This window comes from Jaculus jaculus, chromosome 8 (assembly GCF_020740685.1).
Source record: "Jaculus jaculus isolate mJacJac1 chromosome 8, mJacJac1.mat.Y.cur, whole genome shotgun sequence".
NCBI lineage: Eukaryota > Metazoa > Chordata > Mammalia > Rodentia > Dipodidae > Jaculus > Jaculus jaculus.
In genome coordinates this window covers 69,410,686-69,482,774 of record NC_059109.1, presented here as the reverse complement: position 1 = coordinate 69,482,774, position 72,089 = coordinate 69,410,686, and the positions used below count along the sequence as shown (strand labels likewise).

The window sequence follows — 72,089 nt, the reverse complement described above, 5'->3', positions numbered from 1 at the left end:
CAGACAGAAATTGGCCTCTATATTCATGACCTAGCAGTGCCTAGCACTACCTTCACAAGACCCTTATAATAGGAGGAAAAGATGATGACATCAAAATTAAAGAGACACTGGGGGGGGGGGTATGATGGAGAGTGGATTTGTGAAGGGGAAAGTGGGGGAGGGGATTATCATGGTTTATTGTCTATAAGTATGGAAGCTGTCAACAAAAGGGGGAATAAATAATAAAAGAAAGTCTTTTATAGTGAAAACTTTGATTCTGAAGATGAATTATAATACACTAATACTTTTCAATGGTCATATTGATAAACCTGATGTACATATTTCAGTGCCATCCCCTCATTGGTATTATTCACAGAACATCTTTAAAATTCATGTTGAGCCAGGTGTGGTGGCGCACGCCTTTAATCCCAGCACTTGGGAGGCAGAGGTAGGCAGATCGCCGAGAGTTCAAGGCCATCCTGAGACTACATAGTGAATTCCAGGTCAGCCTGAGCCAGAGTGAGACCCTAACTTGAAAAACAAAAAACAAAAAACAAAAAAAAAAACAACAAAAAAAATTCATGTTAAAGCTCCAAAGCCCCCATATAAATCCTGAATAAAAAGAGTAATTCTGGGCTGGAGAGATGGCTTAGCGGTTAAGCACTTGCCTGTGAAGCCTAAGGACCCTGGTTCGAGGCTTGATTCTCCAGGGCCCACAATAGCCAGATGCACAAGGGGGTGCACGTGTCTGGAGTTCGTTTGCAGTGGCCAGAGGCCCTGGCATGCCCATTCTGTCTCTCTTTCTATCTGCCTCTCTCTCTCTCTCTCTCTCTCTCTCTCTCTCTCTCTCTCTCTCTCTGTCACTTTCAAATAAACAAACCAACAAAAAATTAAAAAAAAATAAAATAAAGAGTAATGCTATCGTTACTACAATCTTTGTCTTCAGTTTATACCAATGAAGCTGGGAGTGGTGATACATAGCTATATCACAGTGCTTAGGAGGATGAGGCAGGGGACTATGAAGTTTACGGCAGCTCAGACTGTTTAGCGAATTCCAGGACAGCCTGAGCCACAAAGGACACCTGGTCACAAACAAAAACCAAACTTATGCTATAGAATCCATCATAGCAAACATGGCATGATGCGGGCACAGACATGTGATCTAGCAGCATCAAGCAGAGGACCTGGAAACAAGTCTGTGAAGCCACAAACATTTTATTTTTGCAAAGTATCAATTATATATGCTGGGGACAAGATAGAATCTTTAACAAATGCTTCTGAGAGAGTTGGTCATTTACATGCAAAAGACTGAAACTACAGGTCAGCTAGAATCCATATTAAAAAACAAAACAAACAAACAAACAAACAAAAAAACAGAAAATTTGAAGCTGACCCTAGGCACTTTTCACAACCCCAGAGTCACAACAGAGGTATACTATCTGTCACTCAGTAAACATGGTGTATTTCAATTTTCCCGTTCTTTAGACATTTTTTTATGGAGACTCTTCTCTCTTGATTCTTTTGAGTTGCTTCTTCTCCTGATTAACTTGAAAATACAAAAATTTTCTTTTCAACAATACTGCAAGTTACCATATATTATGGTCAACTTATAGCCATGTCTAATTTGTTTTGCAGCTAACCTTGAAGAAAATAATGACTCTGCCTTCAAATGTTCCTTTGTGCACCTCAGTGATTTTTTGCTTGGGTGAGTTATTTCCAATGTCTATCTGCCCTTTCCCTTCCTGTAAAAGTAAGCAAGAAGCTATATTCTTCAAAGATATAACATTACTAAAAGAAAAAAAAAATCAATGTTTAACATTTGAAGAATAAAAGTAACATTCTGAGATTTCAAAGTATTGATCACTTATTACATAGTTTAAAATTCAAATAATATGGCATTTTAATGAAAAAAAAAACACTATAACAAAAAGCTAATTATGATTTTTTTACTTTTAACATATTAGAACTTTATTATACACACACACACACACACATATATATGTATATGTATGTATGTATATATGTATATATATATATATATACACACACATACATACACACACATTTATCAAATTTTGTCACTGGGGTTTTGTTCAGGAAGTCTTTTTCCATTCTTATATCATGGAAAGTACTTCCTAAAGATACAATATCACTTTACGATCAAAACATTGGAGAGAATTGGCATGTTTGGTTCATATCTTAACATAATAAAGGCAATATACAAAGCTCCGAAGGATCAAATAATACTTAGTGGAGAGAGACTGGAGGAATTCACATTGAGATCAGGAACAAGATAGGGTTGTCCACTCTCACCTCTGCTTTTCAATATAGTACTGGAAGTCCTAGCTCAAGCAATAAGACAGGAGAAGGAAATAAAAGGGATACAATTTGGAAAGGAAGAAGTTAAGTTAGCTCTATTCACTGATGACATGATTGTATATGTAAGAGACCCAAGAGACTCCATCCCCAAACTCCTGAAGGTGATTAATTCCTATAGCAAAGTAGCAGGATACAAAATCAATGAACAAAAAGCACTATATGCAAATGACAAAGATACAGAGAAAGAAATAAGGGACATAGTCCCATTTTCAATAGCAACAAAAAAATAAAATACCTTGGAATAACATTAACCAAGGAAGTAAAAGATCTATACAATGAAAACATCAAAACACTAAAAAAAGAAATTGAGGAGGACTTGAGAAAATGGAAAGACCTCCCATGCTCCTGGATTGGCAGAATTAACATTGTGAAGATGGCAATCCTACCAAAGGCAATATACAGATTTAATGCAATTCCAATTAAAATCCCTACAGTGTTCTTCACAGAGATAGAAAAGATGATCTCAAATTTCATATGGAAAGGCCGAAGGCCTCACATATCCAAATATGTCCTCAGCAAAAGAAATACCTCTGGAGATATCACCATACCTGATCTAAAACTATATTACAAAGCCATAGTAATAAAAACAGCATGGTACTGGCATAAAAATAGTAGTATAGACCAATGGAATAGACTTGAGGACCCGAACATTGGGTCAAGCAACTACAGCTACTTGATATTCGACAAAGGCCCTAACAATATAGGCTGGAAAAAAGACAGCATCTTCAACAAATGTATTGGACAAACTAGATAACCATATGCAGGAAATTGAAACTTGATCCACACATTTTTACCATGCACTACACTCGAGTCCAAATGGGTCAAAGACCTCAATATAAGATCAGAAACTCGAATACTACTGGAAGAAATTTTATTTTTGAAAATTTGTTTTTACAAACTTAAAAGCAATTTTTCTAAACGCATGTAATTAGATCCTTCAGTTTATCATGTCTTTTCTCATCATTTTGGTGTGCCTCAGTAATTTGACCACCTGGTATTTATTTATACCTTTATGGCATGATACTGTATAGTTGGTATTTTAGCATTTGCCAGACTACCATTCATTCATGTCAAAGAAAGATCACAGCATCCACAGAGGCAAGGCATGTAAAGCTAGCCTCTCATCCCAGTACTTGCAATGGTGGGTAAGGAGGATTGCAAAGTTGTATTATGATGATACAAACCTTGAGCTCATAGCAACATTTTGACTTGAAAAACAAGAAAAAAATAACATTAACTGATAAGTTTAAAAACTTAAAGACCACATGTAAATGACAAAATGCCATTATAATGAAAACATTTAATCTGTAGCTGAGTATAATAAACATCTTCGGATGAAGTTAATGTAGCACTTCATTGGGAGATACTTTCTAAAACAAATTTTTTTGTTTATTTTTATTTATTTGAGAGTGACAGACAGAGAGTGAAAGAAGCAGATAGAGAGAGAGAGAGAGAGAGAGAGAGAGAGAGAGAGAGAGAGAGAGAGAATGGGCACACCAGGGCCTCCAGCCACTGCAAATGAACTCCAGACACATGTGCCCCCTTGTGCATCTGGCTAACGTGGGTCCTGAGGAATCGAGTCTCAAACTGGGGTCCTTTGGCTTCACAGGCAAGCGCTTAACTGCTAAGCCATCTCTCCAGGCCGGGAGATACTTTCTAAAAGTCACCTGACAATATGTGTTTTCATCATCTTGGAGTAGCAAAACAAAATGATGTTAGATGTATGGGGAGTATAATTAAATAGAGCATGAGTTTTAGCAATACATGTTCTCTTTCAAAGGCAAAGAAGCCATAATTTCTACTTTGACTTTTAGCATGCAGAGCACCAGCTTCTAACATTGGTCTGGGTGTTGCATTGGAATTTCTTAGGACACAAGAATTTGACAAAGTATTTTTTAAAAGTTTTTCAGCAATAAAATATATTGAATTGCTCATGTGAATGTTAATAAGACATAATCAACTGCATGAAGTCAGTGTTTCTTTCAAGATTGTTAGTCATGATACACATAGAGACATTGCTCCTACCCATAACTGATGACTAACCCCACAATGCATGACCCATATTCCCCAACTAAGAGTTTTCCTGAGGTGGGGAGAGGACAGGGAGCAGGCTAACAATGGTACCAACTTGACTGTAATCACTGAGCACAAAACTAATAAAAGATTGATAGTCCTCATTGTTCAAATTAAGAGCTACAGAGGAAAAAAAAAAAAAAACATTCACATGTCTTTTGCTTTAGGGCATAAGTTCTCACCAAGGTTACTTCACAGAATTTCAGTGTGACATGAATGAAATGCTGTTTTCCACGCTATCCATTGGTTAAATCATTCATGTGTTTACTAGCTGTGTGGGTGTACCTATTATTAAACCTCTTAGAACCTCAGTGGTGAGTTTCATTTGTAACAAGATCCATGGTCTGTAGAATGTATGAACTAAGTGAACAAGTATAAGGCCATCCCAGCCCATAACACTGCAGAAGTTTCAATGGATATTTGTACATTGATTTGTGTTGTCACTTACTAAACTTTTCACCTCAAATTCTTCTGTATCCACATATATCTTTGTCAAACTAATTGAAATTCGGAGTTTTATTATCATGAACATATGAAGATAGGACATAGTGGAATACAGCAAGTTACTAAACTGCTTCTCATTACCTGGTACTCTTCTTGTTCCACATCATTTAATTCTGATACAAACTTGTTACAGTAGATACTGTTGTCAAAGCCTTTTTATAGATTAAGGAAACTGTTTCCCAGCAATAGAATAACCTACAAAAGGAAACTTAGCTATCCAGTGGGCAACTAAGATTCCAATCTTTCAACTAAGAAGCTAGTCCTCACTTACACTTACACAAAATCATTCTACAAAATTCCCATCCATAAAACAGTGAGTTTGAACTCCTAGTCTGGCTATAATTTTATCCACTACTGATGTCAATATTCTTTTTTACCTTTTTACTACCCTAGAAAATGACAAGGATTCTGAAATTAATAGGCTTAATTCTTTCTATGTCCACATAGTAAAATTTGTTAGCTTAGAAATAATATACATGTCACATTAATACCAGAATAGTTTGAGTTCATCCAGCCAAAATGTCCATTTGTCTAATCAGATTGTACAGTCAATGTTTTCCTGAATACTTTTAGGAAGTGCTTTGTCCTAGAACGTGACGGCACTTACTATTTTCTGCAGTCTTGGTAGTTTAGGTTGGTGGATGGTGCAGTTTCCTTCTCATTGTTAGGACACATCACCCAACCAGAGCAGTTTATAGAAGGAAAAGTTTTGTTTCAAGCTTACAGTATCACAGGCAAGTTTCATCACAGTGGAAAAAAACATGGCAATTGGCTCACAAGAAGAATAGCAATTATTTCTGTTACTTACAACACTGTGGTCAATGAACTTCCTGTGGGCCTTCAGCAAGCCCATAGAGCTGGGTCTGTTATCTCTAGGCCTACTCCTAATGCTTCTTTTACTCACAATGCTGCAGCCAGATTAATTGTTTGTGTTCCTTGGTCATAGGAAGCTTTCTCTCATTCTAGATCTTGACTCTAAAGTAAATGAGATGTATAGCAGCTTCACAGCGTCTCACAGTACTGGTGTATTTTTCATGATGCTGACCATTACCTAATATTTATGTTCTATTTGGTGACTCGTCAGGAGTGCTCCTAAACATCAGTCTTTAGCCACAATCTTGTGGATATTTGTAAGTTGGATTCAAGAAAAATGCACATATTTTGGTGCTCTAAAATTTTTTATGATTATTGATAGGATTGAAAATGGCTATCAGTCAGACTATATTGACATGAGCATACACTGTGGAATGTTTATAGCACAATGCACACACTGCTTTGCTCTCTGTTTTATTCACCTCTGAAAATTCTAACCTGGTAGGAATCAAAGCTTTGATAATTTTTGCACTGAATTTGATCCCCATTTTCATTTCACTTATGTTCACAGACATTTATGTAGAGCATCTAAAGGCCTATCCATTACTCAAGTAGCAAAATTTGCCTTTCTAAAATTACTCATTTGTGAAATCCTCCTGATACTCAGTGATTTAAGGTCATTTATTTGTCTACAATTACAAATCACTGGTAAGACTAGCAGAAAACAATGGCTGTCTACAACTACCTTATATGGCTTAGCATATGATAGCAACTTAATGATAGATAGACGGATAAACAATGGTTGGAAGGCTGGATGGTAGATACAATAAACACTGGCACAGTGAAAAGCAGTTCATGTCCAGCATTTGCTTAGCTGTGGGCTTCACAGAACTATCAACACCCTCATTGTGACTCTTCCAGTAAAACTTTAGAATCTAGGCAATAAAAGAACCAATAACACAAAAATTAATGCTTGAGCCATCATTACCAGCTTCCTTGATACAAGATTACCTCCTGATAAGCCATGTATGGGCTGACTGTGCACTCAGAGGCCGCTTCTATAGGAAAACTTGAAAGACCATAGGATATGTCATCAGTCAAAAAATAGTTTCAGGTTTCAACTCTGTCTCTAACTACTGGGTCCACATCATCTGTGCTTCAGTACTCTGACTTGTAAAATGAAGATATTTTTGTTCAATTCCTTCTTATATAGATTGACGAAAAAAATAATTAAGATCTTCTGAGAGACTCAAGTGAGAGCTGGGGGTTATATAAATATTATGCATAACTTTAAACTATCATTATTTTATTGCATAGCCTTAAGAATCATTGTAGATATGGAACAAACCATTTTTTTGCAGTATATGGACAGGTTGTAAGGAAGGAGGAGAAAGACTGATAATATACTCGTATTCAATCTTCAAGAGAATCCCCATCCAACTATGGTTTCTGTACTGACAGGATAACAAAGTCATGCCTTCAAGTAGCACTATGATGAAGAAAAATGATGGATATGGAATTATCTAGCATGAAATTTTACTCTGGCTAGCAATTTATTCTGTTATCATAGACATGTATGTTGCTATACTTCGGTCAGATGAAGGTTTAAATAAATGCTAATTTGCAGAATAAAAGCTAAAAGGATTTAATGCAGTCTCCCTTGAGTTAACATAATCTTTTATTATGTTATATGCTAATGACTATAAAATATAATTGAAGATTGGATTTGGCATAATCAGGATAATGGTATCATTTTATACATACATAAACTTTAAGAAAAAAGATGTGACATTAACAGAAAGTCCAGATACATACATCTTGCAGATTTATAAATGCTAAAATTGTGAAGCAATAGTAAATATTATATATTTGTTTAGTATCTCCTCTTTTCAAGTCATTTTCAATGCATTACTCCACTTAGTACTAGAAGTTAACCCATGAAAATAATTTGTCCCCAAACTTTAGATTGCAAAACCTGTTACTGACCTGACTGTAATGACTCTGCCATTCTCCATCCTGATAAAAAGTAACAAAACCTAGATTTTAACTTTGACTCTTGAAAGACTGTTGATTCTCTTCTCATTGTATCTGTGTAGGACTTAATTTACTTAAATTTTGAGACTTCTATTTTTATTGGATTTACATTACAATAAATGGAAAATAGAGAGCAGCAATTGTTCCATAGTTATGTTTAACACTGTCCTCTTATCACCTGTTCCAAGATGCTTTTGTGGTTTCAGTGTGGGAGAGCAGATTTTTTCTTAAAATTTCAAATTCCTGGATTTGAAGACACTATCATTTGTGAGAGCCATCATATTATAAGAACTTTTAGAAAAAATATTGAATATGTATCATGTTTCTTATATGTGGACTGTGAGCTTCATTTTGCTTTCTAGAATGCTAAATTGTAGAGAAAGACATCTTTTAAAGGAAACACAATACAAATTTTGTATAATAGTGTCATTGCTTAATATTTTCTTTTTAGGACTGGAGAGATGGCTCAGTAGTTAAAGGCACTTGCTTGCAAAGCATGATGGCCTGGATCAAATTACCCAGTACATACATAAAGCCAAATGCATAAAATGGTGCATATATCTGGAGTTTGTGTGCAGTGGCAAGAGGCCCTGAACATCCATTATCATTCTCTCATCTCCCTCTCTCTATCTCTTTCTGCTTGTAAATAAATAAAATTTCCTTTTTGTTTGAAATTTAATTGAAAATTAACTGAAAGCAATGTATAACCACACAAGGTGAGCTTCCCACAAATAAGGATCTATATTCTCATTTAGAACCAAAAGCAAATTCCACTTGCAGTTCAGAGAATCCCTTCGGTAAATGAGGGATTAGCTTCATCAATGGAAATGCAACATGCTCTTCTTCACTGCTGCTCTGAGGTAGACTGGCAAAACATAAATTTCAAAGTATTAAAATTGTACCATTTATTATAAAAACAGACAATAATAATAAATAATAATAATAGTAAAATTCTAGGCAAGGGTGAAATTTCCATACAAATCCAAAATACATAAAATACTTTTAATGCACACACGCACGTTTGTGTATGCATGCTTGTGTTTATGCATGCATGTGTATAAGCATTTGGAAACCAGAGGGCAATCTTTGCTGTCACTACACTCAGATGCCATCCACCTTTCTTGAGGCAGGTCTCTTATTGGTTTGGAACTCATCAATTAAGCTGGATGGACTTTTGTGTGATTCCCAGGGACACTCCTGTATCCAGTTCACCAGGGCTGAGATGACAAGTGTGTGCCACCATGCCTTGAATTTTTTCATGAATCCTGAGGGCCAAACTAAGGTCTGCATGCTTGCCAGACAAGTACTTTACCAACTGAGCAAACTCCCAAGACACATCAATAAAGTATTTTATACTATTTTCACAACTTTCATTCTGTCTATATAATAACAACTGAAAAACACACTTAAAATGTATGAACATATCATAAAATATCTCAATATATTTTAAGTATTTTTATGTTGTCAGCCAATAAATTTAGCAACATTTCTATTAACTCATCAATTTACTCAAAATTCATTGAGAGCTTTTAATATAGTAAACAATGAACAAATATTGGCTGTGGCAATGAACAAAATAGTGCATTGATAGCACTTATAATCTTGTTCTGTCTGTCTCCACCTTTCTTTCTCTGTCTCATATAAAGATATGCCCAGATACCTATAAATAAAATGTGTATGATTTTAATCACATATGTGTATGTATGTATGTATGTATGTATGTATGTATGTATATATATACATATATATATGACAAATGTGTGCATATGTGGGAATGCATATAGGTGCATTTATATAAGTGTACATGTTTAAATAACTGTGAGTTCTATTTAAGTAACAATATTATATGTATATATGTTATAACTTGATATACAGACATATATACTATATATGCTTTATATATTATTTGTGTAGTATCATTTGATGTCAAATGTTGAAGTAAAAAAAAAAAAAAAGATAAGTTCTTGTAAATACACAAAGAATTGAGAATCTGTTAGAAACAGAGCCAAAGAGTCATTCTTTGATGAGTTAACAAAATGAGAATTTCTCTGACACAGGGATTTAGTGTTATTGATAATCAGAAAAACCCTGTGTAAACTTCTGCAATGAAATACTTGTATATATCAGAAAACTCTTACCTTTGTCTTGGAAGTATGAATTGAAGCTGTCTATCTGTTACACATTGTGCTAGACACCAAGGCTGGACTGTGGAACTAATTCTTTTTTAAAAATTTTATTCACAACTTCCATAAATATAAATAATATACTATAATCATAATCCCCTCCCTGCACTCTCCTTTTCTCTTCCCTAATGCCCCCTCCACTGAATCCCTTCTTTTTTCCAACTAGTCTTTCTTCTCTTTTGATGCCATTATTTCTTTTTCCTCCTATTATAAAGGTCTTGTGTAAATAGCATCAGGCACTGTGAGGTCATGAATATCAAGGTCACTCTGTGTGGAAGACAGCATTATGAGCAGTCCTCCCCTCCCTTTGGCTCTTACATACTTTCCACCACTTCTTTTGCAACAGTCCTTGAGCTTTGGGGTGTAGTAGAAATGTCTCCGTGCTAAACCCTCCACTGTCATATCTGTTCAGCAATTTGGCCATTTTTGAATCATCCCAGTGGTCACAGCCAACTGAAAACAGAAGCTTCTCTAACCAAAAGTGAGAATGGCATTATTATATGGGCATTAACATAAGTGTTTAGAGAACAGTTTGGTAGTTATAATATACCCATTTAGCCAGATAACATAGTAGTTCTCCACCTCTCCCCAGGGCTAATGACCATCTCAGGCATAGGTTTTTAACTTATAGATTTCATTACTAGACATGAATTTCCTGCTGTGGAATGGGCCTCAAATCCAATAATAGAACAATGGTTTCCTCCAAAACAGACATTCCATCATTGCACCAGTGTCACATTTTGCCTGGTTGGCCAGCCATAATGCTTTCAGGGCCATTGCTGGTTAAGACCATTGATGACTTTGCTCCCCCAAAGACTGTGTGCTGTGTAGCTCTCTTCAGCACCCTGACAACTAGTTAGTAGAGGGGAGGCTTACAACTCAGCTGCAGCTTGGTTTCTCAGTGACCTGCAGCGCAAGCTTATGAAGTCTTCAGAAATGAGATCTTACCATCTAGTTCTTGTGGGTAACCAGGAGCCTTGGCAATGACCTGTAATGTTTTGGGAGCATCAGGTGCCTTCCTAGCCAACAATTCACTGAAAGGTATCCTACCCATGATACTGAAATTTTTCTAATAACCATCTATGGCTTCTGGGTACAACATTATCTACCTTTACAAACTCTCTTTTTAAAACATACACACACACACACACACACACACACACACATACACACACATATATATACATATACATATACATATACATATACATATACATATACATATATATAGCTAGCAAAGGTTTCCACATGACTTATTCATAACATCCTTTTTTTTCTGAGTTAAGTGTCTCTCTCTTGTTCCAGCTGACCTGGAATTCACTATGTAGTCTCAGGGTAGCCTCTAACTCATCCTCCTACCTCTGCCTTCCAAATGCTGGAATTGAAGGTATATGCCACCTTGCCTAGCTCATCGTAAGTTTTGATTAACTCTCCTCCCACATCCTTCTCTATTCCCTCACCTCTCCTTCTGTGGACCTAATTCATAAACTGCTTGTAGTCTAGTAAACTCTAGATGGATGATAAGTATATCAGTTGTTGAAGTCTACCAAGAAATGGAAGAATCGAGTTTGACTATGTTTATTTAGGCACTTGAAATGACTTGCACAGCTAGTTATCTATATATACCCAAATGCTACCGTTATCTATATATACCCCAATGTTAAAACCCAATTCTTTATTTATCTATACATAATCTAATATAAAACACAAGTCTATAGTTACCTACATATACCCTAATGTAAAACACAGTCCTAGTTTATAGACAATTCTATAGTTATCTACACACACACACACACACACACACACACACACACACATTCCTAATGTAAAAAACCAATTCTATAGTTATGTACATTATACCTCATTAAAAAAAATAATTCTGTGTAATTGAGAGATGGCCAAGCTGGAGGCTTTTTCATACAAAAGCAGTTAGTTATATGATAGGATTTCAGTAATATTATAGGAAAGAGGTTAGTATATTGATGGTCAGTGATAAGGTTTTTAGGCTTTTAAAGATTCCTCTGCATATTTAATAAATGTACAGTTTTCAACTGTAAGGACAGTCACCCATTCCTCCTGACTGCATCCCTGGAGAATATAAACTAAATAACATAAAAATTAATTGCCAGGATCTCAGACTAGAATCTTTGAAGTTTTTATGTTATTCAGAAAAAAAAAAAAAAACTACTTATGTATCTTTGTTTTTGTTTGTTTGGTTTTTGAAGTAGAGTCTCACTCTAGCTCAGGCTGACCTGGAATTCATTATGTAGTCTCAGGCTCAGGGTGGCCTCAAACTCACAGTGATCCTCCTACCTCTGCCTCCCAAGTGCTGGGATCAAAGGCATGTGCCACCATGCCCAGCTTTATTTTATCTATTTTATGTAAATATTTTTGGTCCATGTTATGTTAACTTGAACTATAGGGAAACAGTATTACTTTTATTTATGCTAGATTTTCAGCTTCATTTCAGTAGAATAAATAGTAAGTTGGGTTATATTTTAATATTCAAATTAAATTTAATCATTTTTTTCCTCAATCATTGTTTTTGTTAACTAGCATTCTAGGCTAAAAGTGCACAGTAAAACAAAAAAGATAATGTATATATTGGAAAGACGTTTTTGGCCAATATTAGAAAGAACCTGAGATGCCTGTCTGTTCTAGGGTACCATGGACAGAGTTGTGGATCCTGGTGGCTGGACGGGGGTTAGCATGCTAACCCTGCCCAGGCAAAGGCTGTAAGGGAGATACTGGGACAAAGGTTAGCACTTGTGGGCTTGCACCAAATGTGAAAGTAGCATAGCACTGTAAGTGAACCTCTCTCACAGAGGCCAGAGAACCACTGCTGTCCAAGTGCAAGTTCCAGAAAGAGATGCAAGAGTTACTCAGCTGAGCCTGCTGTGGAAGACCCTGGACAGCAATATGCTTTTCCTATTCCAGTGACTGTAGACTGGGTCAGGGGGGTTTGAAGTCCATTACATGCCTCCATCTTCTAGAGGCAGGGGGCTAGAGGAGGGTGGCAGGAAGTTTTGTACTCCTTGAACATAGAGGGTTCCTAAAACATGTCTGAGCACCATTTCATTACAACAGGTTAGTCCACAAGTTAGTATAAACATTGAAAAGGACAAAAACTTAGGCAATGTACATTTTTATTTTTTAATAAACCACATGGCAAAACAATACTTTATTTAATAAGTATATAGGAAATTACAATTTGAAATTTGCAAACACAGTAATATACATATACTTTGATGTTAATTACATGGACAAACCCCAGCTTCAATATCTTTCTACAATGAATCATATGCAAAATATTCAATTTCTGAAGGGGCTATGGAAAAGTATATACAATTTCTTAAACTGTGATATGGCTTATTTAATAAATTTTATTTAGAGAAGCAAAAGCTTTCCAAATATACAATATCTTACAAGTAGAAAACTGACATACTGGCATGTTTCAATTTAGTGTTGCACTTATTTCAGGATTTCTTGATTGCACTATTTCAATTGATATTGTCATGGATTTCACTGGCAAAGTCTTCATATATGTTTCCTAACTGATTCTTCAAAATACATTTGTTTATTTGAAAGGAGGTGTGTGTGTGTGGGGGGGTGCGTGTATGCACACACATGCATGTCAGGGCTTCTTGCCACTGTAAGCCAACTCTGGACACATGTACCACTTTGTGCATCTGTCTTTACATGGGTACTGACTGGGGAATCAAACCTAGACTGACAGGCTTTTCAAGCAATTACTTTTAACCACTAAGCCATTGCTCACACCTGTTTACCAATCTTAACAAAAGTCAGAAAAAAAAATTTTTGATCCCTATAATGTGACTGGAAGAGCAATTTAAACCCTTTGTAGATAAGAATTCAATGACTGGTTGGCCTAAGTGCAGATACTTAATTCAACATGGAGGAATTCTCACAACAATTTATTCTCTCCAACTTGAATGCTTCCACTAACATCACAAACAATATACTTAACTGGCAATTCCTAAATAAAACCTGAATCCCTGGCCAATAGGTTTCACATCACAGTCCTGGAGTTAGGGCTTGAAAATGGTATTCTTGAATATAGAAATGTTATGTCTCACCAGTTATATGGAGTAAGACTTGCATTCCCTCAACAAGTCATGTAGTGAGGTGTCACTGTTCATTTATAGCCAAGCTTGGTTCACAAGTTTAATCAAATGAACTAGTATCTAGGAACACATTCTGTAACTACACTCAACTGCACACAAGGTAGTCAACAGCAAAATAGCCTAAACCTACATTTCAAAGGGTTCAATTCTTTAAGAATATCTCATGACAATGAATCAGTGAGTATAAGTCAGGGAAGAGAAAAATACATATAGCTAAGCTATGCATGTTCAGAATCAGACAGTTATCACTAAGGCAATGCTGAGTGGTGGTCTGAATTGTAGTGACCTTCACAGACTATAAGCAAAAGGTGTTTTCCCATTGGAAACACATTTCTAAGTAGTTCCTTGTCTTTGGAAAATGTTTTTACTCACATTAAAATGTGAGAGAAGCTCCCATATCTGATCTTGACTATGTCTATTCTGGGAAGATTCACCTAAAGACAAATACTGACAGGCAAAACACTTAAAGTAGGTCAGAGACTTGTAAGAGCAGAAAACTTAGATTAACAATGGCAATAAAGCATTAAAAATTGAAAAGAGAAACAGTAAAGCAAGGAATTTAGTGACTTGGCAATAGTGATGAACTGCAGATGTGAAAATTTGTGCACACATTACTTAAGACTGATAGATAATGGAAATTTGGGATAGCCTCATGTAAGAATCACAAATTTCTAGTTCTGCCTATCAAATCACTTTGAAATGTCTTACTCAACTTCATTCTCATTATACTTCATAAGGCAGCAAGATTATTAATGAAGGAAAAAGTCTTCCTAAAGCAAATCAAAAGTGGCATCTAGTTAGAGGTGTGAAGCAGGTTAATTTACATAATAACTGATCACTTTCAAATATTCGTTAGAATATATTACATTGAAGAATTGACAAGTTTTATGCTGTGATATTTTCCCAGTGCAAAATTAGCACTATGTGTCTACCCAACTCAGATTCTGCTTTGCAGAGAACAACAGAGCTCTGAGAAATCATCTGAGAAGCCTAACCACCATGTGGTTAGAGTACAACAGGTGAAAGATAAGCCAAAGCTATCGGAGTTGTGTGTAACTGCTCAAGATAATATCCCCTGTAGACTGTGTCAAGTTACGAAAAGTTAAATCTACGACTTCTCAAATTGTGTGTGTGTGTGTGTGTGTGTGTGTGTGTGTGTAAATACAAAGTCTAGTTCCTACTACAAAAACAGAGCACAGAAAATTTAGATGTGCCTCATTTTAAACAGAATATGATAAGATTTACAAAAAGGTTTTAGTTTTTGTGTATTTTATAAAAATGATCCTTTATAATACTCAAGTGTATTGTTACACAGTTTTATCAAATAACCTTTCAATGAACAAGTTTATATAAAAATGAAATATGCCCAATATTAAGATGAAGGAACATTTACAAAAAGCAAGATCAATCGGTATGGAAAATTATTAGTTTATAATGTGTATTTTCCATTTTCTTCAAAATATGAGTAGTCCATAAATGCCCAGGGAGGTCTACTCAAATAAATTCCTGTCATTTATTTTCATTTCTTCATGTAGGAGCATTTTATTTAAATAATTCAAGTAATTGTCATAAATGGACTTGCAATAAAAATGCCATGAACTTCCATTTTCTTAGGTATTATGAACTTTTTTTTATTTTATAAATTCCCAACAATCTTTTAGGTACATTCATCTTTTCTTATTTTAAGTTTATATATACATAAAGGAGATGTAAGATGTAAGGAGATTATTTGCAGATCATAGATCATTTCTAGGATTTCAATTCACAACTTGCTTGGTACTTTGCTACTCTACTCTGATTCTCTGAGGAGCTGAGACCATAGGAAATACTGAAAAGAAACTACCACGATGGGTGGTGGTGCAAACCTGTGATACCAGTACTTGGGAAATGGGGACAGCAAGATTGGAATTCAAGGCCAACCTGGGATACATGAGATAATAAATTAAAAAAAAAATAAAACCTCCTAATATGCATAATGGTCATCTCAAAACAACTGGTTGCAAATAAAACACCAATATTCACTGCTGCATCTAAAACACAATTATTACCAATTATATTACCTTATTAGTTTGGAAATGTTTACCTGTCTCCATAGAACATAGCTTTAGTATCATTACTATCTCCTTCCCACCCACATGGTCAAAAACCCTTTTGTTTTCTCAAAGCAGTAACTCCTTCCAAATCCTCTGATCTTTCTGCTATGCTATTATTGGAAAACCTCAGAATTCTATCTTGGGGTTTCTGGGATATATGGAGAACCCATAATTCATTATCATAAAGCAGAGATTTTCTTTGAAATGATGAGGTTACTTTAAATGGGAGGCAATGCAAATTCAACCTTAGCTCCACAGAGCTATGCTGAGCAGTATATACACATGACATTGTATGAAGATGGGAACAAAGGTAATAAGCACTGTACAAAATGTGGGCAGTTCTTAAGGAGACAAAGAATAACTGCTTGAATTCTGCTGCATTTTACTATGCCTAAGACAACTCTATGAACAATAAAAATGACATTAGAAAGATGTAATTCTGAAACTCCATATCCTACCCTTGTTTGTTTTAAATAGTTGTATGGTGATTTTGAGTTAAGACAAATCTCTACCATTTAGAATAATTTAATGACAGTGACCAAAATATACCAAGATTTCTGATAAGATTACCAATAATCAAAGACATTAACTCTGGGATTCAAAACACAGTAATATCTGAAAAACTCTCACCTAGAAAGAATAACTCTTAATAATAATAATAAAATTATTTGTGAAATAAAACATTTCTGAAACTCTTGGGAAACCATGCTTACTCCCCTCTCTGGATAATCACTGGTACTTTCTGAAGTCTGATGGGGAATCTTCATTGTAAGACAGCTGCAAGTCCAGAAGCCAATGACAAGAAAACAAACAAGCAAATCCAACACTGAGTATGCTAGCCCTGGGTTGATATAAAATGGCCTTTAAAAGAATTTTTAAATGCAAATACTGAATTCTGGTGCTTCCTTTTTAAGACACGTACTCTGGCACATTAATGAAGTATGGTCTTGGATTGTCTTCTATGAGGTATCTGTAGTTACATCTCACTCTGTAAACAGTATTTTGGAAACATCATATGAAAATCATACCATTAAACAGAGACATGTACTGTCAGACTGGAGTGACTGTTTTCAGAGACTAGAGCTGATATGCACACAGCTGTCAGGGATTCCATTTTCTCATTTGGGCTTGCATTTATTGCTCTCAAGTCTGTGCAGGATAAATAAGGCGGTAGACCCCAACATACATAAATCAGGGACTGGAACTCTGACAATTTGCGCAAGTTCTGTTTAGCTCTTGCCTGTAACTCTGGAGCTGAATAGTACATCTGTACATGCCGAATGTGTTCAGTAATAAATGCTTTGCTCTAGACTGTACTTCCTCCCATTTGGATGAACTTCCAGGAACTGAAATGTCAAGAAAATATTATTACTATTTACTCTACATAGTTACATACAAGTGAAAAAGATACAGGAAAAACAACTTAGTAAACTGTGAGCATATCAGTCTGATTTCTACCTTCTCTAAGCTACTTATTACATAAGTCAGTTTATAAATTCAGAATGGCTTCTCATTATTTTACTAGTCCACTCTCAGGTAGAGAATGTCAGACAACAATTAGAAGACTACAATTAAAAGAGGTTATATACTTTTAAAAATGAATCATATACATGTATTATTTTGATTTAACAAACTCAATCTCTGAAGTGGCTTAAATGATGTAGAAAACAATATGGTTATCAATTTATGATGTCTTCTTTCCAAGAGGTAAAAAATTATTATTCTGCTTTAATAGTGAACTGCAATTTATTTTTTTTAATTTTTATTTGTTTATTTGAGAATGACAGACAGAGAGAGAAAGAGGGAGGGAGAGGGAGGGAGAGAGAGGGAACTCCAGACACATGCGCCCCCTTGTGCATCTGACTAACGTGGGTCCTGGGGAATAAACCCTGGAACCGGGGTCCTTAGGTTTCATAGGCAAGTGTTTAATCACTAAGCCATTTCTCCAGCCCTGCAATTTATTTTTTGAAGGGCCTTACTCTTCCTTTAAATCACTTAATGGGAAAAGTATTTACACTTGCATATAATCTCAGATATTTGGTTCCAAAGACAAGCCCAGTAGCCTCAGGCAGTCTCATTTTTACCATCAGCAACATACTTAGCTGCATGTGAACTATGGCAGTAGATTTTCCTGAGGTGAGAGACCAGATATTCAAATCTTCCACAGAATATACATCTTCTATTTTCATCAAGGATTCTTTTATATAATCTATATTCAAATGACTTGGTACACCTATTAGTTGAGGAGACAGAACATATAAATTAATATTTACTTTAGAAAAATATTATAATACACTCAAAAGAAAATAAATGGTTTCAGTTTCAACAAGTACATTTATCAATCTATCTATATGATAAATTATTAACACATTCTTTTAAAAATATGGAAAATGTAAAAAAAGATTAATATTTACTTTACAAATGTTCTCAGTAAAAAGGAGTACCAATCAAACTAGAATATTTGGCTTTAACAGACAAGCTAGGATAGACTAAAATGAGGGAAATACTTGATAATGATGAATAATTTTAGTTTTCTGTTTAAACACTATAAGTAATACAGCAAAGCTTCCATAACTGCTACAAAGTCACAAGTTAAATGTGATTAAGAAATTAAACCACTAAACATAATTGTATTAGGAATCAAAAGTTGCATGTTTGTCACAGCTCCACCGTTGATTAGCAGGATGACCTTAATCGAATTTTGTTATTTCTCCAAACCTTTTGGTTTTGTTTTCAAGGTAATGTCATACTGTAGCCCAGGCTGACCTGGAACTCACTCTGTAGTCCCAGGCTGGCCTTGAATTTACAGCAATCTTCCTACCTACGCCTTCCAAGTGTAGGGATTAAAGACATATAATACCACATCTGGCCTTTCTTATTTTTAAATATGATAAAATTTACCCCATTATCTGCTTACCTACTTTGCTTAGTTACTGTTAGGGTCACATAAGTAACAGAGAGGAGAGTGGACTGGAATTGTGTATATGCTACATACAAGTATGGTAATATTGTATAGCCTAATAAATATCAATAAAATACAAAAAGATGGCTTTTATCTACAGTGTCACCCTGACTTTTTTTTTTTTCAAGGTAGGGTCTCACTGTGGTCCAGGCTGACCTGGAATTTACTATGTAGTCTCAGGGTGGCCTCAAACTCTTGGCGATCCTTCTACCTCTGCCTCCCAAGTGCTGGGATTAAAGGCGTGCACCACCATGCCTGGCCCTCCTGACTTCCAACTTCCATTAGGAAGGAGTAAATCCACAGTTGAGATAGTGGTGAGATCTTACCTTCCAGTATTATAACTACAGTGTCCCAAATGATGCGAAATGTTGTGAAAGCTACAAGTAATGAAAATATATATGTACAGATGGGATCAGCAATCTTGTATTCTGGCTAAAAGGCAACAGATGAAAGATACATTATTAAATATAAACACACATAAGTTAAGATTATAAAGCAAATATAGCAAATTCCACCAACCCCCACCCCCACTCCCGGCTCTTTGGCTTTCTTTAGCAGGACTGGAGAGTAGCCTAAAACCTGTATAGTATAATTAAGAAACATCTTTATTCTTTAAGTTGCCTTCTTCATGGTTTTAATTCTAGAAGCTTAATTATTGTATTGTTCTCCTCTGTGCATTTTCAAAATCTTTTGCTCAGAAGAGAAGCTGGAACAAATTTTACTAGCCATCTGGTCTAAGATACTCATATTAAAGGGGGGATGAGGGAACTCAAAATTTGGAGTTGAAGAACTTGCTCAAGGTCAAAGTGTTAATGGCATAGCCCAGATGAGAACCAGTGCATATTCTTCTGCCAAATGGTTCAGTGGCAATGCTTAAAACTGAGTTCCACAGTGAAGGCTCTAACAAAGACAACTACAGGTAAGTGGGTTAGTGAGATGCTACCATGATTTCTTGTTAATTAAAAATACACTAATAACTAACAAATACTGTGCCAATGTAAACTGAACAGAATGAACATTAGTACCCAATATTAATAAAAGATACTTTTAATGCCCAAATTAATTCAGAAATAGAAAACCAGTAATAATATTACCTTGAATCGTATGATGTATGCAGCAATTAGCACACCAACACTTTGCACCAAGTCCCCCAAGGCATGAACAAATGCAGCTCTTACTGCCAAACTGTCTTGTCCATGGCTGTGTCCACCAGCTACTGTGGTAGGAGAATTTGAGGGTAGGGAATGGGAATGATGGTGACCAGACTGGTTCAAGAGAAATCCCATTCTGTTAAAAATAAAAGGAAACATTATTTTAAAGTTATTGATAAAACATTTATTGCTACTCAGACATGAGGTATGGAGCAACACACTGTTCAATAATAAACATTTGAGTACCTATTATATAGGTATTGATCTCGATCCTGGGGTCAAAACAGTAAGATAGACCTATTCCTAGCCTCTTGGAGCTCGTGTTCTAAACGGGAAGACAAAGAAACAAGCAAACACGCATCCAGATACACCCAGTTAATGTAAAATGCTTAGGAGAAGCATAAAGCTTTGTAAAAGTATGAACAATAAGGGGCCAAGTGAGGGTAGTAACCACAGAAGTGTTCTCTGACTCCCTTTGTGCATCAGCTTGATGGAAGCCAGAAGCAAATGGTGAAAAAGAGTATTCTAGGTAAAGAATAGTAGGTAAAGGCCCTAGAACAAACATGTGCTGCATGTACTTAAAAAAAAAACAAAACAGACATAACTATGGCAAAATAAAATAAGATAGCAGTTCTAAGAGATGAATTAGAGGCACACAAGGTTTTATTTAAAGGTCTTGTGAAACAGCCCTCTGCTTTTATTCTAAGCATGGATAGAAGCCATTAGGAAGTGATTCATAAACTATGGCCAGTAGCTTAAACCTTTTTAGATAAAGTTTTATTGGAATACAGCCATGCTCATTTGCTTTTATATATCAGGATTCAACTACTTTAAATTAAATTGCAGAGTTTTTAAAGTGTAAAGTATTTTATGTTAGCCTTTCTGCTACTGTTTTGGAGGTGACTGAAGAGGGCCTAGGCAGGACCTCGTGTGTGCTAGTAAGTGCTTTACCTGTGAGCTGTAGTCCCACCCCTATCTAGCCTTTACAAAAGAAAGCTTGGTGACCCCCCTGCTCTAAATGACCAGGTATATAGCTTACAATTTTGGTAACTTTAGGGAAAAGTTAATAATTTTAAAACATCTATCTAATATGAAAGTATTAAATGTTAAGTAGCAATATTGTGTCCTACTTAAGATTCCTTATTGTCAAACTCCAGTATAACTAGACAAGCTAAAGAGGCATTCCTAATATTCCATTTTTATTAATATTATAAGAAAAATTATTGTACTACATATTTTATTTTTGTACTGTATTTTTAAAACAGGAAAATACAGTCTGAATGTATACAAGAGTCTCTAAAATAGTGAAAATTACTGAGCTTACATTACATTAACTGCAACTCCAATAGCTGCAGTGATGAGCATGATATCTCCATTTATTTCATAGTTCATATGGATGGTTCTTTGCACAGCTTCATATAAGAGGAATCCCATGAGAATATATACCAGCAGCACACTAACCATAGCTGATAAAACCTCTAGAAGGAAAAATATATAAATCATATGGATTTTCAACACAGTTATTACACTTCATGCCAACTAAATAGTGTACAATATATTACTTACATTTTCTTTCCTCTGAGGAGGTAAAAACACTATCATTTTTACCCTAACATTTTATAATTTAAAAATTTGATAAATTTAATTAAAAGGCTTAAATGATTTGGATCTTCGGCTAATTCACCCCCACAATGTCCCATCCTTCACTAATCTCAAATGAAGTTTACAGACCATACATAAGGTTAAAAATCACAGAAGCTACAGAGATAGCTCTGCAGTTAAGGGCACTTGTTTGTACAGTCTTTTGGCCCAAGCTTGAATCCCTCGTACTACTCATGGCCTATGCATCTGGAGTTCATTAGCAGTGACAAGAGACCCTAGTATGCCCATTCACATTCTTTCAAATAAATACTTTTTAAAAATGACAGAGATAGCCAGGCATGGTGGTATACACCTTTAATTCCAGCACTCAGGAGGCAGAGGTAGGAAGAACACTGTGAGTCCAAGGCCACCCTGGGAGCTCCAGGTCAACCTGGACTAGAGACCCTACCTCAAAAAAAAAAAAAAAAATGTATGACAGAGAAAACTTTTGTAATATACAACCACAGATTAACTTTCTAACCTAAATATATTTAAAATGAACAATGGGCTAGAGATGCAGCTCAGGTGGTTCAGTGCTTGCCTAGTATGCACAAAGTTCTGGCCATCTCTAGCACTTCATAAACAGGGTATGGTGGCACATGCCTGTAATTCAAGCACCCCACTCAAGAGGTAAGGTATATATGTGACCCTATCACAAACCAGCCAGCCAAAAAAAATAAAAAACCACCCAACAAACACAAACAACAACCTGTAAGAAAAGTGGGTGGGGGAATTTAAGCAATAATTCATTGTAGGAAGAAATGGCCAAATTATTAAAATCAGTCATAATAAACAAAAATAAATTTCTTCTATGTCTGCTAACTTGTCAAAAATTTAAAAGTTTGATAGCTTCCAGAGTTGGCAAAGATGATACTGATGGCAATACCAAATAGTTTTACCTTTCAGAGAGCCAATTAGCAAAACTAATTAAAATCTAAGCTGCAAATGTTCTTTGATCTGCCTTTTTTACATATAGAAATAGCAGACAATTAGAAAAATGAAAACTGATAATCACAACAAAGACAGAAGAATGCACTGTATCTGGGAAGTGAAACAGGAGCTTGAGGAGTTTTCATTTTATTATTTTGGGTCATGTTTGAAATGTTTTATTTTTCGTTTGTTTGTTTTATTTTTCAGGCAGGTTTCCCTGTAGTTCAGGCTGACCTGGAATTCACTATGTAGTCTCAGGGTGGCCTTGAACTCACAGTGATCTTCCTGCTTCTACCTCCCAAGTGTTGGGATTAAAGGAATGCACCACCATGACTGGATTTTTTTTTTTACATTATTTTTGAATGAATTTTACATTGTATTATTTTTGTTATTGTGAAGAGGTACAAAACTTTCCACATAGTAGAAAATTCAAATGATACAAAAACTTTCATAGTACAGTCATCCCTGTCTCCTAGCCAGTTCTCTTTGTCCATATCACCTATGTGTTTTATGAGCATTTTAAGAAGTTTTCAGAACTTGAAGTTATACATGATTATTTATGTGTTCTAAGTTTTTCTTCTTTTTTATACACATTGTAACATTACACACAATATTGTAGACTTTGCTTTTTTTTCATATAATACTGAGCCTTGTAAGTCATTTATCAGAATAAGCTTTCTTATGCTTATTTTCACAGCCACACAGTAGACTATGTTGCAAGGCTTACAAGTCACTACTTTTGGTTGCTTCTAGACATTTGCTGTTATATATAACTTGATGAATATTCCTCAGAGCCTACTTCATTTTACACATGTGAAGCTCAGTTGGCATGTATGCTAGCGAGACCCTATCTCAAAAACAAAACAAAACAAATTAAAAAATAAAAATGAAAAAATAATATAAAACAAGTTGGGAAGTAGATAAATGGTTAAGGACACTTTTTTTTTAAGATTTTTTTATTGATTTATTTGAGAGTGACAGAGGGAGAAAAAGGCAGATAGAGAGCGAGAGAGAGAATGGGCGCGCCAGGGCTTCCAGCCACTGCAAACGAACTCCAGAAGTGTGCACCCCCTTGTGCATCTGGCTAACGTGGGTCCTGGGGAATCGAGCCTCGAACCGGGGTCCTTAGGCTTCACAGGCAAGTGCTTAACCACTACGCCATCTCTCCAGCCCAAGGACACTTTCTTTCAAAGCCTGTTGACCCAGGTTCAATTCCTAAGTCACTCATGTAAACCAGATGTGAAAAGAGGCACAAGTATCTGGTGTTCATCGGCAGTACAAGAGGCCCTGATGCCTCCCCTACCACCATGCAGATAAATAAATAATTTGAAAAATAATATAAAACAAAGCTGGGCATAGTGGCACATGCCTATAAACCTAGCACTCAGAAGGATGAAGCAAGAAGATTGTTCTAAATATAAGGCAAATCTGGGCCACTTAGTGAGTACTTGGCCAGCCAGGGATACATATAAAGATCCTGTCTCTAAAAATCCAACAAGACAAATGCTGACATGCAATGCAATAAAAGCAAGAAAACACTTTTTTTGCATTTATGAGATTTTTTAAAAATTAAGATGAAATTTGATATGGATACATTAAGCGTTGGTACATCATTCCTCTTCTGCATGCCCCTACTCCATGGAGGCCCTCCTCAGTGGGATTACTGGTATTCACCATGGAATTGTGGGTTATGAGTTCTGAAGGCAACAGTCAATCATTTGGTAGGGGGGTGGGGGGGGATAATGCCTCTGGATATTCTCTCACCCTGTGGCTCTTACATTCTTTTAAAGATAACTTTTTCTGAAGAGAAATTTGACATTAATCCTGAAAAGTATTAAAAGAATCTGAATACTGTTATTTGGGATGACTCATTGATTAAGTGTTTCAAGTAGTCCAAGCATATTAGACTTTGATAATTTTCATTCCAATTATAAATTATGCACAAAATTATCTAGCAATAATAGGTTGTCCCTCTCCCTCTGAAGACACTTAATTAATATAGTCGAAACTTATAAAATCCTGCACATTGATAGAACAGATACTGGAATAAGGTAAAAAAGCTCAAACAATTCAATTCAAAACCTAGCATCCCTATTCTGGATATACTAGTCACCATACTTCAAGACAGATGTAAGTATAGAAATCATCATGCAAAGAAAAGCTTCAATCAAAGCAAGGCATACAAGAGTTTCTTGGCAGAAGGACTCCCTACTCTCTGAAGAAACAATATACTCTATTAGCCTAAGCTGAGAATTCAGCTTGCCACGGTTGTTTCTATCAGTGCACATGGCACAAAAAAGAGATCCTCAAGCCTGCTCATGGTTATTGTAATTTAGCTGATTCCTAGAAGTTCTCAAAATAGCACATTAGGTTTCTGTTATAAATAGCATTTCCTTTCTAGCAATTGCTAAGGAATATGCTCCACAGTTTAGTTCCCTCTGTGAAGACATTCATCTGCCATCTTTATTCTCTTGACAGAGTACTTATAAATGCAAAAGAAAAGTACAAAATCTGAAGTAATTTTTAGTGCTAAAATTTATAATTGAGGACATATATAATACTATTTAGCTATAAGTGCTTATAGTTGCAACATATTAATTTATTCTGACTAAACAAGAAAACCTCTTTCACTATGTAAACTTTGATGAAATACATGAACAAGACTTACTGTTTAAATTTTTCTTAGTATTTTTTAATTTTGTTTTATTTATATGCAAGCAGGAAGAGCAAGAGAGAGTGAAAGAAAGAGAGAAAGAGAGAGAGGTAGAGGGAGGGAGAAAGGAAGGGAGGGAGGGAGAGAATAGGCCTACTAAGACCTCCACCTACTGCACATGAACTCCAGACACATGCACCACTTTATGCATTTGGCTTTATGTGGGCATTGGAAAATCGAACCTGGGTTGTCAGGCTTCGCAGGACTGAACTTCTGAGCCATCTCTCACCAGCCCCTTTACTTAGTATTCTTAAGGAGATAGAATGCACATGAAGCTAGGTAAGTTCTGCCCTTCCCAAGATTTAAGAGAGAAGGAAGAATTCAATCACCAGCCAAGCCACTCTCCTCCACTCCAATCCACTCTAATTTCTTCATTCGTGATCTGGGCTGATCCCTAGTCACACAACTTACCATAAAACTTCCAAGATAAAAATACAATTTGATGGCTTTTCATTTTCTTACAGGAGACCAGGAACTTTCACAGTTGGAATACTAGATTTCTGTGAACATTACTACTTCACTGCCGTTAGGTAAAGTTGAAGGCTCATATTTCAATTTAAATCAAAATTTAGAATTAAAAATTCTTGAGATTTTTATGGAAATATGAGAAAATCTACCAATATAGTACTTATATTTCACTATACTTTATATAAAAAAACAAGTACTAGGATTATAAGCATGTATAATATCTAGAACTTTTAATTTTTAAATATATTTATTTGAGAGAGAGAGGCACATACAAAGAAAGATGGGTGTACCAGGGCCTCTAGCCACCGCATACAAACTCCAGATGCAAGTGCTACTTGGTGCATCTGGCTTTATGTGGGTACTAGGGAATTGAACCCAGGTCCTCAGGCTTTGCAGACAGGCAGCTTAACCTCTGAGCCATATCTCAAGCCCCTAGTCTTTTATTATTATTATTATTTATTTATTTATTTATTTATTTGAGAGTGACAGACACAGAGAGAAAGACAGATAGAGGGAGAGAGAGAATGGGCACGCCAGGGCTTCCAGCCTCTGCAAACAAACTCCAGATGCGTGCGCCCCCTTGTGCATCTGGCTAACGTGGGACCTGGGGAACCAAGCCTCGAACCGGGGTCCTTAGGCTTCACAGGCAAGCGCTTAACCACTAAGCCATCTCTCCAGCCCCTAGTCTTTTTTTATAACAATTATCTATTCATGTACATATGTGCTTGTATGAGCATGCCAGGGCCTTTAGATACTGCATACGAACACGAGATGACTACATTGCTTCTGGTGTGGGGTTTATGAGGGTGGCTTAGGAATTGAACCTTGGCCATCCAGCTTTCAAAGCAAGAGCCTTGTGCCACTGAGCCATCTTCTCAGCAACCTCCACCTTTACTTTTTGAAATAAGGCTTTACTATGCATCCCCAGCCCGCCTGATATGTAGCCCAAGCTGGCCTTCAACTCAAGGTAGTTCTCCTGCCTCAGCCTCCTGAGTCAGCACTGGGATGTGCCACCACATCCAGCTGACTTGGGTCTTTGTATCTGGCTGAAATATAAATAAATGTGAATAATCTTATAAGGACTAAAATACACCTTTAATTTCCCACACAGAGAATAGACAGTTTGTATCTGAATAGTTAGTAAATACTGAAAGAAAATTAAATAGGAGAAAACACAGATGATTATTAAATTTCAATAGTATTATAACATGTAAAACAGTGTACACTTAAAACAATAATATAATACAAAACTAGAGGTTACAAGGTTTATAGGAAAATATTGGAGTCCTTTGCTATTCACCATTAAAATACCTTATTATTTTTCTTTTTACTATTTACTGTAGTTTATGATTAAATTTGCTTAAATACACACATTACCATCTGCCTATACTATTACTCATTCATTCAACAGATAATTAACTGGGCACTTATTCAGTCAATGAACAGAAATTTGTATCAACTATGTAGACAACACATAACCCAAGCATATGTTTTAATGGGTAGTGTGTAAATGCACTGGCTATCATAACTGTTACCTTGCTAATGCTATGATGTCAATGGGGAGTATATTTTACTTAAATTACATGATATTTATCTTTTTTATTGGCTTTTCAAAACAGGGTCTTGCTGTAGGCCAGGCTAACCTGGATTTAGTCTCAGGCTAGTCTTGAACTCACAGCAATCTTCCTACCTCTGCCACTCAAGTGCTGGGATTAAAGGTGTGCGCCACCACCCCTGTCAGAGACACTTGTCTTTCTGTTGCCTCAAAGAACTTGATACAATATAGAAAACATCTAAAAGGTATCTTCCTGAGGTATATAAAATTAAATGGGGAGCTGGAAAGAAAGTTTAGCAGTTAAAAATAAGTAAGAAAGAGAAGAGTTAGAACCTTTCTGCTACATCCTTTCATGACTTCTTCCCATAGAAGATATGAAGAAAAGAAATAGTTGGCAGTGTTTGATTGTTTAGGATTTCTCAATTAGTATTTGTATTTTAACTGGGTACCAGAGAACCCTACTAGACTAAGGCTATAAACCTTGTATAGAATTTTCAGCGACTCACTGTAGCAGTCACCTTATCATTGCTGGGACAAAACACCCAATCAGAAGCAGCTTGTAAAAGGAAAGACCTTCAGTTTCAATGGGAAGTTTCATTATGGCAGGAAAAGCATGGCAGGCACAGCTAACAAAGCATCACATCATCATCTCAGCAGGGAAGAAAAGTAGGCTAAATGATCCCAAGGCCCACACTCAGAGACACACTTCCTCCAGGCTCCATACCCCAAAGGCTCCATCTGCAATCTTCCCAAACAGCACCATCAGCTGGGGACATTTTACATTCCAATTCCCATACAAACTGTCCATACCAGAATGCCAATCTCACTTCAACATCTGTCTTTTGGTCCTCTCACCTTTTATTCTAAATCATTTCTCTTGCTGCTTCTGCTTTCATACCACTCCTCCTACACCATTTCAAGGTGCTAACTATTCTGAAATGGACAAATGGCTCTTCAATGTTGACCTCCTCTTTCATGTTTTCTTTGTCTCCATTAAAAAATGTCATTTCTGCCGGGCGTGGTGGCGCACGCCTTTAATCCCAGCACTTGGGAGGCAGAGGTAGGTGGATCGCCGTGAGTTCAAGGCCACCTGAGAATGCATAGTGAATTCCAGGTCAGCCTGGACTAGAGTGAGACCCTACCTCAAAAAACCAAGAAAAAAGAAATGTCATTTCTAAGACTGAAGAGATGGCTTAGCATTTAAGGTGCTTGCTTGCAAAGCCAAAAGACCTTGGTTTGATTCCTCAGGACTCACATAAGCCAGATGCACAAGGTGGTGCATGCATCTGGAGTTCATTTGCATTGGCTGGAAGCCCTGGCATGCCTATTCTCTCCCTCTCTTCCTATCTCCCTCACTCTGCCTCTTTTCCTCTCTTAAATGAATAAAAATATTTTTAAATGCCATTTCTAATAAGTGTTAGAACCCTGTTCTTCCTCTATAAAAGACCATGTTATGTAATTAAACTTCTAGTAAGATGGGAATATTTAATAGGCAAAACTTGTCATGAGTAGGAGGAAGCTGTTAAAATGAATCACAACTAGGGAAAAGAGATTGTGGTTTTTTTTTTTTGGCTGCATGTATGAAGAAAAATTCTTTAGCTGAATATTTTCTGTCTCTTTAGCATTATGGGATAAAATAACAAATTACAACAAATTGTGTAGAATTTAGCATTGTAACCATATACCTTCACTAAAACACAAGCAAGCCATATCTGACTAAGGCCTGTTCTTAGTACACACTGAGACTAAAAAAAAAAAAAAAAGCCTTTACTGCCACACTGCCATTACCATAGGCTGAGAACTTACACAATCATAGCACAAATACCCTTTTTCTATTCCATATACAAAAACAACTCTGATTACTACAATCTTTTCACACCAGTACAATCTTTGCAGCCCATGATCTGGAAAAAAAGCCACATAAAGTTACCCACTTGTATAATCCACAAAGGTCAGAAGCCAAGAGCAAGCAAGAATCATTTCTCCTTTGGAAGACAACCTATACCTCCTGAGGACTGTGGGTTTTCTTATAGTGTGGTATCATTAAATTCTAAGCTTTAATGAATAAAGTGAGTATATAACTTTCTCATTGCTGTGACCAAATACCTGACAATAAGCAACTTGAGGAAGGAAGGATTTTTCTTGGCTTAATGCCCCAGGTTATAATTCATCATGGCAGGAAAGGCATGGTGACAGGAGATTGAGGCAGTGGTCATACTCTTCAATCCCCAGTGAGAAAACAGAAAGCAAGGGATGTTGCAAGTTTAGTTAGCTCTCTCCCTTCTTAATACAGCCCAGGATCCCACACCATGGAATGGTGTCACATATAGTTAGGGTGGATCCTTCAACCTCAACTAACCTAAACTAGAAAATCCTTCAAACATGTCCAAAGATTTGTTTCCGTAGTGATTTTATTTTATTCTATTTGAGAGAAGGATAAAAAAGAGGCAAAGGGAGAGAGAGAGAGAGAGAGAGAGAGAGAGAGAGAGAGAGAGAGAGAGAGAGAGAATGGGTATACCAGAGGCTTCAGCCACTGTAAATGAACTCCAGACACATGCACCACCTTGTCCATCTGGCTTATATGGGTCCTGGGGAATTGAACCTGGGTCCTTGGGCTTTGAAGGCAAATGCCTTAACCACTAAGGCATCTCTCCAGCTCCTATGGTGATTTTAAATCCCATCAAGTTAACAACCAGAGATTAACCATCGCAGTGATATGTGCACAATCAAATAAATCCAGACATGTAAAAACAACACATCCTCTCCTGTTCGTATCTTCCCACAAGAAGCTGCTATTGTATATCACTGTAGAGAAAGAAAAAAAAAAACAGAATAATTTCACACCATCAATGGCTTCATATGAAGAAAGAGAAATAGCAACAAAAGAGAACTGACCTTTCTCTTATGTAGAGTCAATAATTTTTGCTAAAATAAGCCTTATCACATTGCCAAAAAAAGATACTAAAGACCTGGCCTGAGTTAAAAAAGAACTATTATCTAATTTTCAGGCTAAGTGATCTTACTTTTCTCCTTTCACTTAGCTCAAATAATGTGCTGAGACAGTAATGTCTCTCCTTGTCACTTAGCTCACATAATGTGCTGATGAGGGAGTAGGGAAGGCCAGGTCATTTTGGAGCATGGAGTACTCTGAGATATGAAAGGTTTGGTAAAATGATACACTAACCAGTGAGGAAGGAAAATAGAAGACTAGAACTTTTGCTTGGAATTTACTCTGTGCTAGTACCAGGTTATCTGCATTATATACCTCACCACTTTATTTTTCACAATTCTGTAATTCAGATATTATAAAATATCTCTATTTTACAGAAGAAAACCCATGCTTAGATTAAATGTACTTCCAAGAGGTTATGGGGATCTCAGATTTGAATCACAGACATTTGGCTACCAAGTTCTAATAAGTACCAAAGCAAACAAAAATGATCATCCTCTTACTAAGGAAGACATACCCTTTTGATTCTATCCTGTACCCATAAAGACCTACCAGTCACAATGAACTATTAGCTACATAAACTTTAATAATGAACTCTGTGAATATGACCACAACTTTAGAATCATAAATGGTTTCAAGTTCCAAATGTTTTAGCCACAAATTTTCAGAAACACCTTTATTCCCAGTTTGGAAAGTGGATTAATTTGTCCCAGCACAAATGATTTAGAGGGTCAGGACTTAATTTTAAAGCCTTTTTTTCATTTTCATTTCTACTCAGTGTGACTGTGCAACAATCTTAGGATGTCTTGTATACCATAACTTCTTAGTGCCAGGTACACAGAATCAGGATTATCTGTTACTGTCCCTACTTATCAATAATAAGGAGACAGGAAGGAGTTTCACAAACACTGCTTTTCATAAACTGAAAGAATGAGTCTAATATATCTGCCAATTATTCAGACCCAAATAAATGGGTAATTTCATGATAAAAACAATTATTACATATACTTATTGATTGCTTTATCAGACTTCAAAAGAAATAATTTAGACACTAATTGCAGAAAATATATCCATATGTCTAACATAGCTTCCACGTGCCTTTATAGGCATAACATATATTTATGCAATGTCCCTAATCTGAATTAGGTATATCAGTTATAACTTTTTTCTTAAGGTAATATTTTAAGTGAGTAATTATTAAAAATATTTTATTACAGCAGAAGAATCAAAGACATCTTTACCCTATCATATTACTAGTTAACAACTAGTTATAACTAATTACCTTAGATAAATGACACAAAACATGCGATGTTGGGTTTCCATTTCCACATTTAGCATTTTATTAAATAAAAATTACTCTGTCTACAGCCACATCATCCTGAATATGCTAATTTGGGTTGCTGAATAGATGAGAACTTTGTCTTCTTTACCCCAGAGCATTTAGAGGAGCTGAAAATCTACAAGAAAATTCACTTAATCCTGTAAGGCTAATTTCTTTAATGAAAATTCCAGGTTTTGTTTAAACTATGTACAAGGAATTAATGAGGAAGTGAAAACACAAACATATTATCAACAAAACTGTCACTTCAATTTCCTTAATTTCTCTTTCTTTCTTTCTTTCTTTCTTCCTTTCTTTCTTTCTTTCTTTCTTTCTTTCTTTCTTTCTTTCTTTCCTTTTGAGACAGGGTTTTGCTATACAGCTCACACATGCCTCAAATACATAGTTCAGGATGTCTTCAAACTAAAGTGATCCTCCTGTCTCAGCTTTCAGAGTGCCAGGATTACAGACATATAAGCCACCACACCTAGCTCAATTCTTCCTTTTTAAGAAACATTTTCACAAAGTGAGAATTTGTTATCTTTTGTACTTCAAACTTATTCATAGGCCTCTCATGGTTGCAAATACCAATCAAAAGCCATGGTAGGTAACCAACTGCCAACTGCTGCTCTTGGATTGGCTAACAGATTCAGTCAGTGGAAAGGAAACCATCTCTCAAACTGGGAAACAAGCCAGAATCATATCCAAATACTGATTCTTCTTTCCATTGTCAAGCTCCCACTAACTTTAGACTATAAAGATAACTAAAACCTTTTAATTCTCTCTAAATTAATAATGGTTATCTCATTTAGCTGATGCTGACTTCACTCTCCCTTGGAGAATCTGCTTCTCTTTTTCAGATGGGATCTGGATTTGAGGAGATAAATGACCCAGCACACTCAACCCCAGCCCCAGCTGAAACCACAGAGGAATTGGGGAAATGATCAAGAATGCTGCTCTCTTAGTTAAGCTGATATCAGCACAAATGTGATAGAGACAGATACTGAGGACATTCAACACCTACCAAACCAGACATCTACATGCTCCTAAGTGCCCATCATTGAAACAGACTTAAAATGATCCCAGGATGGCTCAGAAAATTTTGCAGAAGAGAGAAAAGAAAGATTGTTACAGCCACAAATTGGGACATTTGCATAGAGACATTGCCTCTCCCCCATAACTGACTGCTACCCCCATAATGCATAACCCACAATCCCCATGGGGTTGACCTGCATCCCCAATGAGGAAGGCCCCTTCAGAAAAGGGGCAGGGAGCAGGAAAAGGATGGTACCAACATGTAATGTTTACATACAAAATATGCTTATATCTAATAATAAAAAGTATATAATCAACAGTCCACACATATATATTAACCAATAAAAAGCCAACAAAGATCTTTTAAAGTGGAAAGTATATCCACATAACACATAACTAAGATTACAATTGCAATAAAACCACAGGCTTGATATTTTAATGTAAAATTCAGTGAATTTGGTTTAACAATAAAGAGTATCTTTATAATGAATTCAGTCTAATTTTTGCTTCCTCATGTAGAATCCAAGGCAATATATTGTGTTCAATTCTTATATAAGAGTACTATTTTTATCTCAATAGTTAAAAGTGCTCATTCTCCTTTTGAAATGCTAAGCTTATCTTCCAAGTCAGAAGATTTTCTACATTTCTGTGCATTAAGTGACATGTAGTAGAACCTTGTCCCAAATGTAGAACTAGGACTGGTTATATATTATCTTGTTTGTGTACGATGAAGGATAGCAAGAAACAAAATATGAACATATACATATGTACATATATATTATGTATTTATTTATGCTTTTAAAGGACTTGATGAAGGGGTAGGTCAGAAACTAGAATGGCTTATTAATAAAAAGTGTGGAAGGAATATAGAGTGGAGTGAACCAAATAAAAATCAAGACTTCTCTGAGTAAACACTAAAAATCTTTCCTGGCTTCACAACATACGTTTTACATATAACAGCAATGGGCTGGAAGGATTGCTTAGTGGTTAAGGCATTTGCCTGTAAAGCCAAAGGACCCAGGTTCAATTCCCCAGGACCCACATTAGCCAGATGCACAAGGGGGCGCATGTGTCCAGAGTTTGTTTGCAGTGGCTGGAGGCCCTGGCATGCCCATTCTCTCTCTCTCTCTCTCTCTCTCGCCCCCTCTTTCTCTGTCAAATAAATAAATAAATAAAAATATTTAAAACAAACAATAACAGCAACAACAAACCCCATCTCCCAACCCTCCATGCCATCAAACTTGTAAAACAAAACAAAACCTAACAGCAACAGTAAGAAGTCAGAAGTTTCTTAGAGGGACTGCTTGTGCAGTATTCTGCTGGACCTGATTCTCACAGCCATGGAATTAAGAGGTCACAGGAGCTGTACTATTTTAATTGTATCCAATATAAACATATCTTCCCACAGAAATTCAGATCACTCATGATGCGACAGTACTTTGTAGAACTCAGCAATACTTACTGCTTTACTGTACAGTTTTACTCACTAAATTCTATTTATCATTTGAATATTCCCTAAATCTACATAAGTTTTGGCTTCATCATTCCTACCATTACTTCAAAAGATAAAATAAAGTAAAACAAGGTCTATATCCTCATAAGTTTGTAATACAAAAAAAGAAAAAGAAAGCTCCCCAAAACTCTTCGAGTGTGAAGCTGAGTACCTCCTTAACTCTGGAAAGTTCTATGTCTTTAGTAATTCCTCTTATGTTTTATATGACTTTTCAAAAACAAATTTAAACTATTTTATTTTTAAAAAACTTTATTTATTTGAGAGAGAAAAACAAGAGAGACACAAACACAGAGACAGACAGGTAGCCAGCATAGGCATGCCTTGGCCTCCTGCTATTGCAAAGGAACTCCAGAGGCATGCTCCTCTTTGTACATTGGGCTTTATATTTGAATACTGGAGTATCTAACCTATGCCATCAGGTGATACAAGCAAGTACCTTTAGTAGCTGAGCTCTCTTCAGCCATTTAAAAAATTTTATTTATTTTTATTTGAGGCAGAGAGAGAGAGAGAAATAGGCACACCAGGGCCTCTAGCCACTGAAAACAAACTCCAGACACATGTGCCACCTTCTGCTTCTGGCTTGCATGGGACTTGGAGAATGGAACCTGGGTCCTTAGGTTTTGCAAGTAAGTGCCTTAACTGTTAAGCCATCTCTATAGCCATTTTAGATGACTTTGAATTATTGAGATAAGAGTCATAAAACTCATAAAGTGTACACTACAGTGTGTATTGCATCCATAAGATTGTGCAACCATCATACCACTACCATAATCTCATTCCAGAACATGCTTATCACCTCAAAAGGGAAATAAGTCCATGCCCACTAAAAGAGTACTCCTTTTTATTTTTCTATAACCTGAGAAACACCATCTACCTTTTTTGAGACAGAGTCTCTGATTGGCTTACAGCCTGCCAGTTAGGCTAGACTGGCTGACCAGCAAGCTCTAGGAATCCACTTGTCTCTGCCTACCCAACACCAGGATTACAAATATGTATCATCATGTCTGACTTCATTTATTTATTTATTTATTTTGGATTTTCAAGGGAGGGTCTTGCTCTAGAGCAGGCTGACCTGGAATTCACTATGTAGTCTGAGGATGCCCTCGAACTCCTACCTCTGTCTCCTGAGTGCTGGGATAAAAGGCATGCATCACCATACCCTGCCTACGCCTGATTTTTGTTGTTGTTGTTGTTGAAATAGGGTCTTGCTCTAGCCGAAGCTAACTTGAAACAAAACTCACTCTGTAGCACAGGCTGGTTTCAAACACTCAGCAGTTCTCCTTCCTCAGCCTCCTAAATTCTGGGATTAACAGCATGAGCCATCATGCCAGGCTTCTTGTGCCTGGCTTTTCCACATGGGCTTTGGGGATTGAACTTAGTTCCTCATGCTTGCACAGTAAACACTTTACTCATTGAGCTATATCCTCAGCCTATGAAAGAATTTTTAAAAATTCATTCAGCATACTAGGAGGTTGAGGAGGATCATAGTGAGTTCAAGGCCAGCCTGGGCTAGAATCAGGCCCTGCCTCAAAATAAAAGTATCAACCCATTCAGCAATAATATTTTCTTTATCCTTTTTTGCATGCATGTAAGCATGTGTGTGATATAGATGCAGATATGTGACATGATGTATATGTACATGGAGGCCAGAGAAGAATGTAGGGTGTCCTCTTTTGGTTTTTCAATGTCCTTTCCATAGATAAATTATGTCTTGGTTTTACATCAACTATTTTCATCTGCATATTTCCTTGAGATGGGGTCTCTCCCTCCACCTGGAGCTGCTATTCAATAGGAAGCCCCATGATTTTCCATGCTCCTCCTCCCTGTAGATTAGATATATATGGCCATACTCAGCTTTTCATGTGGGTCTTGGGGAGTCAAAATTTGGTAGTTGCCAGCTGGAGAGTCTCTGAAGCTTAAAAAGAAAGTGTTCTTTTTTTTTTTTTTGGTTTTTTGAGGTAGGGTCTCACTCTAGCCCAGGCTGACCTGGAATTCACTATGGAGTCTCACGGTGGCCTCGAACTCATGGCGATCCTCCTACCTCTGCCTCCCAAGTGCTAGGATTAAAGGCATGCGCCACCACGCCCGGCAAGAAAGTGTTCTTAACTGCTGAGCTTTCTCCACAGCCCCTTATTTCTAAATAGCTTTTTCTTATAAGGTTCATTTTCAAAACACTTGCTATTTTACAACTCTATTTAATAACACTAACACTTTGTTTCTGTTCTTTACATTACTCCTCTTTCCTCTAGGGTGGGTTTAAGTTTTGGTTCTGTCCTTTCATGCTGTTGTTTTTTTTTTCTTGAAGACTTGGTTTTCTATTCACATTTAAGGCAGAAGGGTGGGGAGATTGTACTTTGTAAAACAAAAATGCTGAAAGGATATGTCACAAGCAAATTAAAATAGTTCTAATATGAGATGTAGAGCATGTAGAATAGGGTAAGTACACTGCTTTAGGATGAGTAGGTGTAGGGTGAGTACCTTAACCAAGATGTAAGGCTGCATAAACTTGAAGCCTACTAGGAATACTCACTTTGAAGCATTAGTGTCTACCCTAGAATTCTCAGTTTTCCCCACACATTTTGTTCAATTTCTTTCCAGAAGAATAATGTGACATTTTTACATGAAGGAAAATGTAAACTGCCCCAGGGGAGGTACAGGTAGAAAGGGAAGTAGGAGCATAGTGAAAATAATAGGGACAGCTTCCCATTTTATAGTTATTCTATTAATCTTTCCTATTTTCATTCCCAACTCCTACCTCTGCTTATCTCTATCCCTAAACATTCTTTAGAGAGCTGTTGGAATTATCTAGTTTCTACTTTACAGTATACTCTAGGCTGTAACTTCTTCTTTCAACCCATTTGTATCTACTTTTCAACTTCTAAGAATTTATGACAGTTTTTAATTAGTTACTCAAACTTTTGGTCTCTCTCTCTCTCTCTCTCTCTCTCTACTGATTGTTGGAGACAGAGTACCATTGTACGGCCTAGGCTGGCCTTATATTTGGCCAGTCCTCCTGTCTCAGCCTCCCAAGTCTAGTATCACAGGTGTGAGACACTACACCAGGATGATCTGGTACTTAACATGTTTTCATTTTAATAGACTCTTTTAAGAAATAGAAGTCAAATATATAGTCCTCTATCTTGGAACTTATTACTTTTAAGAAATATTTAACATTTCTGGAACCCTCTAAGGACACAAAAGTAACAGCACTTCTATTTCCTCTCATCTTTAAATTGTGCTTATTTTCTGAAAAACCAAAGATATGACTGTAAAACAAATATAATTCTTTGACATTTTACATAATTTTGGTGATCACAAGTTCTTAATTTATATTTGTAGTACTTACTGTGTTTTGTTATTTTATTTTTCTGGGGAAAGTTCCACTGTTTTTATTAAGAGTTCAAAGATATTTAATTAAAAAGAGGTGCATACAAGGGGGCACATGCGTCTGGAGTTCGTTTGCAGAGGCTGGAAGCCCTGGCGCGCCCATTCTCTCTCTCTCCATCTGTCTTTCTGTCTGTGTCTGTCGCTCTCAACTAAATAAATAAATAATTTTTTAAAAAAAGAGGTGTATAGGACTAAATGAAATGCATTCTCTCAAGTAGTGTTAGAAGTTAAGTCTCGGGCTGGAGAGATAGCTTAGCGGTTAAGCGCTTGCCTGTGAAGCCTAAGAACCCTGGTTCGAGGCTCAATTCCCCAGGACCCACATTAGCCAGATGTACAAGGGGGCACACGCATCTGGAGTTCGTTTGCAGTTGCTGAAGCCCCTGGCATGCCCATTCTCTCTCTACCTCTCTAACTGCCTCTTTCTCTCTCTGTCTGTCACTCTCAAATAAATAAATAAAAATAAAAAAAAGAAGTTAAGTCTCTATTCCATGATGATATATTTAAGTTTGGATCTAAAACTACAGATTTAAATATAAAATATTGGCTGAAGAGATGGCTTAGCAGCCAAGGTACTTGCCAGAAAGCCTGACAATCCATGTTCACATCCCCAGTACCCACATAAAGCCAGATGCACAAAGTGTCACATGCATCTGGAGTTTGTTTACAGTGGCTAGAGCCCCTGGCACATCCATATTCATTCATTCATTCATTCTCTCTCTCTGCTCATAATAATAAATAATAAATTTTTAAAAATATATAAAATATTAACATTTTAAAATAATTTTGACATTGATTTAAAAAACCCAGGTACATAATGAACAAATAACTCTCAAGTATGTTGAAAAGTTTAGAGTCTCTTTTAGGAGCACACCTAAATGCATTATGCAGTAGCTCATCAGGAGAAAAACATCATGGCTTTAGGCTTTCTATGTAGATGATAAGAGTGCTGAACAGAAGAAATGCTAGACAGTGACTTAGAAAGCTACTTAAATGTTACTACTCAGGTACAAAGTAAAGTTTTGTGCTTGAAGACTTAGTAACTAAATTAGATATACATGCTGAGTTAAGGATGGCTAAAAATAACAAAGAGGAGGAGGAAGTGACTGAGTACGGGAGTCCTAAATAATAAAACTACCACATGTTATTTCTTTGAGACAGTTTTGCTGAAATGTCAAGTAGATGTCAACTTTTGAGTTGATGTAAATGTTATCTGGTCAGATAGCACTTCATGAAAAAATAGTTCAGTGTTATTTTATATATTTTTTCAGAATAAAAGCATAGTACCAGTAAGAAGCAGAGGTATATAGATAATGTATGAATTTAACGCATCTCAAACAATGTAAGTGCATTTATAGAATTATGCTGATATAGGTAAGGTGAGTCACACAGGCATATGAAGTACATATTGCAATGACACTTTGAATCCAGTCGTTGTTTTAGTTGAAATTCCTACAGTAAAAAGAAGTTCAATAAAGAGAAAGTACACTTCTTTTTCATATCATCTCTTAGACACAGAAAACAATATTTGAAGATTAATGATCATCATATAATTTTATATGTGCAACTGTTTAGTTAGAATTGGGCTAGATATTCCTTGGAAGATAGGTTTTTGGATAAGTCTCATGTATATGTATGTGTGTGCGCACATGCTTTCTTCAAATAAGTTATCATTTTAAAGATTTTAGTTAATAAGGTTATAATTCATTGTAGTTTTACTATAAAATACTATAAGCCAAAATAAACCTTAATAACCTACCTAGGCGATGAAACCCAAAGGTGAATCTTCTTGTTGGTGACTTTGAAGATAGCCATAAAGCAAGCAGAGTGAGTATGATGGCACTTAGGTCAGTTAACATATGAAGAGCATCTGTCATAATTGCTAAGCTATTTGCAATATATCCACCTTAGAGGAAGGGAAGAAGGAAGGGTAATTAAAATATACATAAGCAATCAAAATCTGAAATACATACCATGCTACAAAACATAAGTAAACTAAACATTTTGTCACAAATCAAAGTATTCTAAAATTTCACATGAGACATATATATGTACAGTCATTCTTCACTATCCACAGGGATATGTTCCAGAAACTTCTTTGAAAATAAAAATCCTTATGTACCTTATGTAAAATGATGTATTTGTATGCAGCCCATACATATCAATCTACACATACACTGTATATTATCTTTAGATCATTAGTAACAGCCATATGATGTAAATATTATAGGGTGTAATACTGCACTGTTTAAGGAAAAATGACAAGAAAACACATCTGCATATTTAATATACAGTTTTTCAAATATTTTTGATTCACATTTGAATTCATGGATGTGGAACATGTGGCTATTGAGGACCCACTGCACAAACTTCTGGTTATAAAGCCCATTTCTAGCAAAAAATCCTCCAGAGGGTTAGTTGCTTTTAAAAAGTTAACAATTACTTGGGGCTGGAGAGATGGCTTAGCGGTTAAGTGCCTGCCTGTGAAGCCTAAGGACCCCGGTTCAAGGCTTGATTCTCCAGGACCCACGTTAGCCAGATGCACAAGGGGGTGCATGCATCTGGAGTTCGTTTGCAGTGGCTGGCCCTGGCGTGCCCATTCTCTCTGTCTTCTATCTACCTCTCTCTGTGTCTGTCGCTTTCAAATAAATAAGTAAAAAAAAAAAAAAGTTAACAATTACTCAACTGACTGCAAACATGTAGAGAGAAATTTATCCTTGGATATATATTAGGACATGAATTAATAACTTCAATATATAGATAACACAACAAAGATGAAGAAAAATTATATGCTCACCTATTCATGAGGATTTCAACATTAAATGAAATGGAAAAATCTATAAAGTGTGCATTAGTTCAACACAAAAGGTAAAAATAAACTTATGAGCATGGATGTGTATAGCAATCTATGAACAGAGGAACAAAAGATAGTATTTAGAAAACACGTTCTGATTGATGGTGATATTAATAAACATTGCACATATGAACTCCATCACAACTCATGTTGATTTTTAATCTCCACTGTGAGTTATTAAGGTTGGAAATTTAAACTGACCTTTGGGAGGTAGTTAAAATTAAATGAGACTATTAAGGTAGGGCCCTAACTCAGACTGTAGATTTATAGGAAGAAGAGACCTCAATGAGGATGCTCTATCTTGATGTGCAAAGAAGGACCTCAACAGATGTGGCCTCTTAATTCTGAATCTCCCAGCTTTCAGAACCATAAGTTAAATAAGCATCACTCAGTGGGGCTCAGAGGGCTGGGGAGATATCTCTGCTGTTAAATCACCCTGTAGCAAAGCCTGCTGGCCCAGATTCAAATCCCCAGGATCCATTTAAAGCCAGATGTACAAAGTGGAGCATAAATGCAGATTCTGCATGTATCAGCAAGTATGTACCCCAAAACACCTATGTGTTCTCTCTCTCTCAAATAAATAAATAATATGTAAATAAAATAAGTTATTCGGTCTGTGGTATTCAGTCATAGAAACAGATAATGAACTAAAATGATATGTCTTGTTTGGTACTATCAAATGATTGCAGGCATCCACTGGTTATCTTGGAATATATCTCTCATGGATAAAGGGACACAATTATACTTAAGTTTAAATTACATTCCAGGGCTGGAAAGACGGCTTAGCAATTAAGGTACTTGCCTGCAAAGCTGAAGGACCAAGGTTTGATTCCCCAGTACCCACATAAAGCCAGATGCACATGGTGGCATGTGGGTCTGGAGTTCGTTTGCAGTTGCTAGAAGCCCTTGTGCCCATTCTCTCTATCCTTCTCTCTCAAATATATAAATAAATAAAATAAGTTGTATTTCAACTCTTTCTTTTTTTCTCCTAATATCCTTTTTTTTTTTTAATCAGGATCTTACTCCATCCCACAATTACCTGGAACTCATGCTGTCTGTAGCTTAGAGTAGCCTCAAATTCATGGCAATCATCCTACCTCAGCCTCCCCACTGCTGCTGTTAAAGGCACACACCTCCATGCTGAGCTATTATGAATCTTTTTATTACTGCCTTTAAGAGTGTTTTATTTTCTAACATTTCTATGATTTTTTTTTAAAGGTTCTATTATGCTTTTGTGATTCAAAAGGTTTTGTTCTTTTTCTTGAATTTCTTTTCTGTCAAGATACTAATTAGATAATTATAACTGGTTCTTAAAACAGGTTTCAACTAGCTTTCCTTAGTTAAGCCTTCTTCACACACATACTTCCAGAAGCACCAGGTGAAACCTGGTCATTCTGGGCCTACTTAGAATTCTCTAGTGAGTTCTCATATGTAGTCCTGGCCACTGTTAAAAATGCAAATGCTCAGGTCCTATCCCAAGCCTATTTAATTGTATCTCGAGGGGAAGAGACAGGTATTCTGTGTTTTCACAACTCTCCACATGATTCCGATACACAGGAAAGCCTGAGTTCCACTACTATAGTACAAACGGTGTTAGTTCAAAGTCTTCCAAAATGTTGGCCGAGGTGATGGTTTTGTTGGGTGTATTAAGCAAGTTATCTCTTTCTGTTTCCTTTACATTTTCCAAAATTCTGCCATTCTACAGTTCTCTACCACACCCACAAATCCTGATGCACTTTAAGAGATACTATGAGAGGCATGAGTTGAATTTACCATCTTCACCATGAGTTCAATTTACCATCTTTACCTAAATGTCTGTATTCATTCTTCATGTGTTTTCATTCCCAATAAAAAGGTAGTTGTAAGAATAATTGTTAAATCTGTTAACAAGTACTAAGGATATTTAGTGTTCTTTTAATGAGACTTCTTAAAAGTTTTACCCTACTTATTTCTATTTTTGAAGCCCTATCCTTAAGGAATACATTCCAGGATCCCCATATTTGCAATCTTGGATTACACCAAATCATACATACACAGTTTTTTTTCATATGCCTACCAGCCTTTCATAACGTTTTGACTTTAAGTTAGGCACAGTAAGAGAGTAACAATAGCAATAATAAAATATAACTGTAACAATATGGTATCATAAAAGATGTGGCTATCCTAGACAAAGGAGTAATTCACATCCTGGGCAGGATGGAGCAGGACTAGATGTCATCACAATTAACTTATACCAGTGAACAATTTAAATTGCAATGATGTGTTATTTCTAGGATTTTCCCTTTAATATTTTTGTATGTGGTTGACTGTAATTAACTAAAAGTGTCAAAGCAAAGACTATAGAAAATGAGGCCCAGGTAAGCAGCACTAGTATATATTATTTTCTTGGCTTTTGGGGCACCTTCCTCCCTCTGCTTGACTTTCTCAAGTTAAGAGTTCTTCCAGACTTGGATTCTCTAGGTAATTTTAGCTACTCCTATGGTATCACATATTGTATTCACCTCTCTTCAGAACCACAGACTCATTTAATAGCCAACTAGACATTTCCACTTGATTATTCCTCATCTATATTCAACCAAACTGTCTAAAACAACTTTGAAACCTATGGCTCAATCCTGTTCTGCATCCCTTCCCACTTCATAAATGATGGCTTTCCATGCATTCAGGTACTTAGGTGAGAAACTTCATTCCCAACTTGCTCTCTCCTCAGCCTGCATGTCTGAACCATGAGCCGATTTTGTTAATGTCCCCTCTATATTGTAACTCATTCAATACACTTTTCTACATCTACTTAGGTCTAAGCTAGAGCTATTTATTGCCTGGACCTCTCTGCAGGTTTACTTGCTCCCATGCACTCTCTTCCATCCCTTCCCCACAGAACAGTCTAAGTAATCTTTTTAAAAGTTAGTCTCTTGCTTAAGACCATTCACTGCTTCCCACTGTACTTAGAATAAAAATATACTCATTCAGTGTGACCTATCAGGACCTGCTTATCTGGTCGTTCTGCCCCTTTCCCTTAGTACATTCCAATCACGCTGGCCTTTTCAGTTTCTAATAAAGAAAAGGTTTTTGTACATGTTGTTCGCTTAGCTTGTATAATTCCTAACATTCTATTTTTGTTTAAATATACCTGTCTCATGCATACACTATGTCCCACTGATCCTTACATCTTACAGCATCCCATTCTTTTTTATCATAGAACTTAAGACAATCTGAATTCAAAATTTAGCCAAGGAGTTATTGATTTAATGTTTATCTTCTCCATTAGATTAAGTAAGTCAGACAGCAGTAATCATAATAGGTATGTCCTTCATTACATATCTAGAGCATATACTTTTGCCACACAGCATATAGGTACTCAAAAAATACTTGTTAAATGGAAGGAAAAAATGGACCTTGTCCAGTATCTTAGAGCAAGTTAGTCACAAAAACAAGATTAAAATCAAGTTTCCTCTTTTATATCTTCAAATTACTTCATTCTTTATTAGCTCCTGTTTCCTATATAAGATGATTTATTTGGAAGTGCTTTGGACATCATTAATAAGGGTTCTACTATAAACTCTAACATTCTAAATACTACTGTTAATGCTCATCCTAATTATCATCATCTCTGTATTATTTACCACATGAGTTTATATTCTGTTAAACAGTTTTATGTATTTATTTGTGAATAGACAGGAAGAACTGGAGGGAAGCAGGGAGGGAGGAAGAGAAGGAGGAAGAAAGAGAGAGAGTGGGCGCACAGGGGCTCTTGCCACTGCATACAGAACTCCAGATACACACATTACTTTGTGCATCTGGCTTTAATCAAACCTGGGCTGGCAGGCTTTGCCTTTAATTGCTAAGCCATCTCCCCAGCCCAAAAGATGCTATAGTTAAATATAAATTCAGTATTTGAAAGGAAATACTTATTGTAGCTTTTACAAAACATTTACCAAAAAAAAATTGTTCAGAAATGGGAAATCTGAACATTGAACATTTTTAAATTCATGAACTAATATCTAAATTATTTTTGAGGTAGGTTCTTGCACTAGCCCAGGCTAACCCACAACTCACTCTGTAGTCCCTATTCCCTGGCTGGCCTTGAATTCACACTTGAATACCACTACCTCCTGAGTGCTGGGATTAAAGGCATGCACCATCACACCTGGCTTTTTTTTCCTTTGAGGTAGAGTCTCACTCTAGCCCAGGATGACCTACAACCCACCCTGTAGTTCCAGTCCAAGGCTGGCCTTGAATTCACAGTGATCCTCCTAACTCTGACTCCTGAGTGCTGGGATTAAAGGCATGTGCCACCACACTCAGCTAAATTAATTTTCTTTTGAAGCAGGTTCTCACACTAGCCCAGGGTACCTGAAACTCATGGCAACATTTAATTTTAATTGGCAAAACTGTGATTAATGTGACATTAAATAGTGACTTCAAAGAAAACTACTAAAGCTGAATGATCCAACATTCTAGTTATATGAATCTGATCAACTGCTGAATATTAGTTTTCTGAGATTATGCTCCATCTGGCTACAGTTTCTTCCATCTTTGAATATCTTTACGGTTCAAGCATTTATACTTCTCTAACAGATAAAACTTCAATTTATCAGTTACTGTCCTAGGTTTTGAGGGTTCAGCTTCTATTTCAGTGGAGAAAGAGAGACATTTTAAAAAAAAAAGTATGGGCCAGAGGGATGACTCAGCATCTAAAGATGCTTGCATGACAAGCCAGATGGCCAGAGTTCAATTCCCCAGTACCTAGTAATGCACAAAGTGGCACATATATGTGGAATTTGTTTGCAGTGACAAGAAGCCTTGTTGTGCCCACTCTCTCTCTCCCCATATTTCTCTCTCTGCTCACAAATAAATTATAAAAGTTTTAAAAAGAAAGCTTAAAAAATGAAAAAGAAACAAGATTTAAAAGTTGAAGGAAAACAGGATAAAAGATTTACTCTAGTCAAAAACAAGTCTTTCAGAGGTATCGTTGGAAATGAGACGTGAATGGCAAGAAACTAGCCAAGGGAAGATCTGGAAAAGGAATTTCAAGACCCTGACCTACTCTTATTAGATCGTGAAATCAGTGGGCTGGGACATAATTGGAAAAACACTAGAATATACCACATAAAATCTGTTTCAGTTGTGCACATATTTATAAATGTGTAGGTGTATAGATGTGAGTATACATGCATGCATACACATGTCAAAGTATATTTATTATCCTAGTGAAATCAATAAAACTTTGAAAAACACTGAGGGTTCAACTAGTATGAAAGCCTCAGGGCAGGAAAAAGGTACATGAGTCTTGAGAAAAATCATCACTGCTAAGGAAATAATACTCAACACGTACACTTTTTTTCCTCGTCAATGCCTAAACAACACAGCATAACATCTATTTATTTATAGCATTTATATTAAAAGTAATTTACAACTGATTTAAAGTATAGAATATATGTACATAGGTTACATGCAAGTAACTGCATTTTACATAAGGGACTTGAGAATCTTCAGACACAGGTGTTCAAGAGTGGTATCCTGGAACCAATTCACCTTGGATACAGAAGGCTAACTATAAACTAAATTATGGTGAAAATAATCTCTTAAGAATTTATTTGCAATAACTAAAACATGAGAGAGAAAATCAAGCTCATTATACTATGGAGAAGCCTTCCCTCAGGCTTATTTCGGTCTTCTTATACTAAAAACTTTTCTGCTAGTTGGCAGCATTAAATCTTCAAATCTCTTAGGTATAAATTCAAAATGAAATGGTATAAAGAGATCAAATAAGCCAAATTCAGAGAAAATAAAACAGAAGCCTGGCCCTGTGGATAGCTCTACCACTGGCCATCATGGTCTTGAAGTTAAACTTTTGTAGGCTTTCACAAATCTGTGAGAAACAGGTGGAGCAGATACTCAATAGAGTTCCTACATAAGGAATAAGTCATTTTAGAATTAGCTATTATTTTAAATGTGACAAAACTTAACCTGAATTTTCTTTAAAGGAAGTTACAGGAGTGAGAGTAATTTCCTTAACCTTACAGTGCATGACATAGTGTTTAAAGAATTACAAGAAAAAGCCAGGTTATCTCAGGAAGTTTATGAGATACTCTAGGCTGAGCCATACTTGGGAATCCCGTTCCCTTTCTTAAGCAAGTTTAAGCGTCAACATGTGTGTGTGTGTGTGTCCAGGCGATGTAAACACAAGCGAGTTGGCAGCACAACTCACCTACAAGTTCTCCAATCATGAAAAGCAAGTAAAGGACGGCAGCGATGGTCAACCTGGTTTTCACCTTTCTCTGCTTCAGTAACTCTCTCCGTTTGCTGCAGTTGTCACAGGGATCCATCCTCAAACTCAGCTGACTGTTGGTCAAAGGTAAGTCCTGGTCCAATAGGGAATCATCATCGGCCTGGAGGGCCGGGTGCGCCCCGTTAATAGGCCTTTCCGGGATTTCAGACTCATCGTCGGCCACTACGACCCGAAGTTTATTAAACCGAGAGAGGCCCGGGTCGCCCACCACCTCGTCGGAGAAGTCGAAGGCGCTGGTGTCGTTCAGAAAGAGCGGCGCGTCGTCCTTCCTCAGCCAGGACTGGAGGCGCTTCCACGCTCCGGAGCCGGCCATGGCCCAGGCGGGCGGCCGCGGCGGGCGGCTCCTGCTTCACGGGCGCGCCGGCTCCCGAGGGCAGCGCCGCGCGGCCCTCCCCATCCTGCGGGAAACCACACTCGTTACCCCCGGCTGGCGCCCCGGCAGCGCTCCCAAGTTCCGAAGCCGCGGGCGGCCGGGCGCCGCACCTATCTGGAGCGCAGCCGCCGGGCCGCCGCGCATCTCCCGGCCCTCGGAGGGCTCCGTCGCGGGCCGCGAGGAAACGGGGCCGCGCTCGCGCCGGCCGCGCCGGCCGCGGGAGGCCGACTCCGGGTCTGACAGGCTGGGGATCCTCGCCCGGGCCGCCGCCACCCCTCCCCGCCCTGCGCGAGGCCGCGCGTGCGCCGCGGGAGAACTGGCGAGCGCCGGAGGGAGGGAGGGGTCGGCGAGCGGACGCGCCGCGCAGGGCGCCGGGCGCAGGGCTGGGCGCGCGCCGAGGAGGGCGGGTGGGCTTGCGCCGCGCCGCCGCCCCTCGCGGCCTCCCACTCCACCCCTGCCCCGGCTCGCGGGAGGCGTGTGCGTGCGTGCGTGCGTGCGCACCCGGAACCCGTCCGCGAGACCGGTGGGGACTGGCCTGGGTGCTGCTGCTTGCAGGACACCCCCCCACCCAAGACTCCTGTCACGAATCTTGGGCCTGATCTTTGTTGCGTAGGCTCAGTAGAAAACCCTCCCAGTTCCAAAAAATCCAGCCTTTCCGGCAATTTGGCAAAATTTCCTGCTCACCCTTGTCAACTGGCTGGGACAACTATATGATGGTTAGCAGATCTGTGGCCTGTTTTATGTTTATTGAGTTTCAGCAAATACGTGTGTTCTGTCCTCTTGTGTGCGCTGCTGCCATGTTCCTTTTCCACCAAGATCTTGTCTAGACTACAACCAGCAAGGAAAATCCACTAGAGGAATCCGTTTGGCCTTTAGTTCCGTTTAACAAAAAGAGAATTGAGTTCTGAGCTGATTTAAACCAAAATTTTAATGGCACATGAAATGACAATAAGCTGCCCTCCCAAAAATCTTAAAAATACTTAATTTAGATTTCTAGGGTGGGTTTTTGCTGGCATGTAGACTTTAAATTTGAGTGCAAAATTTTGTGTGTATATTTTCTGTACTTTCATCATATTCTCAAGTAGCCCCAAGACAAGAAATTAGAATCACCACCGCTGTTGGAACTGATGTTATAGGTCAAGCCACTACTGTCTACTTGAGAAGTTTGGGAGCTAATCTAGGGCCTTGTGCATGTTAGACAAGTGCTCTACTTACTGAGCTCTTCCCCACCTCCAGCCTGCCTGTGGTTGAATTGTAGTGCAAGCTCCTACTTATCCAGTCTTTATACAAAGAACTTCATTTTTACAACAGCCCATATATCTTACCAAATTTCCAGTCACAAATAATCCAGTACAAACACATGAAACATTTTGACCTGAGGATTCATGTGACACGGTCGGATCTCTTATGTTTTGTGTGTGAGTGCATCAACTGTCTTAGTATTCCACGGCCATTCCTCACTTTTGAACACCCACTGCCTTACAGCTGTAGCTGCAGAATCAAGTTAGGAAACCTGGCTTAGAGACTTCATAGTTCTCAAATCCGGAAAGGAAGACGATTTATTACCTAGAATTTCACTACGTGGGACACTCTGGTCATAGCTGAATGGAGGAGACCTTACTAGGGTGTTGATTTCCTGACCCAAAATTTTTCTCTGTTTTACTGCCTGGAATTCTACTAATGAGAGATACAAATGAATGAAGCTAATGTTTCAGGTGTGTCATTATACTCTCTTTAGTATTAATTCTATAGATTAAAAAAAAGAGAGGGTTTTCAAGAGAAGTAGAAATGAAAGTTGAGGTTGTTGGGGGTTATTTAGAGGCAACACGCTGAGGAGGGCTCCAGTTCTGTATCCCACTTATTTTTATTTTGTCTCACTGGGTCCTGTAGAGAGAGTGATGGGAAGACAACAGAAACTCTATGGTGATTTTTAGATGTATCCATAAATTCTGTGATAACCCGACTTTTCAGGTAGAGCTGAAATTCCTTCCTACTACTTGTGGGCAGCACTTATTCACAGTTGTAACCTGTAATGAATAGAATATGGCAAAAGTTACTGTGACTTAGGAGACTAGGTCATAAAAGGCTTTACAGCTGCTTCCTTATTCTCACCCTTGGAGCTCTTGCACTGCAGGGAGTCAGCTACCACATCATGAGGAACTCTAAAGGCCTATCTGAGAAGGAGCTGAGCCGCCTGCCAACAGGCATGTTGAGTGATCCACCAGAGGTGGGCTTTAGGGCTCTAGCAATGAAGTCACCCTGGGTAATGTTGATGGAAATCACATGAAGCATCCTGGACCAGAAGTATTCAACTAGGTCATTTTCAGATGGCACACAGAGATTGCATAAGATAAGTATTTATTATTTTTGGACCACATGTTTGGAGGCAATTTATTCTTTAATTTTTTATTTTTTTATTTATTTGAGAGAGAGAATGGGTATATCAAGGCCTCTAGCCCCTGAAAATGAACTCCAGACATATGTGCACCTTGTGCATCTGGATTACATGGGCCCTGGGGAATTGAACCTGGGGTCCTTTGGCTTTACAGGCAAATGACTTTACCTCTAGGCCATCTCTACAGCCCTGAGTGCATTTGTTTTTTACACAACAATAGATAATATACTATGGATCAAATTTCTAATGTACTTGGAAATCTTTTTCTTACATGGATGAGCTTTTGTTCCTAGGCTTGCTCTTGGACTAATAACATGATTTATATCATTGTGCTTTCATATGAGGCTTCTGCCAATAGGTCTGGAATGTAAGTATCATTTGAAATCTCATTTTCTGTTTGAGATTGTAACAATAGATAAATGAACTGCTGAAACATGATCATTTCAGTACTGCCTACAATTCTACTAGCTCTCAGTATGCTTTCTTTTATGGGGCTTTATGCTTTTACCAAGATGAAGAACTTCTTTTGCATGGCAAATGAAAAATTTCACCAATCATTTAATCCAACTCTCAAACAGGTATGAAGATTGTTTGGATAATTCAGAGGGTTGACAGTTGAATTGAAAGATACATACCTTGGGGTAGTTAACTGACATAGGCATAAAATATTCTATGTCAAAAACTGTTTTCTTGCTCAGATATCACTTGGAAAAAGATGGAAAAGCTAAGCATTATACCACAGATAACACTTACTTAAGGCTTGCATATGTCCCAGGCACTGTGCAAGGGATATGAGTCACATTAGTTCACTCAGTCCTTAAACATTACTAGGATGATAATAATGATAAAAAGTATGGCTCTTAGAGATCAACTACTTGTGTTTGAATCCTGGTTTTACTATTTACCATAGTGGAAAGTAACCTTTTTTGCCTTAATTTTCTTGGGGATAATAATAGTGCAGACTTTATAGGTGAGGTAAAGATTAAAAAAAACCAAACCAAACAAAAAATATATGCAATGCATGTCAATATAGCACACAGTAAGTACTCAGTCATTGAAAGCTAATATTTCTATGTATATGGAGACAGTGTCAGGAGGTTAGTCTCTAGGCTAAGGTCATACAGCTTGTAAACTGAGCAGGAACTCAATTTTAGGTGGTCTCAGAGCTCAAACTCTATCATTTATATGGTTTCTTTCTTGCCCATTTTTTCCCTGTGAATAAATACAACCACCTGAAGAAAAGCATCTAGGCTCTCAGATTCCTACTAGAAAGGACCCTTGTTTCATATGTCAAGCACCATGAGACCTATTATGGCTTGATTGTAAGATGAACCCTAAAGGCTCATGTGTTTTGAATACACCGTCCCCAGCTGGTGACAGTTTGGGAAAGTTGTGGGGACCTGGGGAAGTGGAGGCTTGCAGGAGGAGGTGTGCAACTGGGGGCAAACTTTGAGTTTATTAGTCCAGCCCATTGACTGTTAAGAGAAACTCACTCTGCCTGCTTCCTTCTTGTTGTGGTGACAAGATGTGATGCCATGGCTGCTTTTTCTGCCATGTTATCCCCACCGTGATGAATTTCCCTCAAAAACTGTAAGATAAAGCAAACCCTTTCCTCCTATAAGCTGCTTCTGGTTGGGTGTTTTGTCCCAGAATGAGAAAGTAACTGTAAGAAGGCCTCAGCATCCTCCTGTGACACTCCCCATTCCCCACTTTGGAAACAAATGAAAAATGTAGGAGAGGTTTAAAAATTGAAACATAAGGAAAGAAACAGACTAACTGACAGATTCAAATAGTGTATATTCCCCATCCTGACACCTCCTTTCTCTTTTCACAGGATGTGGTTATAGGATGTTTTCACAGGATGTTTTGTGATGTGATCGCTTCCCTTTTGCAAGAGGGGAGAGCATGGATTCTACTGGATGTGTCTAAACAAGATTAGTGATCTCATATACAACTACAGAAGATATAATGCTTCTGTTCTTCATTGGGTACTCTCTTAATAGAGAAATAGAGAGGGCACTTTTAGTCTAATCCTTTTCTCCATGAACAGAAAAGGAAGGTTCCTGCCCAATGGGGGGAAAAAAAAACACAAAAAACTTTGTAACATAGATAGGAGGTAAAGGAGAGGACCCTGGCTAAAAAACACCTACTTGTCAGGCAAATCAACCTGTAAGACAAAAACCTACACACAATCCAGTTCAATTGTTTTTATATTTTTTCTTGTGTTTTCTGTAAATATTCTGGGATGAGTTTGAGGGAACAGAGGACCCAGATAAGATAGATGGGTGCTCTACCTTGGAATCTGGGATGTGGCAACCAGGCTGGAAGCTTGAAGATGAGGATGGAAGACAGACTTTGGGACTGTTTCCCTGTAGGCAAGAGCACTACCTGAAAACTTGGAAAACCTAGTTCAGGTAATTTTGTTATCTATTCTCCATGATCACTGCCACAATGATGTTGCTGAGCTCTTTTTTTTTTCCTGTTTGTTTTATTATTTATTTTCTAGTAGAGAAGAGAGAGAGAGAATGGACACAGTAGGGCTTCTAGCCACTGCAAATGAACTTCAGATACATGCTCTGCTTTGTGCATCTGTCTTTATGTGGGTACTGGGGAATCAAGCCCAGGTTATTAGACTTTGCAGGCAAGCACCTTAACTGCTGAGCCATCTCTCTAGCCCAACTCCTTTTTTGTCTGTCTTTAGAAAGAAATAGTATTTATCCTGTCCATTTCATGGGGACATTTTAAGAAGCTAAACACATTTTATATATGAAAGCATTGACGGAGAGAGAGAGAGAATTGTCACACCAGGGCCCAGACACTGCAACCGAACTCCAGACACATGTGCCCGCTTGTGTTCATGTGTGACCTTGCACGCATGCGTCTCTGTGCATCTGGCTTACGTGGGACCAGGAGAGTTGAACATGAGTGCTCAGGCTTCACAGGCAAGAGGCTTAACTGCTGAGCAATTTAGACAGCCCAAATGTCTTTAATATTTAGGTCAGCCTAGGCTATGAAGAGACCCTGTCTCTGAAAAAGAAAAGAAAAAAGATATTAGGTTATATTTATTCTAGATCTACTTCTAAGATCATTATAACATTCATAAATTAGACCAGGACAAAGAAGTAATTCAGACAAGTAACTATTTTGTAGCCTCTAGCCATTGGTGAATTAAACAATAAAGCCTTTGTATAAACTCACTCCCGAAGTTATTGTGAGGATTAATTAGATTAAAATCTGCAAAGTGCTTTGAGTTTTTCCCAGCATCCCTTTATAAATAAAGATGGCATTAAGTTGTTTTTTTTTTTATCTGTATTCTGATCCTCCCAGAATCAAATGTAACAAGTTTTTTTAACATAACCTGTTTTCGAATTTCTTTTCCCTAAAGATAAAAACAAATTTAGGATTAACTTTTAATGACTTTAGGCTGACTAGCATACATGACTAAACAGAATTTATTACCCTAATCACAGATTGATTGGTATATGATTTACACTGCATAATAGTACATCATAAGCATTACAACTGGTGGTAATTATGTACAAGTGAGTATAATTATGCCTGTTCTACAAGGAGGAACAAAACTTTACTATATTCCTTATAAATTGAATTAACATTTAAATAAACATTTAAATAGTTTATATTCTGGGTCACTATAAATAGGGTTAAAGGTATGTATTTTACATATGTGTGTTTGTGTGTGTATATATATATATATATATATATATATATATATATATATATATGTGTGTGTGTGTGTGTGTGTGTGTGTGTATACATACATACATACATATACATACACATATATATAATATAAAATAGAATTATCTATGTTATATAAAATAAAATTATGTATATTATATATAGAATATAAATGTTGTAAACTTTCTCTGGTACCAAATACTAGTTAATCTTCAGTGTATACACAGAAACACATATAGACAATTGATTAAAGATGGGACTCTCTCATATTTATAGTTCCTTGGGAAACTCTTTTTCTTTAGTCTCCTGCTTTGTCTAATCATAACATTGTCCCCATTGACCCACCCAGACCGGCTCTCCCCACTCTTGTCTACAAGGGGTAGCATTAAATCTAGTGAGCACTAGGACTGAGACAGCAGAAACTCTGGAGTAGACTCAGGTGAGGCCTGGGGAGCAGTAGAAGAGCCACACTGTATTTGTAATGGAACTTATGTGGCAGGTGGCCAGCTTGATTTGCTCAGGCTGAAGGGGTTTCCTGGGACTTGGGACTTTGATTTGCTGGTACCTGTTTACCTGGCAGTGAAAATGGATTCTGGAACCCTGATGTTGTCAGATAGGCTGGGTGGTGAAAGAAGGTCACCTGTGAAAACATTTTGTTCCTTTTGGACCCTGCAGCACTGGGCTGGGTGTTCTCGGGGAACTATGGACGTGACATTTATTGTATTGAAATATAATAGGTCAAAAGTGCCTCAGGAGACATAGGCCAACCACACTCAGGCAGAATGCCTGTGGCAACAGCACCCTGTTGGAACCATTAAGGTCTTAGGTCAACTAGTCCTACAGCTTCACAAGTATGGAGTCAATACATGATAGACCACCCTGGGAAAACCAGTGCATGTTGAACAACTGCCCTGGGAAGCAATAAATTACTATGCAGTTGATATCTTGATTATCATGGGGATATAGCTTTCCTGTGTTCTAGAAGATCTCTAAAGCAATGGAAACACCAGAAGCAGAGATCCTCCACATCTAGCTAGGTCATGCTCAGACTTCAAGTCTGAACCTCAACCTTGTCAATTTTATCCAATCACCTTCTATCCATTCCCCTTCCTCTCTGTTTCTCCCTCTTGTCCTAATATATTACTCCATATTGTATACACAGTGGTGGAGGGATGCTCTGCATCTGGGCCCACATGTGCATGGCACTACTCATGCAATACAGATAAATGACTCATTCCTGAGACTAGACAGGGGGCCACCCTCTAAATTTATGTGGGTGAATTGAGACTATAGGAACACATGTGTGTATTAAAATTATATCAGTAAAACCAGGCTCAAAAACTTAAAAGACACACTTACCACACCAAGGAAAGGGTGTAACTCCCTCACCTCAATCCCTTAAAGAAGTGAACATCTAGCATTGTAATGGCCATCTACCCCCACCCCCACTCCCACTGATCAGTTTTTCTGTACCCCATAGGTGTGTCAAGAAATTCCCAACTGTTTCAGAAGCTTCAGCTTAGCTCGGACCACTTTGTTGGTGCTGTCTACGTAATTGCTATTTGCCCAACTTCCTGTTCTATCTGCCTGTTCTTTTGTCTGCTCATTCTCCCATCTGTACCTGCCATCCACTTGTCTGTCCAGTCATCTGGACATGGTTACACACTTCACCTCACCTCACTCCTGCAGTTCAGCTCTGATCCTATAAGCTGGCTAACTCTACAGCCAGAAGCTTCTCCTATAGTAGATTGTCTTACAATACAGACTTTCACATTTCTACCAGTTCCCTAGCTCTGGATTCTTGGGTTTCTTTGAAATTTCTTGCCCTTTTAATTCTTTGTAGTCATTCTGTAAACTGCTTATGTGCACATATAAAGACAGTTTTATTGTGTGATGTGTACTGTGTTGTTTGAGAGGTAATATTAATAAGCAAGATTGGAATAAAGAACCTGTGTTTTCCTTAGCCATAGCTACCAAGAAAAGTTGGGAATATCTGGCAAATTGTTGCCATTGAAACCCCTGTGCCTGGTGAATTTATTGTCATTCAATAAGTTCTAATATTTGGAAAGACACAAACATGTTTGTCTATGTTTCTGACATAGCATGCTCATGGCACCCATCTTTCTTCTTTATTTTATTTAACAAATATCTTTTGAATGTCTAACATGTGCTAGGCATTGACCATGGCACTAAAGCTGTAGAGAAAAACTTAGATGATATCATATCCATCTTTATGGTGAATTTTTTCTAGGTTAAATGTGGACTGTTGCTTTATAGATCTGTGTGTGATATTTTTTGAAATATTGCCCAGAGTGGCTTGAATCCCTATTCTCTAGTCCTCCTGCCTCACTAGCTTGGGCAGTGGGACTGCAGGTTCATCAGTGTGTTTACTTATCTGCTGTGAGTTTTAAAGTGAAAGCACAGAACAATTCTTAATTCTCACTTGAATTTTAGTCTTGTCTTCCTGGAATTCTTCTTCTCAGCAATCATCAGATGAAATCTGAAGATAACCAACTTCTACCCAGTGGGTTATTATCTGGGGTAGAACATTTGCTTAACATGACTACAGCTGCCTTTAGTCCTCCAGTTGTGTTTAGTCCAGAGTTGTGATCCCCAAGCCCAGAGTCTTCAAAAAGTAAGTAATTTGCATATGTTCATCTCAAAGGGTATTACTTTGTATTTGTTCATTAGTCAGTTGTCTGACCATATGGCCAGATTTCTGGGCTTTCCATGTTATCTAGCCCAGGATTGAGAAACATTTTCCCACAAAAAGGTAGTTGATGAATCATCTCACCCTGTGATATTACCAACATATAATAAGCATGGGAGCAGCCATAGAAGATAGTAAAACAATAAGAACATAAAACTTTATATATAGAAGCTAAGATCTTCATTTATTGTAGTTTTCACTTGTTATAATATATGAATTTTATTTCTATTTTTCCAGCCATTAAAAAATGTAAAAATTTGTCTGGAGAGATGGCTTAGAGGGTAAGGCACTTGCCTGCATACCTAAGGACCCAGGTTTGATTCCCCAGTATCCACTTAAGCCACATGTACAAGGTGACACATATGCCTGGAGTTTGTTTGCAGTGGCTAGAGACTGTGACATGCCCATTCTCTTTCTCTCCATTTGCCTGCACTTTTTTTCTCTCTCTTTCTTTGTCTCTCTCAAATAAATAAATCACATATTTTAAAAAATTTGTAGTTTGTAGGCTGTACAAAAACAGGTAGAGACTAGATTTGCCCCAGGGCCTGATCCATTATTTAGAAGTATTATTGGATCTTATCACTAATTTGTCCTCTTGATAATTTACATCTACCTGTGCCAGTGAGCCCCTTCCCTGCACATATGTCAGAAAATCCAGGCTCTTGACTACATTTTGTTAATCCCTACTTCCCAAAATACTATTTAGACAGAAATGTTTAGATTGTTCAGCTATCATTATTTAGGTAGATGTAACTGTGAACCCTCTGCTTCTAGCTGCCCAGTTGTTTCTTCAAACCAGAGATGACTATGTATTAACCCTTTCCTTTTAGCTCAGGGACCCTGACTCTGCCCCCTGGACTTTGCATTGTAGTGCTTCCAATAGGCCTTTTCACGTGCAGTGTTTTTGTTCTGAATGTTCTTCATTACCACTCCTTTGTCTCACTAACTCATAAAAGCTCTAGAGCTTCTTTGCCCATGGCACCCATCATACCCTGAGACATGGGTCCATTGCATACATGTCTTACTTGATAATTTTATCTGTGCTGGTGCATTGACTAATGGCTACCTCTAACTCCTTTGTTAATCTTTAAGGTCTTTGTCTTTGCTCTTCGCTATATTCTGCACTTGACATTGGTTCTGCCATATATCAGGTCTCAATAAGCACCCAGTAGGTCTCAGCTTATTGTCTAGGGCATTTATTTATCACAGTGTATCCTGTAATTAGCAGACTGACTGAACATGGATGAATTATAAGAGCACTTTTGTTTCCGTCTGTGTAAAATAATGGTACTCATGAGGCTGTGTGACTATAAATGAGATCATGAGCATGGCACATGGCCTGATCCAGGCACCACTAGATTAGTGTTGGTCCTCTTCCCTGTTTTTCCTCTCATTACTGTCAAGTTCAAGGTACCCCAGTATCACTTTTCCAGATTATTCAAGAACATAGGACTCCATCTTCCTGAAGAGATACACTCCAGGAAGAAATGCAAAACAATGCCACACCCTCACAGCCCACTTGTCAGAAGCAGTTATGTGGTTCTCCTAGCCTGACCCACTGGACTCAGCAGGTCCCACCCTCTGCTTTTGCTTCTAAGCTAGTTCCTTATTGCTTCACATTCCAATCTCATGCAACTTTTATCTCAGCCTGTCCTTTGGAAGCCTGTTAAAGGTTTTCTAAGGTTTCTAGGTAGTTAATATTAGTCATATCTATGTATAATATTTATCTCTTCAATAATCAAATTGTCAAATTTTCTCTTTAAAGATACCATCTTGAAATACTTCTGTGAAATTATTTTTATCTGTGCAGTCACCCTGCTTATGTCACTAGTATGTCTTGTTCTTTTCATAATTTTTAACAATAATAAATATGGTCATTTAATAAATACTATACTATCTTGAGCTCACTGTGGTCAAAGCTTTACATATATTGTTTAATCTTTGTAATGATGCATATATTATTTAATAATGTATAACCTAATAAACTGACATATTACTTTATTTAATCCTTGTAGGTCACACAATTGGAAATGTATTGATAAAACATTACATTAGAGGTAATGTAGAATTCTAGAATTACACAGGCATCTACTGGAGCCACCCCCATGCTACCAGTGAGTTCCCCAACTGCTGCTACTCTCTCTGTCCCTTCCAGCACTTAGTGGAGTGCTCTGCTGCTGCAGATGGGAAATGAAACTAGCCTATGATAGCTGGTGAGTGGATAATGAAGAGGTGGTACATATACACAATGAAGTTTTATTCAGCTATAACAAAAGATGAAGTTATGAAAGTTACAGGAAAGTGGATTGATCTGGAAAATGTTGTGCTGGGTGGGGTAACCCAGGCTCAGAAACACAAAATGTACATGTTCTCTCTTGTATGTGAATCTTAGCTTTGAACATTTAGTTTTATAAAATAAATACCACTTGGATAATGACAGATTTCACTGGCAGTTTTTTGGGGAGGTATATTTAGGATGACTGGACCACAGAAATTTTAAAAAAGGCAAGAAAAGTCTAGATTTGTTAGAAATCAAAGCTGATCTGAGTTCTCTAGACCTGTTTTTCCACAAACAACCAGGACTTCTCCTGGAAGGGAGTTCTCTTATAGGATTTGAATATTGTGGTTGGTCAAGTTTAGCCCCTGGAACTTGGTGTCTAGTTTCTTTCTGGGACAGTCCTTAGCCCTAACCAACCAGCTGTCCCTCTGGTTCATCTGAGCAGGAAGACAGCCCACCACTACAACTTTATAAATACCTTTATAAGGGGAGAGAAGGCTCTCTGACCACCTGGGAACTTTCAGCTGTGAGTGAGTTTTTCTGTAGGATGGGCCTGGACTGGCTTGGCCCAGGCCCAGTGGGAAAAGCCCCCTAGCCTTTACTATCCCTTATCCCATGGGCTCCCTTATCCCTTCCAGCTCCCCACATGGCCAGAGCTCATTGAACTTTCTTTTCTCTCTTTTTACAGTTTTTCCAGGCCTTCCATGTGGGATCTCTAGCCATGTGGGTGTCTTTCCTTGGCTCTGTACTTCCCTCACTAAATATAGTAATTTAATAATGATCCTTTTCAGTCCTTTTTAGTCAATTCTTTGATTAAAGTAAGAAATAAACCTAGGGTTTGGGGTTCAAGGACGTTCCTAAATCACAAATACCATGCTATAAATGGCAACACAGATGGGACAGTCAGCTTCCAAGATACCCCAAAAGTCTCCTAAAAACATACTAATGGATTGGCAGTGCCAGCTCTGGCAGCAGCAGCAGTGGCTACAGCAGTGGCAGATCCAGCAGCAGCAGTGGCAGTTCCACCAGCGGCAGTGCCAGGTCTGTGAGGCCACGGCTGCCAGGCTAGGCTTGCCCTACAGAAAAAGCCAGTGCCCAGATCCAGAAAACAGAACAGGGGTCCAACAATCCAGCCAGCCTACTTGAACCCACAAGGCACCAAAGAGGGATGCATAACTGAGACCAAAATCATCCAAAAAGATAACTGGGATTGCACCAGGGAAGAGTCTCACTTGGTCACAAGCTGACTTGGAACTCTCAACAGACCAGAAATCTTAACCTCTTTGATGATAGAGGATCTGGGTTTTATAATAGCTGCTCTTGCATAAATCTTCAGTGCTGTTTTTCATTGAATGTGTACATTGTTTAGTTATATTTTAGAATCTATCTGTATTTTGTTCCACTTAGCCTACTTGAATACTCCCATAGCAGGCAAATCCAGCCCCTAGAAACACCCTTGTGGATACTCTGAGTCCTAAGAGCCACATATAACACCTTAAACTCCTACTCTGAAGATATATAACATCAGATCAATTGGTACAGCTAAGAATACCTAGCTAGCTAGAAAATCCAAGCATTAATTTAATCCAAGATGCAAAATAATATACATTATCACACAAAAAACACTAAAAATCAAGACAATATAAATCCACCAAAAAGTATTAATGTATCAGTAATGAACTCCAGTGAGAATGAGTTAGAAAAAATGCGTGAGAAAAATTTCAAAACAATGATTGTAAAGATGTTCAAAGAAGTCAAAGAAGTAATCAAAGGAATCAAAGAGGAAATCAAAGGTATCAAAGAAGACACAGGACACCAATTTAATGAAATAAAGAAGTCAATATAAGACATAAATAAGGAAATAGAAATAATAAAGAAAAACCACTCAGAATTACTAGCAATGAAGAACACAGTTAATGAAATAAAAAACTGTGGAAAATCTCACCAATAGAATGGATGAAGGAGATTACAGAATATCTAAACTAGAAGACCAGGTGGCAAATCTAATACAGTCCAACAAAGAGAAAGACAAACTAATAGAAAAGTATGAATGGGAATTTCAAGATATTTGGGACACCATTAAAATATCAAACATAAGAATTCAGGCCATAGTAGAAAGAGAAGAATTTCACTACAAAGGCATAGTAGGCATCTTCAACAAAATCACAGAAGAAAACTTTCCCCAAATTAGGAAAGAGGAGCCAATACAGATACAGGAAGCCTTTAGAACCCCAGTCAGACAAAACCTGGAAAGAACCTCTCCTCGCCATATTATAATCAAACTACCAAACACACAATCTAAAGAAAAGATATTGAAAGCAGTTAGAGAGAAAAATCAAGTAACCTACAAAGGCAAGCCCATCGGGATTACAGCAGATTACTCAACACAAATTTTAAAAGCAAGAAGGGCTTGGAGTGATGTATTCCAAGTTTTGAAAGATAACAACTGTCAATCAAGGTTACTTTATCCTGCAAAACTATCCATTCAAATAGACAGAAAAATAAGGACATTCCATGACAAAAGCAGGCTAAAGGAGTATTTGAAGACAAAACCAGTTCTACAGAAAATACTTGAAAGAATCCTCCATGCCAAAGAGAAAGAAAAGCACACATATATGGAACCTGGGGAAAAAAAAAAAAAAAACTATTCAAATACTAGTTAACATAAAGGAGCAAAGGTAGAACCAGAACTAAAAAAAAAAAAAAAAAAAGGGCTGGAGAGATGGCTTAGCGGTTAAGCGCTTGCCTGTGAAGCCTAAGGACCCTGGTTCGAGGCTTGGTTCCCCAGGTCCCACGTTAACCAGATGCACAAGGGGGCGCACGCGTCTGGAGTTTGTTTGCAGAGGCTGGAAGCCCTGGCGCGCCCATTCTCTCTCTCCCTCTATCTGTCTTTCTCTCTGTGTCTATCGCTCTCAAATAAATAAATAAAAAGAAAAGGCAAACATAAATACATAACTTTCAATAATATCTCTTAATATCAACAGCCTCAATGCCCCAACCAAAAGCCATAGGTTTGCAGACTGGGTTAAAAAGCAGGATCCTACAATTTGTTGTCTCCAAGAAACTCACCTTTCTACAAAGGATGGGCACTATCTTAGGTTGAAAGGGTGGAAAATGGTGTTTCAAGCAAATGGGCCTAGAAAACAAGCAGAGGTGGCTATCCTAATATCTGACAAGGTAGACTTCAGTCCAGTGTTAGTCAAGAAAGATAAGGAAGGTCACATTATATCGATTAATGGCACACTCCAAAAGGAGGACATTACAATTGTAAACATACATGCACCTAACATGGGAGCTCCCAAATTGATCAAACAAATGCTATTAGAGTTAAGGTCACAGATAACACCAAACACAGTGGTAGTGGGGGACTTCAACACTCCACTTTCATCAATTGACAGGTCATCTCAGGAAAAAATAAACAGAGAGGCATCTGGACTAAATGAGGTCATAGAATGATTGGACCTAACAGATATATACAGGACATTTCATCCAAATGCTGCAGAATATACATTCTTTTCAGAAGCCCATGGAACATTCTCTAAAATACACCATATATTAAGACAAAAAGCAAATCTTAACAAATACAGGAAAATTGAAAAAATTCCTTGAATTCTACCTGACCACAATGGAATCAAACAACAAACCAATAGCAAGAAAAGCTATAGATCATGCACAAAATCATGAAAAATAAACAATACATTACTAAATTATGAATGGGTCAATGAAGAAATCAAGAAGGAAGTCACAAAATTCATGGAGTCAAGTGATAATGAGAACAAAACATACCAAAATATCTGGGACACAATGAAGGCAGTTTTAAGAGGTGAATTTGTAGCTTTCAGTGCCTATATTAAGAAATTAGAAAGGTCACAAGTAAACAACTTAATGCTTCACTTTAAATCCTTGGAAAAAGAAGAACAAGGCAAACCAAAAATCAATAGACGGAAAGAAATAATAAAGATTAGGGCAGAAATTAATGAAATAGAAACAAACAAATAAAAAAAATCCTAAGAATCAATGAAACAAAGAGTTCTTCTTTGAAAGGATAAACAAGATTGGTAAACCCTTAGCAAATCTGACCAAAAGAAAGAGAGAAGTGACAAAAATTAATAAAATCAGAGATGAAAAAGGCAACATCACAACAGAAACCAGAGAAATACAAAAAACCATAGGGACATATTATAAAAACGTATACTCCACAAAGTATGAAAATCTGAAAGAAATGGTTGATATCCTTGATTTATATGACCTACATAACTTAAATCAAGATAAGATTAATAACTTAAATAGACCAATAACAAGTATAGAGATCTGAGCAGTTATCAAAAATCTCCCAAATAAAAGAAGTACAGGCCCAGATAGATTCACTGCTGAATTTTACCAGACCTTCAGGGAAGAACTAACACCATTGCTTCTTAAGCTTTTCCATAAAATAGAAAAAGAAGGAATCCTACCAAACACCTTCTATGAAGCCAACATCACACTGATACCAAAACCAGGCAAAGATAGAACAAAAAAAGGAAAATTACAGTCCAATCTCCCTCATGAACATAGATGCAAAAATTATCAACAAAATATTGGCAATCAGAATACAAGAATATTTCAGAAAGATCACTCACCCTGATGAAGTACTCTTTATCCCAGAGATGCAGGGATGGTTCAACATATGCAAATCAATAAATGTAATACATTATATAAATGGACTGAAGGACAAAAATCACATGATCATCTCATTAGACACAGAGAAAGCATTTGACAAAATACAACATTTCTTCATGATAAAAGTCCTACAGAGACTAGGAATAGAAGGATCATATCTCAATGTTATAAAGGCTATTTTAACAAGCCTACAGCTAACACATTACTAAATGGGTAAAAACTGGAAGGTTTCCCACTAAAATCTGGCACAAGACAAGGGTGTCCACTTTCCCCACTTTTATTTAATATAGCATAATGAGCCATAGCAATAAGGCAAAAGAAGCACATAAAAGGGGTCCTAATTGGAAAGGAAGAGATCAAGTTATCCTTATTTGCAGATGACAAGATTCTATATATAAAAGATCCTAAAGACTCTACCAGAAAACTGTTAGAATTGATAAATACCTACTGCCAAGTCGCAGGATACAAAATAAATACATAGAAATTAGTAGTATTCCTATATGCTAACAACAAACACACAGAGAATGAAATCAGAAAATCACTCCCATTCACAATTGCTTAAAAAAAAAAAAAAAGTACCTTGGAATAAACCTAACCAAGGAAGTAAAGGTTGTCTACAATTAAAACTATAAAACACTCAAGAGAGAAATTGCAGAGGACACTAGGAAATGGAAGAACATCTCTTGTTCCTGGATTGGAAGAATCAATATTATGAAAATGGCAATCTTTTTTTTTTAAAGAGAAATCTTTATTTTTTTAATTTTTTTTGTTTATTCTTATTTGAGAGCGACAGAGAGAGAAACAGGCAGAGAGAAAGAGAGAATGGATGTGCCAGGGCTTCCAGCCACTGCAAATGAACTCCAGATGGGTGCGACCCCTTGAGAATCTGGCTAATGTGGGTCCTGGGGAATTGAGCCTTGAAACAGGGTCCTTAGACTTCACAGGCAAGCGCTTAACTGCTAAGCCATCTCTTCAGCCAGAAAATGGCAACCTTAGCAAAAGCAATCTACACATTTAATGCAATCCCCATCAAAATTCCAAAGGCATTCTTCAAGGAAATAGAAAAAACAATCCAAAAATTAGGAATCACAAAACACCTTGAATATCTCAAATAATACTGAACTACAAAAATGAGGCTGGTGGTATCACTATACATGATTTTAACCTTACTGTAGAGCCATAGTAACAAAAACAGCATGGTACTAGCACAAAAGCAGACATGCAGATCAATGAAACAGAATAGAGGACCCAGATTCAAGTCCAAGTCTACAGCCACCTAAAATTTGATTAAAATTCCAAAAATACTCATTGGAGAAAAGACAGCATCTTCAGCAAATGGTGCTGGGAAAACTGGATATTTATCTGTAGAAAGATGAAAATATATTCTTCTCTCTCTCCATGCACAGGAATTAAGTCCAAATGGATTAAAGACCTTAACATCAGACCTGAAACTCTGAAACTGCTACAGGGAAAAGTAGGGGAATCCCTTCCACATTTTGGTCTTGGCAAAGACTTTCTGAATACAACCCCAATTGCTCAGGTAATAAAGCCACAGATTGAATGCAGGAACCTCATGAAATTACAAAGATTTTTGTACAGCAAAGGACACTGTGAATAAAGCAAAGAGGCAACCTACAGAATGGGAAAAATCTTTGCCAGCTATACATCTGATAGATGGTTAATCTCTAGAATATACAAAGAACTCAACAATTAAATAATAAGAAATCAAAGAAGCCAATTAAAAAAAATGGGCTATGGAACTAAATAGAGAGTTCTCAAAAGAATAAATACAAATGGCATATAAGTACCTAAAATATGTTCTACATCCCTAGTCATTAGGGAAATACAGATTAAAACTACATTGAGATTCCATCTCACTCCTATCAGATTGGCTACCGTCATGAAAACAAATGACCATAAATGCTGGTGAGGATGTAGAAAAAGAGGAACTCTTCTATACTGTTGGTGGGAATGCAATCTGGTCCAGCCATTGTGGAAATCAGTGTGGAGGTTCCTAAGACACCTAAAAATTGATCTACCATGTGACCCAGCTATAGCACTCCTAGGCATATATCCTAAGGACTCATCTCATTTCCTTAGAAGTACATGCTCTATGATGTTTTTTGCTGCTCAATTCATAATAGCTGGGAAATGGAACCAGCCTAGATGTCCTTCAACTGATGAATGGATAATGAAGATATGGCACATTTATACAATGGAGTTCTACTCAGCAGTAAAGAAAAATGAAGTTATGAAATTTGCAGTAAAATGGATGGATCTGGAAAGAATTATACTAAATGAGGTAACCCAGGCCCAGAAAGCCAAGCATTGATGTTCTCTCTCATATGTGGATCCTAGCTACAGATGACACGGCTTCTGTGTGAGAAGGAAAAGACTCAGTAGCAAAGGCCAGTAAGCTAGAAAAGAGATAGAAAGGGAAGAGAAAGGAAGGGAGGTGGGTACTTAATAGGATGGCATTGTATATATGTATGTATAAGAATAGATTAATGGGGGTGAAAAGGCCCAAAATGAGGTCTGGGGAAGAGAATGAGAAAAGAAAAGGTGGAGGGACAGCTAATCAAAATATAAGAGGATATAAATAAAACATATGTAGTCATACTTTTTTGGACAATGGCTGTAGATTGTTGCTAGAAAGTTTTCAGTGCCAGGGATGGGATATCTTCCAGTGAATTGTTGGCTAGGGAAATCCCTTATGCCCCAAAACATTATAGGCCATTGCTGAGGCCCTTAGTTTCCCACCAGGAATAAATGGTAAGACCCTATTGCTGAAGACTCCACATACTTGGGCTGCAAGGCCTCTGAGAAATCTTGCTGGATCTGAGCTGACAACCTCCTCCATGTAGACCAGCTGACAGAAAGCAGGAAGAAGCCATTCTGCATGCAGTTTGATGGGAGAAAGAGAAATCACCAGTGAAGATACTCATCAGTGGACACTGCAAGCCTTATAATTGGCCAGCCAGGCCAAGTGAGCCAACGGGTGCAATAGTGGCATATCTGTTATGGGGGAAACCAACTGCTCTCTAATTTGACTGGAGGCCCACTCCAAGGGAAGGGAATATATCCCTGATACTGAAAACGTAAAACAGGGGTAGTCATAAGCCCTAGGGGTGTAACGTCTGCTATTGTCTGCCCAAATATATATACTATATTTATCAAACTGTCCAGTAAACACTTCTGTTAATGTTCACACCCTTATATTAATGGTACTCTCACTTTTGGTTGAGAATCTTCTCTTTTCAGATGGCAGTGACTTTGGGACGACTCAGAAGGTATCATGGTGATGAAAAGAAATGACTGCATTACTCAGTACTGCAATATCTATTTCACACCTCCCAAGGCTCAGGGTCTAATGTGGAAGAGGTGGTGAAAAGAATGTAAGAGCCAAAGGAAGGGCAGGACTCCATACAACATGCTCCCTCCAGACACATAATGGCCTGGATATCCATGGCCACACAGTGCCTGATACTACCTGCATAAGACCATCATAAGAGGAGGAAAAAATCAAGACATCAAAAGTAAAAGAGAGACCGATTGAGATGAGAATGGTGTATGATGGAGAGTGGAGTTTCAAAGGGGCAAGTGGGGGGAGGGAGGGTATCACCATGGGGTATTTTTTATAATCATGGAAGTTATTAATAAAAATTTTTGAGCCAGGCGTGGTGGCGCACGCCTTTAATCCCAGCACTCGGGAGGCAGAGGTAGGAGGATTGCCATGAGTTCAAGGTCACCCTGAGATGACAGAGTTAATTCCAGGTCAGCCTGGACCAGAGTGAGACCCTACCTTGAAAAACCAAAAAAAAAAAAAAAAAAAAAAAAATTTTAAAAAAACATACTAATGTAACTCTAGGTACCATGGAGGTGGAAATGCTTCTTCAAGATAAATTTTGTACTCAGTCAATACCTGGTACTCATAAGAAATTCAAAATTTGATAGCTGAACCAAATAAAAACAAAAAAATAAAACAGTTGTTGCAGGTAACTGCTATTTTTATAATCAGGAAGAAAGAAAAAAAAAAAAAACAACTAATGGACCAAAAGGGTGATTAAAAAGAAAATAAAGATAGATGTCACCTGGAGATCATAATGGTAATGAAGGTTTCTCAGAGAAGGGCTCTTCTAGTAAAACACTTAACTGAGTAAAATATAAAATATTTTTACTTAATGCCAAGGTTATAACCAGCAAAAGAACTGTGCTCAGCAATTCACTATGTCAGTTTTTTCATAGTATGAGGAATATAAAATCTGGCTTGGGCATTAGGAGTTCGTTTTCAGTGTCTGGAGGCCTTGATGCACCCGTTCTCTATTGGTCTCTCTTCTATCTCTCTCTGCTTGCAAATAAATAAATAATATTTAAAAATAAAAAAAATAAAATCTGGCTTGGGGAAAAGCACTCAGCCCCCAGTAAAAGGGCTGGAGTGATGGCTTAACAGTTAAGGCACTTGTCTGGAAAGCCAAAGGACCTGGGTTCTATTCCCCAGGACCCACATAAGCCAGATGCACAAGGTGGTGCATCCATCTGGAGTTTGTTTACAGCAGCTAGAAGCCCTGTTGTACACCATTCTCTCTGCTGCTGTGTCTCCCCTTCCTTAAATAAAAATTTTAAAAATGAAAAATAAAAACTCTCAGTAAAATAAATTATGTTCCTCTATTTGTCTAGGTTTTAACTATTAGAGAAAGTGAATCTTAACATAAAGGTTCATGTATAAGTGTTTAATTTCCAAGGATGAGGTACTCATACCTAAAGACAGTTTGACTTTAAAGATTGTTTCTGTTTTATTTATGCTAATTCTATCAAGTGATCATCACTGTGTTTAATCACTTAGGATTAGGTATAAGTGCTTTAACGTCAGTCACTGTAACTTTTATCCTTTTGTTAGGTAAAATATGTTGGGATAGTTGCCTAAGCTTTATTAATTTTAAATCATGGGTAAGACATAAACGTGTTTTGTGTTAATAAAAATCTCTATTGTATATAAGATCAATTGCTATTCAAAATTAAACTACAAACATTGGTTGCCAAACAGTGTTTTTCTTTTTCAAAACAGATTTGTCAAGGGTTGTATTAGAGCTTAGCTGTTTTGGCTCAACAATAACCAGATTCTGCTCTATTATATGTAAAGTAACTGTTTCATTTCTTGACATCTCAAGTCCAGTACTAATAACAAAACAAACTCTTAAGACATATTCCTTGCTTTAAGGTATACCCTCATGCTAAAAAAAAAATGGTCCTCATCTGAAAAAAAAGTTTCAAGCTCTGTTGTTCTGTTTCTAACTTTCCCTGGATAATTGGGTCATGCACAGGTATCTGGACTAATAAAAGATGTTTTCAAACAGAGGTGGCAAGTCTTTATACTCTTACTTGCCTTTTTACTTATAATTTATAGGGTAAATTAATTGGTTTAGATTTATATTATTTTCAGAACTGTTAACAGTTTCTGCCTGTATTTATAGCTATTAAGTATTTAAAGGATAAAAGATGCCTACTTTCCATATTTCAGATATGGCCTATATTGCCATAGGATAACTAAAATTAAAAGTTGAACAAAATAACTTAAAATATTTGTGTCATTCTTTAACTAGATAGGTTTCAGTAATCCAATGTGCTATATATGTACATATATCCAGGTTGGTGTAACTTCCTTTCTAAGTGTTCTAATTACCTACGTAGAAGCCAGAGGCAACTGGACTCACCAGAACTAAAAAGGCCAATATTTTGGTCCTTGTTCCCAGGTCAGAAGGCCACTGAAGATGATGAGATACCCCTACACTGACCCCCTTGTAAATCACCTGCCTTCCTGATCAGAAAGGAGATGGAGGCCAAGAAACAAACAAAAAATAATCAGTGTAAATTCTCAAACAGAGAAATCACAACTGAAGAAAAAGTCCCCCTGGCTTCACAAAACAGAAAAAAAAATATGTGGCTAACACAGCCCTGACTCATCCTAACATCTTTTTTACTAGATGGCTCAAGTGCATTTATATATAAACACCTATTTACTTAACACTCTGAATTATCTCCTTGCTGTTAACTAATTAAATACAGAATAAGCAGGGCATAGTGGCACATGCCTTTAATCCTAGCACTCCAGAGGATGAGGTAGGAGAATTGATGCAATTTTGAGGCCAGTGTGAGACTACATAGTGAACTTCAGGTCAGCCTTGGCTAGAGAAAGACCCTACCAAATACACACACACACACACACACACACACACACACACACACGAATATCTGTGAGTTTCTGGAAAGTTAATCAGAATTATTCATGGTTAGAAAAACACTCTAGATATAAAAGAATCCCATTATACTTTCACTTATTTATTCCACTTGACTTTGAAGATGAATTGAGTTTATAGGTAAATTGATACATTTACTTCTTTGGCTACAAGAAAGAATATAAATACAGAAGTCCAATCATTTGTAGCTAGGGCTTGGATCCACATATGACAGAAAACATGTGACATTTGGCTTTCTGGGTCTGTGTTATCTCACTTAGTATAATCCTTTCCAGACTCATCCATTTTCCTGCAAATTTCATACTTCATTATTTTATTTTTTAATGCTGAGTAGAACTCCATTGTGTAGATTTGCCACATCTTCATTCAATTATCCAACTATCAGATATTATCTAGAGTACTTGCAGGAGTTATATAAAAACAAATTCAATTACTCATCTAAAGAGTTTGACTTCTAATACAGGGAATGAAGATGGAACAGAATGAAACCTAGAGAAATAAACAGTACATTCTGATTGGAAGCAGCACAGAGCCCTTCATCTGGGACTTAAAGGTTAAGGAGGACTTTGATGAATAGAAGAAATTTTCAGGGAAAGTGAACTAGGTGAGTTAATTCAAGCAGTCTTGAAGGTGAAGGAACAATTCACAGATTGCTTGGATTTCGATGTAGGATGTAGATGGTTAGTTACATTTGGTGCATCAGGTTATCACTTTCATATAACTAAGGATAAAGCCTACTGATACTTAGAAGATAATAAGGATTAGGACAGACTTAGAATATGTGGAAGAATGTCAGAGAATACTCCCAAATCAAGAGATAAAGGCTGGAGAGATGGCTTAGTGGTTAAGCGCTTGCCTGTGAAGCCTAAGGACCCCGGTTCGAGGCTCGGTTCTCCAGGTCCCACGTTAGCCAGATGCACAAGGGGGCGCACGCGTCTGGAGTTCGTTTGCAGAGGCTGGAAGCCCTGGCGCGCCCATTCTCTCTCTCTCCCTCTATCTGTCTTTCTCTCTGTGTCTGTCACTCTTAAATAAATAAATAAATAAATAAATAAATAAATAAATAAATAAAGAGATAATGTAATAATCTATGCTGACTAAACACACAGAGAGGGGCCCAGTAGTTTGTGATCTAGTGTATAGTTACATTATTGGGTTACTCTTTTGCATCTCCTTTGGTCAGAGAGAGAAGGTATTTCCTTACCTTCTGTGTGTGTGTGTGTGTGTGTGTGTGTGTGTGTGTGTGTGTGTGTGTTCAACAGTTCTAATCATTAAGGAAAAGCCAATCAAAATTATAAGGCAATACAATCTCACATGCATTGGAATAGCCATTATAAAACACACACACACACATACACACACACACACACACACACACACACACACACACACAAACATACTCACAAGGGTATGAAAACATTAGAATCCTTGGGCAGAGCACTATGATGTGAATGTCAGAAAGCATAGTTTTAAAAAAGTTTTCTTTAAATTGTGGCAATTATTCATTAAATTCATGTTAAGATTTCCACTTCCTTTTAAAAATTGTGCAAGATATAGGGGGAAAGGCATAGCTGCTACAGAAAAGTATGTAAATTGCTAAAAAATTAAATATAGAATTGCCATATAACTTAGCCATTCCACTTCTTATTATAGAACTAAAACAAGTGAAAGCAGACTCTCCAACAGACATTTATACATCTGCATTCATAGTAGCACTATTCATAATGACCAAAGGGAGTAAACATCCGGAGTGTTCACCAATGAATGAATGGATTAACAAAATGTGGGATATACATTCACTGAAACATTATTTAGTCTTGAAAAGAAATTTGGACACATGGGCAGAGCTGAGAACGGGAGCCGAGCGCAGCGTCTGAACCGTACACCGATCTCCTCTCCGCGCTCTCTCTCCACCTCGCTCTCGCCGCCTGCCCACCTTCCTTCCCGCTGGCCCATGGCTGCCCAGAACGCCTTTCACCATGGCCACCTCAGCAAGTTCCAACTTGAACAAAGGCATCAAGCAGATGTACATGGCCCTGCCTCAGGGCAAGAAAGTCCAAGCCATGTATGTCTGGATCGATGATACTGGAGAAGGGCTGCGCTGCAAGACCCGCACCCTGGACTGTGAGCCCAAGTGTGTAGAAGAGTTGCCAGAATGGAATTTTGATGGCTCTAGCACTTTCCAGTCTGAAGGCTCCAACAGTGACATGTACCTCCTCCCAGTTGCCATGTTCCGTGACCCTTTCCGCAAGGATCCCAACAAGCTGGTGTTCTGTGAAGTTTTCAAGTATAATCGGAAGCCTGCTGAAACCAATTTAAGGCACACCTGTAAGCGGATCACAGACATGGTCAGCAACCAGCACCCCTGGTTTGGAATGGAGCAGGAATACACTCTCATGGGGACGGATGGGCACCCCTTTGGTTGGCCTTCCAATGGCTTCCTTGGGCCCCAAGGCCTGTATTACTGTGGCGTGGTGTCGTGAGCACTCTCAAAGATGATTGGTTGAGAGGATTCCGCCCACGAAGGTCAATAATACTCAGACACTGGTGTACTCGCAAAGGAGTTTACTGGGATGAAAGTCACACACAAGCAAGTCCAAACTATCACAACTAATATTATAGCTAATATAATATATAACCAAATTATATTCATCACTACTAACACAAGAATATTTCTAACGAGTCTAACATGTATACAACCTGATATCACGAGACTTGGGACGCAGTAACGCGAGACTTGGTCTGCGAGATTTCT

The 72,089-nt window shown here is 37.5% G+C and overlaps 1 protein-coding gene and 1 pseudogene across 1 annotated transcript; one reads left to right on the top strand and one right to left on the bottom strand.

Moving 5' to 3' along the window:
* Window positions 1–17,311: 17,311 nt before the first annotated feature.
* Window positions 17,312–47,283, bottom strand: Slc30a4 (solute carrier family 30 member 4). The gene is made up of 7 exons (XM_004670149.2): window positions 46,889–47,283; window positions 39,583–39,729; window positions 21,641–21,794; window positions 20,260–20,452; window positions 19,492–19,597; window positions 18,302–18,436; window positions 17,312–17,549 (listed from the first exon to the last, which is right to left on the bottom strand). Exons 1-7 carry the CDS (start codon window positions 47,280–47,282, stop codon window positions 17,395–17,397), a joined length of 1,284 nt encoding a protein of 427 aa, XP_004670206.1. The 5' UTR covers window position 47,283; the 3' UTR covers window positions 17,312–17,394.
* A 24,030-nt stretch (window positions 47,284–71,313) lies between these two features.
* Window positions 71,314–72,089, top strand: part of LOC123462927 — a 1,934-nt pseudogene continuing 1,158 nt past the window's right edge.

Coding starts and splice junctions, on each gene's coding strand:
- Slc30a4 (XM_004670149.2), bottom strand. CDS start 47,282: ATGGCCGGCTCCGGAGCGTGGAAGCGCCTCCAGTCCTGGCTGAGGAAG. Junction 39,730..46,888: donor CATGATTGGAGAACTTGTAG/GTGAGTTGTGCT, acceptor CCTTCCTCTAAG/GTGGATATATTGCAAATAGC. Junction 21,795..39,582: donor CTTTGGGTTTCATCGCCTAG/GTAGGTTATTAA, acceptor TTTTCCTTCTAG/AGGTTTTATCAGCTATGGTT.